This window comes from Lipophrys pholis, assembly GCF_963383615.2.
Source record: "Lipophrys pholis genome assembly, chromosome: 9".
NCBI lineage: Eukaryota > Metazoa > Chordata > Actinopteri > Blenniiformes > Blenniidae > Lipophrys > Lipophrys pholis.
The window spans coordinates 18,627,404-18,698,868 of NC_137639.1; the positions used below are offsets into that span (position 1 = coordinate 18,627,404).

At 41.6% G+C, this 71,465-nt stretch overlaps 3 protein-coding genes across 10 annotated transcripts; 2 read left to right on the forward strand and 1 right to left on the reverse strand.

The window, feature by feature from the left end:
• Positions 1 to 6,851: 6,851 nt before the first annotated feature.
• Positions 6,852 to 23,336, forward strand: thrap3a (thyroid hormone receptor associated protein 3a). Of its 3 annotated transcripts, XM_080471016.1 has the most exons (11): positions 6,852 to 6,989; positions 11,632 to 11,776; positions 15,142 to 16,062; positions 16,410 to 17,102; positions 17,208 to 17,383; positions 18,357 to 18,468; positions 18,799 to 18,883; positions 20,511 to 20,692; positions 20,811 to 20,994; positions 21,116 to 21,259; positions 21,797 to 23,336. In XM_080471016.1, exons 2-11 carry the CDS (start codon positions 11,655 to 11,657, stop codon positions 22,025 to 22,027), a joined length of 2,850 nt encoding a protein of 949 aa, XP_080327142.1. In that variant the 5' UTR covers positions 6,852 to 6,989; positions 11,632 to 11,654; the 3' UTR covers positions 22,028 to 23,336. The 3 variants fall into 3 exon arrangements, with proteins under 3 accessions (XP_080327142.1, XP_080327143.1, XP_080327144.1); XM_080471017.1 differs by lacking the exon at positions 6,852 to 6,989 and having other exon boundaries at positions 11,575 to 11,776; XM_080471018.1 differs by lacking the exons at positions 6,852 to 6,989; positions 11,632 to 11,776 and adding an exon at positions 13,370 to 13,480.
• A 2,169-nt stretch (positions 23,337 to 25,505) lies between these two features.
• On the forward strand, positions 25,506 to 37,127 carry sh3d21 (SH3 domain containing 21). Of its 5 annotated transcripts, none has more exons than XM_080471528.1 (17): positions 25,506 to 25,760; positions 26,326 to 26,483; positions 26,571 to 26,628; positions 27,352 to 27,461; positions 28,192 to 28,282; positions 28,369 to 28,430; positions 28,507 to 28,546; positions 29,789 to 29,880; positions 30,287 to 30,388; positions 30,760 to 30,811; positions 33,483 to 33,533; positions 33,638 to 33,755; positions 34,540 to 34,708; positions 35,270 to 35,344; positions 35,504 to 35,700; positions 36,373 to 36,436; positions 36,609 to 37,127. In XM_080471528.1, the coding sequence occupies exons 1-17, from the start codon at positions 25,745 to 25,747 to the stop codon at positions 36,639 to 36,641; spliced, it is 1,488 nt and encodes a 495-aa protein (XP_080327654.1). In that variant the 5' UTR covers positions 25,506 to 25,744; the 3' UTR covers positions 36,642 to 37,127. The 5 variants fall into 5 exon arrangements, with proteins under 5 accessions (XP_080327654.1, XP_080327653.1, XP_080327652.1 ...); XM_080471527.1 differs by having other exon boundaries at positions 25,550 to 25,760; positions 33,483 to 33,545; XM_080471526.1 differs by having other exon boundaries at positions 25,586 to 25,760; positions 33,483 to 33,542.
• A 5,103-nt stretch (positions 37,128 to 42,230) lies between these two features.
• Positions 42,231 to 57,380, reverse strand: eva1ba (eva-1 homolog Ba (C. elegans)). Of its 2 annotated transcripts, XR_013935620.1 has the most exons (5): positions 56,996 to 57,345; positions 46,448 to 46,607; positions 44,298 to 44,387; positions 43,568 to 44,212; positions 43,169 to 43,214 (listed from the first exon to the last, which is right to left on the reverse strand). XR_013935620.1 is itself a non-coding variant. In XM_080471531.1 (4 exons), the coding sequence occupies exons 3-4, from the start codon at positions 44,362 to 44,364 to the stop codon at positions 43,788 to 43,790; spliced, it is 492 nt and encodes a 163-aa protein (XP_080327657.1). In that variant the 5' UTR covers positions 44,365 to 44,387; positions 46,448 to 46,607; positions 56,996 to 57,380; the 3' UTR covers positions 42,231 to 43,787. The 2 variants fall into 2 exon arrangements, 1 of the variants encoding a protein (XP_080327657.1); XM_080471531.1 differs by having other exon boundaries at positions 42,231 to 44,212; positions 56,996 to 57,380.
• Positions 57,381 to 71,465: the final 14,085 nt, after the last annotated feature.

Here is a 71,465-nt window from a genome sequence, read left to right on the forward strand (position 1 = left end):
AGATATTTAAATTGTTGTACTGTTTTTAGTTCAGTGTTGCCGATGGTGATGTGGGGGGCGATATACGTGTCCTGGGGGGCGGGTTGATGCAGAACTTCTGTCTTTTTAAGACTCACCTCCAGCCCGAAAAGCTGGGCAGCCTCAGCAAAACATGATGTAATATGCTGCAAAGCTCTCTCAGAGTGGGCGACGAGAGCGGCATCATCAGCGAACAGCAGATCCAGAATTAACTGATTGAAGGTTTTGGTTTGGGACTGTAGGCGTCTGAGGTTGAATAAATTTCCGTCCAGACGATACCTGATATAAACGTTGTCTTCGTCTTCAAGATCTTCAGTGGCCTGTTTCAGCATGCTGCTGAAGAATATGCTAAAGAGTGTTGGAGCAAGGACACAACCTTGCTTAACTCCATTCTTGATAGGAAATGACTCGGAAAGTTCCCCATTTAGCCTGATCTGACCTTGCTGGTTAAAGTGCAACTGCATAATCATATTAACAAACTTTGGAGGGCAGCCAAGCCTCTGCAGGATCAGCCATAAGCCCGACCTGCTTACGGTATCAAAGGCTTTGGTAAGGTCGACAAAGGTGGCGAAGAGACCCTTATTTTGTTCTCGACATTTTTCCTGCAGCTGACGTAATACGAAAACCATGTCAGTAGTTCCTCTATTTGAACGAAAGCCACACTGGCTTTCAGGTATATGGTCCATGGCTATTGTCGGGATGATTCTGTTCAGTAATATACGAGCAAGGATCTTGCCTGCGATGGAGAGCAAGGTGATCCCCCTGTAATTGGAGCAATCTGATTTTTCTCCCTTGTTCTTGTACAGGGTAATAATGACGGCGTCTCGGAGGTCTTGAGGTAGCTCACCTTGTTCCCAACAGCACAGGAAGAGTTCATGGAGTTTTGTATGCAAAGCAGGTCCACCGTTTTTCCAAAATTTCTGGAGGAATGCCGTCTATACCGGCTGCCTTGCCTGACTTAAGCTGGTGGATAGCGCAAGTTGTCTCCTGAAGGGTGGGAGGATCGTCTAGCTCCTCTCTCATAGGTTCTTGGGGGATACGGTTGATAGCGGCGTCCTGGATGAAGCGGTCGGTATTGAAGAGAGTCTGATAGTGCTCTGACCAGTGATTGAGAATGGTGGTGCCGTCGGTGAGAAGTTCCTGACCATCAGAGCTACGAAGAGGGCTTTGAACCTGATGACTTGGCCCATACACACCCTTGACGGCCTCGTAGAACCCCTTGTAGTCACCAAGCTCTGCGCATAGCTGGGTAGTCTTAGCTAGATCGGTCCACCAATCGTTCTGCATCTCTCGGAGCCTACGCTGTAGGTTACTGCATACGAGACGGAATGCTGCTTTCCTTACTAAACAAGAGGGTTGAGCTAGATGGGCTTGATGTGCAGAACGCTTTTCTGAAAGCAGTTCCTGGATAAGAACATCATTTTCGTCGAACCAGTCCTTATTTTTCTTTTTAGCGAAGCCTAAGACTTCCTCTGAAGTCTCAAGGACAGAGGACTTGATATGATCCCAGAGTGCATCCGGAGAAGGATCAGAATTTTGGTTGAGACGTGGTTGAAGACTGGATTGAAACTTTTCTCTTTCGATAGGATCCTTTAGTAAGCTAGTCTGAAACTTTTTCCTGATTGGTCCCCCCCTACTTCTAGGTTTCAATTTGACACGTAGTCGAAGTGTGCAACGGACTAGACGATGATCTGTGTGACATTCGGCGCTACGCATTACTCTAGTGTGAAGGACGTCGACCCGGTCACGCTGACGGACAAGCACATAGTCAAGGAGATGCCAGTGCTTCGATCTTGGGTGCATCCATGTGGTTTTACGATTGTCGCGTTGCTGGAAGATAGTGTTGGTGATGACAAGTTGCTGCTCTGAGCAGAACTCGAGAAGCAGACGCCCATTGTCGTTACATTTGCCCACTCCATGACTGCCGAGGACGCCCTTCCATGCTTCGGAATCGCGACCGACTCTGGCGTTAAAATCACCGAGAATCAAGACTTTGTCTTCAGTGGGGGTGTTCGATAGAAGCCTACGAAGATCTGAGTAAAACTTTTCCTTCTCTGGGGGATCTGCTAGAAGAGTTGGTGAGTAGACGCTAAAGAGAGTGAGGTGGTGATGGGAGTCGAGTGTGAGGCGCATGGACATGATACGGTCCGAGTGACCAGTGGGCAATCTATCCAGCCTGGAGGCGATGGATGTCCTTACCATAAAACCGACGCCAGACTGACGCCGTTCTGTAGCAGGCTTTCCAGACCAGAAGAGGGTGTAGCCAGCGCCACGTTCCTGAAGACTGCCTTCTTCTGGGAAGCGCACCTCGCTGAGAGCTGCGATATCAATTTTTAGACGTGAGAGTTCGTGAGCAATCAGTGCTGACCGACGCTCTGGTCTATTGCTGTTTTTCAGATCTAACATAGTTCGGATATTCCAACAAGCTACTTTTAGTCCATTCATCTGAGGGAGCGTAACCGTGTATTTTCTCTTTTGATTTTTTATTTTATTTTGTCGACCGCGAGATATGATGCCCGTTGACCGCGGTTAGCCAACTGGGTTCCGAGTGGAAACAAGCTTTGTTTAGGCCGCCTTTTATTGACCCTTCTCCATGTGGAGCAAGCAGTGCATCCCTAGAAAAGGCTGCTTGGACGCTCGGGACGACACCTCATGACTTCGTCGTCTCCATCGAAGTCAAGCGGCCATAGTACACCGAACCGCCTGCATGCAGGATTGAGACTACGGCTTCCAGTGACATCATCCACCTGCCGTTTACGCCCCGTTCCCATCGCTACAGGACTTTTAAGAGTTTGTGGTCGTGACGTGGACATGTCCTTCGGCCTGCGCTACGAGACTTTAAGGTGAAGTGCAGTACGCGCAAACTGGCCCCACCCTTTAAGAACAAGGGTCACTGACATAGCCCAGCATGACTGGGACGGTGAAAGTGAGATCCAAAGTGCCGTAGGTTTTATGTCAGAGTTTCCTTCTCCTAGATGATTGCCTGCCGTGGCTGACGAGCTCCATCTGCCCGGTTTTCTGTCGGGGTTGTCTCCCCTAGCCTTTGGCTAAAAGCCTACCCGCAAGGCAGCGGACCCGGGTTTGGTGAGTATCAGGGCGTGACCACACGCCGGTGGGCCTGGCATACTGCACCTCTGGGGTTCTCGGGTACTCCGAGATCCCTCACTGACTAGCCTGGGTCCGCAAGGTACCCAGTTACCATGCGTTACCACGAGGAGGTCCAGTGAGAGTCTTGATGTTGGAGAGGCTATGTACTGGCAAAGGAAGGCTTACGCACCCGGCTTCCTCTTTCGGCTTGGAACCAAGCCTAGCCAGCGGCGAGGACAGGTATGGACAGTACAGGACAGTACATACACTCAGTACACTCACACTGACGCATCACAATACCCTGTGGCGAGGCCACTAACGCATTGCAAATTGCATTGCTGCAAATGTGAGCTGCTGCATACTAACAGATGCCATTCAAAACATGGAAATGATAATCTGCACACAGTGAGCCGCACATTTCTTGCAGGTGTGGTTCCTCAAAAAAACAACATGCTAAAAGGTAAACACACACCATCCATAATATACCATAAATATACCAGATATTTCAAAGTTTATAATTTAGTTAAAGGCTATATAAATCCAGTTGGCATGTAATGTGTTGAGATACTTTACTGATCCACTTGTGGAAATTATTTCTCTCCATTTCACTCGTTCTATTGATAGTTAACTTACACATACAGGGGAAGTGTGCCGCCACTAGTTCATACCTCTTCTTATAAATAAAGAAAACAGATTTAATAGACAAGGGCACTGTGATACAAAACAATAAACCTTGATATCCTCTTAGAGCAACCTTATCTTGAAGGTCCACTGCTTCATGGCTGAAGCAGGCTTACAGTAGGGTGTAAGGCAGAGGTCACAGCTGTGGTGTGGTTTCCTGGTCCTGGCCAAAGATGGAACAAGACAAAAAAAGAAAGGTTTGCATTCTTGCCGACTTCGCTTACTGGATCACTGGATCAAGACACGTAAACAAAAGCTGGACAACTGTTGTGATTCACAATATGCCGCATAACTTGCATAACTTCAACAACAGTACTGTCAGCTCAGTTTAATGTATTACAGTACACATGGGATTGAAATACTGTTACTATTTTTACCAGCTGAACACTGACCACGATCTTTAAAAATGAGAAAAATAAATAAATAAATCTATATTATGAATATTTGTCCATTATTCTCTTGTTTATTATTCTCTCTCTATAAAAATATAGTATATATTGTGGATATATAATGTGGAGCACTTGGGAGGCTGACATCTGCTTGTTAAACTCTATACGTTTGCTTGTTTAGTGTGCACAAAGGTTCAGTCAGTGGCTTTCGCACTTGACAAGTGTGAACACGCCATAAATGACACATAATAACAGTAATAATAAAAATGGGACATTAGACCCGTTAATGTGCTGTAAACTAACAGCTAGTAACAAACGTGAAAGGCCATTAATTAACTAATAGGATTGAAATAATTCTACACAACAACTCGATTACTACCACTTATGCTCAAGGGCACCAAATGTCACATACATTTTTACATAGTCTAATAATAAATGGGAGATGTGCAAACATGCTTCAACTTATATCGTCACAAAAAAACTGAGAAAGGAAGAAGATTTTGTGCTGAAGGCCAAACTCGTGCTCTATAATATGCATACGTTTTGGTGGATTGCAACTTTTATTAGATTTTTTTTTGGGGGGGGGGGGGGGGGGGATCATTAACTTAGTGTTGAGTTGGTTATTAACGTCTCAGCATTGGAGAATCATCAAGGAAAGTTTGCATGTTTTTTTGGCAAAAGGTGCAATCTGAAATCTTCTTTGTCACACTGATCGTTTTCAGACTAACGTGCAAAAGCTTACACATAAATATTTACCAACTCACCCGGTACTTTATGTCAATGTAGTAACTTTGCATGCAAAAGCAGTGCGTGTAAACTACATAAGGTACCTCTCATTGTAGCATCGTTCTGCCATGACTGTGTTGTATTTGGTGTTATATAAATAAAGTTATATTGAGTTGAATTGCCACTGGCCCATTCCCATTGTTTCCACTCCATAGTGTCAGCCCAGCTGATGGGATTGGCCAGTTTCAGCCCTTCGGTCATGGTTTTGTCATGTTTAATGTAGTGGTGAGCAGTCTGGCCACACAGCAAGGAGGAAATGTAGAGAATGGGTGAGTTAATGGATGGACATGTAGTGCTAACAAAAGTTGAAGTGAGGGTTTGGTCTCAAGGACTTTCCCTTTTGCAAGGCTATATATCCTATATATCCATTTATAGCACAGCTGTAAACATACAGGTCTTTCTTTGGGGCTGTTTCATGTTCCACATGTGCACACATGGATATTTCCTCTGTTCACTCTGGTTTGCGAGCGTGTAGTTGCCCATGTCTCTCTGTGTTTGTCCTCTGATGGACTCGTGACTTCACAAAGCTTCAGTCACCTCCAGTGCCCAACAATCCCGAATTGGACAGATGGTCGGACACATGGAATCTTTGCTATATTGTGGAGCACCCAGGACCACCAGTGCCCACCTCTCGCCTATGGTGTATGTTTTTTTCTTTCTTTCATTGTTTGCTTGAATCTATTACTTCATTTAAAGCAGTACTGCATGTAGGGAGCCTGCACTTAGAAATGTAAGGCTGACAGGGCATGCGGAGTGAGATCATCATACAGCAGCGTATTAATCTAATCCGGGTCTTAACGCTTATGCTCTCCTCATTTATGGGAGCTCCTTTTTTAACACCAACTCTTTTTAGTTCGTTGATCATTTTGGCTTTGTTGAAGACTGTGGCAACAACTTCAAATCTTCTAAAAACTACTTAATAATTCATTTCCAGGAGTCTCACCCCCTTAAATGCCAGTTACTGTAATATTATATTTTCATTAATAATTAAAAAGAAACAAATATTTCTCATAAAACAAAGATTAGGAGGAATGGGCTTCTTTATTTGATATATTCGATGGCCTGCTTTTTTCATAAATAACTCAGATTTTCTCAGAACTACCACACATCAAATCTTTTAGGATTTTAATGTTTTGATGGTGTATGTGTCTGAGAGTTTTATTTTCTTTCTTTTTTGTTAAAGAAATAAACACAACAAAAGAAATATCCAAAAAATGAAGAGGGTTTTCAATTGATTTGATCACATGTCGTTTCTGGTTGTGTTCACAGCCAAATATTACAACGTACAAAAGACTTAGAGGTGACTAATACATACTGCTTTTAATACATAGACGATTTCCTCTGCTTTCATAAATCACTTCAACAAATTCAAATCTTCTGAAACTATCAAACATAGCATCATTTCCAGGATTTTCACAAACATGCAAAAACAAAAAAACCCACTTCATGTATTCAGTTGAAATACACACTTATATACATAAGTGCATCCGGTGCGTCCACATCTTTATTTTTGTCACGAGGAGGATAGAGAGGGTGGTACATTTGTAGAGTGCACGAGCGTCAATATCGCTATTAAACACCTTTTTATAAAAGTGTCAAGCGGCGGCCTTTAACACCTCCTTATAGAAGTGAGGCGGTGTGTCCGCACGCGGCTGATGAGCAGAGAGATTCTGCGCTGCGTCTTTATGAGCGCTTCCTGATCTCATGTCGTCAGTCTGGGACGGCGGGTCGAGGACTTTTGTGTTTCTCTGGTGATCTGCTCGCTGAGCTGGAAGTGTTTCTGACAGACTGCAGTGAAGGCGGAAGGAAACATGAACCTCTGAGCATCTCGGAGCCGTCACACCTCCTCCCTCCCCCTCTCTCTCTCTGCCTCTCTCTCTCTCTCTCTCTGAGCTCGGCCAGACTCGAACGCATTACGCGCACACAGCTCGGGCGGAACACTGAAGACCAAGGAGAAATAATCTCATTTTCTTACTATATTTCACCCAATGTGACCCGACGACATTGACCGAAAAAAAAAAGAAGCTGGTAAGCACTCATTTTTCCTTCATTGAACCTGTTTATTTCTAATGGGAAATTACACATTAAAGAGTCTATAATTTCATTGAAAGAAATGAGAGAGAGAAAGAAACTTGGATTTGGTTGACGTTTTTCTTCCTTTCTGAAAGCTCACTGCTTAAAATATTTTACAGTCCAACAATGCAGCAAAATAACAGTTGTGCACATATTGAGGATCAGGACAAGCCCGTCCATCCCAACCAGGACATGACACTCTGGCTCTGCCATGCTTTCTTTTTATAAAACCTGTGCTCCCGTCATCCATATCACTTGATATTTGAGTGTGATGCATACGTTGGCAGTCGACCCACAGAGAGCATGGTTTAATGGTTAGTAATTTTCAAAAGTGCATCCTCAGACCTCCACAGGACTGGGTGAGGACCACGGGAAAATGAGCTGTTTATTTTAGCCGGGTGTATGACTGCTGCTTTTGGTGGTTAGGCCCAATGAGAGAATGCTGGTGGTGATTACAGGTTGAGAGTTTAGTTGTCCCTCCACTTATAGTAAACAGATGCACCCATGAGACAAGTCTGCCATGCTTTATCGAAGCAACAAGAATGATTTTGCTCCTTGTTTCTGCAAATGCTCATCTGTTAGGTTTCTTATGGTCCAATGTGAATCTATTTCTGGAGATGCATCAAACAACAATCTTGAACAAACTATCTTAGCTGCATCCTGTTGTACGACAGGATGCTGGTTGAGGTCACCTCTCTTCAGCAAACACTGACTGCATAAACACAAAAACACCAAAAAGGTGTGTCCATGTATGCGGACACTCTACGAGGCAGCATTACAAGACGTCTCGCCTTTTGTCTGTCTGAGCTACTTTGTTTGCTGGACTTAATGAATGTCAAAGTGTAAGTAGTTTGAACAGTTCAGTCCAGAGGTTGGCACAACTTCAACGCAGAGCCTTGTAGAAAACCTGATTATGAGTCACTCGATGAAATAAATCAGCTAATTGGAGCAGCAGCCCGGAGAAACCAAGCAGCCACAAGTGCCCAGTGAACGTATGGATGTGGCTGGTGGCACTTTAAACTCCTTCGATTTGTGCGACTTCCAATTGTCAACATAAAAAAAAAAAAATCTAACATATCCTGCTTTTTTATGACATTTTGAACCACAAGCGAACATTAATGTAGCCCCATTTTGGAAATACTGTACATGATAAACGCGCAACCCTTCATTTGCTATTCCCAACTGACCAAAATAGAGAGGACCTTCTAGCTGATGGGCTGCCTCTTGTACACGAGAGAGCCACAAATGTGGTGATGACAGACAGCGGAGAGGAATGTCGGCGTGAGGATGCCTTTGTGCCAGTCTCCAAGCATGAATTGTCTTGAACGTATCACAGAATCTTCTGGCAGTTGTTTGAATGACACTGAGTCAGCAGTCGGCAGAAGTTCGCAGCAGTTTGTGCAAGTTAAGCCGGCGCTCTCGTCTGTCATTGTAGGTGATTAGCACGGAGTAAAGTTACAGGCGATCTCTGCATGAGATCATTGTTTGTCTTTTGAGCTTTTGCGTCAACAAGCGAAGGTTCAGCGATGCTCATTCAAACAAATGTTAATACTTTCTTCTTCTTTTTTTTAGCACTATCTGTAGCCTCACCATCCCTCCACTGCCCCAGCTTGCCTGTTCGGCGTCTTGAGGGAATACTAAGAAGGACTGGCGCATTTCAGTAACCAAACATTGTGCCAATAACAGTTGCTGTGGCTTTCTGAAATAGCCAGCAGGGTGTCTCGGGGGCACATATAGATAGCAAATGTGATTCCAGCTGCCACTGTGGCATCCCGGCCTTAATGATAGGGGGGTTGATTGAGTGGAGTCTTTCTTCTCGTACACTTTGAGCTGCGTATCAAGTTGCCGGACCATTGTTGATTGGGGCGACTTTTGCAGTAACATGAAATAAACAGCTGATGAGGATTACACAGCTGTCGTCCACCACTCCAAGGGGAGTCCTAATGGTGTGTGTACATGTGTGCGGACTCTCCTAAGCAAACTTTTATCCATGTGAGATCAGCTCTGTTTAGATCAGTTAATGAAACGTTCTTTGCTTCTAGTGTTACTAACTTTTCCCACCCTTGTTTTCTTTTCCGTTAGAAGTTGCTTTAATGCTTACACAAGCTTTTTCCTGTTGGTATTATGTCTGCGCTGCTCTTTTTCTTCCCTTTTTTTTTAACAATAACCATTGTTGTATGGGTTATCGCTCAAAAATGTCAGTGTCCCTGAGAAAAAATGTAAAGATCAACAGTGCTTTCTGTTTTATCATACTCTACTGTATTTAATCCTATTCATTCTCATACAATGTCTGGACTCAGTCCATGACACCCTGATGTTAAAAGATCTGTTACAGTTTGCATCTATATATGTGATAAGTGATGGTGTACATAAGATCATTTCAGTTACTGACATAATTTGATGGGCTCAGCTGTTGGTGTCAGGCATTGTGCACCATCTGTGTAAGATAAAAAGGAAAAATCTAAGAAAAAAAAAAAATATGGAGCAAACCAAAATCCCTTAACACACTTACTTGCATTTGTCTGCCCATGTGTCCGTTAGTGTGTAAAAAATCCACTTGTGAGGGATTAAAGACTTGAGCTGGGCACTGGCTCTCTGAAAACCTGAAATATCAGTGATGAGGCTGCCAAACACACAATATGTGTAAAGACAGCTGAACAACTGAGAGAGAGCTCAGTACGCAGCTCTCCCAACGCATACTGTCCATGCACGTACTGCGAAGAGCAAGTCCTGATGTGCCAGTGAAGCAGCTCCAGTGCAATGGTTACCTTGGATTGGTGACTGGTGCTTGATGTACCAGCTTTGTGGGGATGTTTTCAGAGGTTTTTGGCGAAACCATTTCCAGCTGTATGAAAATGTCTGAAACACAGATGTGTTTGTTTTAAACCTTTTATTGCTGCTATTCCAATAAATGCAAAGAATAATCCACTGTAATTTGTCCCCTCCAAGAGCTGCTTATAAGGCCAAAGTCTTTTGTTTTATGAGGGCAAAAGCGAGAAAGCCATCGTAACTTTTTCGCCACCCAATTCGCAGAAGGGACACATCTGATTGCTATTTTTGAAAAGGAGCAGAGTAAGCAAAACACTGCCGAGGCCGGACCCTCAGGAAATTATTCACTTAAAGCCAAAAACTACAAGCTCCCAGAAATGAAGAAACTGGAAAGTTCATGGAGCACAAGGAGGAGGCAGGGTGGAGGAATAGATCTATTTCAATGCTTTCCAAAATAGTAGCAAGGATGCACTCTGGGACCACCGTGCGCTCGCATGCACAGCTTTTAAAATCCCTGTCATGTGCAGTCGGCAAGTTCCTCCTTGCAAAGTCCCTGAAGATGACTCTCATAATGAAAGATCAATTATATGATCCCAGGAATTGACGCCGCTCTGTGGATCGTATGTCACAGATAATGCTCTGGTGGACCTTGAGAAGAACTCGACCCTCCTTCTATAGGGCTGCATCAGTGTGATTGTCAGTCCCTGAACAAGAACCATGACGTTTGTGTGCTTGTGTGTGTGCTCAGTCCAAAAAAGACCCAGCTCTCTGGTGAGTTTCACAGCAGATCATTAACCACAAGCAAATGTTAAACGCGGAAAGGAAATAAGTCACATTCCCATCAGTCTGTTAGGATAATATTGGGTTTACGTATTTAACTTTCAACCTGGTTTAACAGTAAGTTGACCCGACTTAAACAAGCAAGCGACTGCAAGATTAGTTCAGTTTGAAATTCCATGGGAAGGTGTCACTTTTGTTTAGTGTAATCTAAATTTTAATTAAAAAAAAGTTGATCACCTCTGCTTTTTTATTTTTATTTTTTATTGTTAGCTAAGGTGTTTACTTTTAAGGCTTTAATTACTGGGTTTAACCACTGCGTTTATTGGGTGTATCTGTGAAAGAGCCTTTAAACACAGTAACATTAACACTGGGAGTCACACTGCAAATGATTTGTACTCAAATAAATCAGTTAAACAAAGATTTTAAAATATAAAGTATATATTTATTCATGGTCAACAGAAATGCAGAGTTAAAAATTTTTTTTTTTAAAAAAGATCAGAAATAGTTGAACTATAATCTTGATGTTTTTCACAACTGTGCTCTCATGTGAACTCAAACACACATTTCACCGGAATAAACTTATTAACTATCACTCTGCTGCTATGGAGAGAATACAGAACAGGATTGGTTGTATATTATTGTTTTCAATGAGCTCAAAGGACAAGAAGTCAGGTGGTCGATGGAAGACAGCCCTCTATGCAAATGATAGGTGACTAAATAAAACTGTTCTTCTGTTTAGGTGTCCTACACCACCACACATTGCCTTCTTCTATTCTCACAGCTGTTGTGTTTCCTCACTTTGCGTTTGGCGCTGACGCCGCTTTTGAAGCACATCTCGGGGTCTTTATCTTGGTTGGATTAAATTTTTTTAAATAATTTTTTAACTTTGCCTTTTTTCTTCCACAAAGTTTTGACCTCCGGCTTTTTTGGGATTCGTTTTTCTGACATGGATCGTTCATTTAGCCGGTCACTCTGTCGACGATCTACTTTTCTTTTCTTTTATTAACATAAGTCCCGCTTGTCCTCATCCATTGTTTCTGTGCCACAGTTTGAGGTGGGCTCAATGCAGTGATGTCCAGAGCCACTAAATCCGCCTCCAGATCTCGGAGCCGAACAAGGTCCCGATCGAGATCCCGTTCCTCCTCCCGGTCCAGGAGCCGCTCCAGGTCCCGGTCCAGGAAACACCGCTACTGGTGAGAATAATTCTCCCTTCAGAGTCACTACACTGTGTTGTTGTTGTCATGATCCGCTACATATGGTTTGTTTGCCTCTTTATGCACAGAAATGTGGCTTTTTTATTTAATAGGCACTAAAATAAGCATCTGGACACGCAATATATGGGTACATATGAATGAAGAAATGTATCATTTGACATGTTGCTTCACAGGTCTGAATGACAGCGTTGCCATGATATGATAAACTAGCAGCAGGTGCAGCAGGTCAAACTCTGCCTCATTATGCACAGACGTCAACACGGATAATCCCAGGATATCGTGACGCCCCTTTTCACTCAATTAGTAAACCTAAACTAATCTTGAAGGATTTAGAGTGCGATGTTTCTTTCAGTGTTGATTCTGATAATGATATGTACAGACACTCACATGGACACACGCACATACACACAAGCAACAAAATAGTTTAGTAGTCAAAAAGTAGCTCCGCTATGATGTAATAATCGTGTTTTCTCAGTTTCTTTCCCATATGGCACCATATCTGTTGCCCTCTGCAAGATCCTGACCTGGACTTTATGAGTTCAGCTCTCATATGAATAGATAAAGCTGGTGGAGCATATTAATGGCTTTGAGTCGTATCCAAATGCTGAAGTTGGCTGCTGTACTCGAGAGGAAATTGATGTTTGAGAAAGAGTTCAGCTGCCGGTCTGTGAATTTAAGTTAAGCTATATTATTATTATTGTGCAGTTTTGTTTTGTTTTATTAAATGGGAAAACATTGGCCTAACCCTTTACTTCAGTGGCATATGGGTATATTTTATCACGGCTTTAATCATGAGTGCCGCATTTGTTGTTTGTTTCTTTCCTGGAGCCAACCTGTCCTGGCTGAAGGGTTATCTGCGAACTATGAAGTGAATTTGGATGAAACAGTGTGGCTTCACTCTGGTGCCTTGGCTGTCGCTGACAGAGTCATTGTGGCATGGCAATAAAATAGTTGGGTGGCTTATTTCCTGGCAGTGCGGCTGTGCATATTAAAATTAGCATTGAAGAAGGGGCATGGAAGGAATCTCAGGGTTTCTACTTCCTGAACTCACCTTGCATGTGTGCAAATGGATTTGTGGTAATGCAAACTAGAGTGGGAATAGCACTAAATGCACAAACAAACTCACATTTGTAGAATAAAGAGAACAATAATAATAATACATGAATATTGTTCTGTATTGTTTTCCAGCATGTTATGCATTTAGGGTTTCTTCAATGAGCACATGACATCGGTTGGGTTGTAAATACTTATCTGCTGTCAAAGTTGGCAGTTATAATTGAGCAGTAAACATTCCCTTCAAGTGTTGCCATTGCTTTTGACACCGTCACATCAGCTTCAAGTTAAAAGTAGTGACAGTAGTTTCAGTTGGCAGGTAAATAATTGCACCTCTCTGTAGTATTATGGTTGATCAGAATAGTGATTTGTGTCTTAAAAATCCCTCATGAAACCTCCTTAATCCAGTTGCAAAGTCTCTCAAATTGGCAAGCAGAGAGTGAAAGGATTCAGGGAGATGTTTTTTTTTTTTTTTTCTTTCCTCTCCCTCTTATGGTCCATGTGACTCTGTGCTCTGCCAGAGCTGGCCAGAGTAGATGCAGTGTCTGTAGCTCGCACTGTGAGTGTGCAGTGCTGCTCAGTGCGCCGCTGCCTTTAATCGCTCCGTACTCCAATGAAAACACATAGTAGGTAAGTTATGGTACTTTTTTTCTAAAAAAAAATTAGACAATGTAGTTTGGTAAATGCAATTGCATGCATTTTGCTCTGGTTATTTATAATATTGTTCTGTAGACTTTTGGTGTACTGTGGAGATTTTGCATGCATTTGTAGTCTTCTTAATACACTGAAAGTTGCTGGAAATGGGATTTCTGTGTTGTGGAAACTGTGAGTTGTGTCTAGTCAGTGGAGTTATACAAACTTTTACGGGAGATGTAGTAGTTGAATAAGTACTGAAACAGCACAGCCACTTTGATGTCTACTCAAAGTTCAACACATAGAGTCTCAAATTCAGCAGTGGGTCGTTTCAGACGATGACTTGAAAGTGCTTCAAAAGAGCATGTTAGTGCTATTAAATCTAATTTGAAGAAGAGAAAGAAGTTCTGTGTCATGGTTATAGTTTGAACAGTGTTGAGAGGTTTTGAATGTTGCACGAGGTTCTTTTTTTTTTTTTTTTTTCCTTTCAGTAGTACTGCAGAGACACCGTGTGGACTAGCATGACCCTGCAGCCAGGCTGAGTGCCACACTGTGAAATGTCTGCACCAGACTCCTCTGTGGGCTTTTCTTTGACATGGAAACACACGTCATACTCTTAACACATGTTTTGCCAGTTCCAACTGATCTACGGCTGGTGGATGCAACTGTGCTTCTATATATCATGTGTTAAAGCGTTTTACGAAACCTATGTCTTTTCCATATGTCGTGTTCTCGTGGTTCATGGTCGTTTAAACGCCTGGAGCCTCCAACGTGTCTGTTCAGTCAGAGTGTCATTTGATGCTCTTTGCCAGGGGTGGACATTTAATTTTTCTGACAAGGGGGGGCGGTGGCTCATGAGAAACTACGACATAAGAAGCTACTGTTCTTGGTCTGCATTACTCAGGTTGTTGTATTTCTTTGTTTGTTTTTTGTGAGGATTCAAATCAGAATCTTTCAACGCACAGAAGAAGGATAAAGGGAAAACTACAAACACTTTGCGGAGTGGTCAGTGACAGTCAAAGGTCCATATGTGGTCGACTTGTGGTTATTTTGATTTGGTCTTTAAAAAAAAATAAAAAAAAGTAAAAAATAAAAACTTCTATATTTAACAGGCTCCCCATCACCAGCACGTATATGCATCGATACTACGTGTGAAGCATCAGATCTTTTTGAAAGTGCTGTGTAGAACTGTTGCAACATTGAATGGCTTTCTTGAAATGATAATGAAAAACGTTATTTTCCAACTATATACACATATTTCTTCTGCCTCCATTTCTATAGCTCTTTTCACAACAAGTTTGGTTTCATCAAAAACAATAAAAAACAAAAACAAAGCTGTGCTCAAATTATAATAAGGCATTTTAAAACAGACACATGAGATTTGCTGATCATAGCCTCAGATTGTCATAAAAGTCAGATTGTTTTAATATCTCTGTAAAGCTAGTTTTTTTTTTTTTTTTACAACTTTCATGATGCATTCTTTACTATCGGAACAGTGTGCACAAAGCCAGTTCTCCTTACCAGGTACTGTACATGTGATTGTTTTATTCAGAGGCTGGAACTGCCCTGAGACTTTATTTATTTTAACTTGTATGATTGTTTTTGTTTTTTAAGGAATTAACCCTGTATATTTCTGCATCACTTTCATTTTGTCCCAGCTCGAGGTCTCGGTCTCGGTCAAGGTCACGGTCAAGATCTTATTCTCCATCTTACAACCGGGAGAAGAAATACCCGAGAGGATACCAGAACAACCGGGAGTACCGGGGCTACCACCGCGGCTTCCGGAGGCCTTACAACTTCAGGGGCAGGGGGCGAGGCTACTTCCCCCGCGGACGCTACCAGCGCGGTGGTGGAGGTGGTGGTGGAGGTGGAGGTAGAGGTGGGGGCGGCGGATACAACAATAATCAAAATTATCGCTCCAACTGGAAGAATTACAAGCAGAATCCTCAAAAACAGCAGCACCAGCAGCAAAATAATTCACGGGGACGGTCGCACAATGTGCAAAAACGCTCAGGAAGCCCTCCTAACCGCGGTCACCCCCAGCACTCTGACCGGTCCTCCACTCCTTTATCCAGACACTCGCAGCAGTCTTCCTCCTCGTCACACTCTGCCTCCCCTCCTAAATGCAGGCCAGCCTTGTTGCTGACCAGCCAGGACTCCAAGGATGTGAAAGAGGAGCAGTTTGCCTCCCAGGAGATCCAAAAGGGAGGAGGGGGAGATGAGGAGTCAGCGGAGCGTGTTGGGTTTTTGGCAGGAGAAGCCAAGGAAGGAGGCGGTGGGAAGACGGAGGGGAGCTGGCAGGGTTTGGCGGACTACAGCGGCAGTCTAAAGAAAAACAGCCCTGTGGTGAGCGCCACTGTTACTGTTGGTCAGAACAGCCCCACTACTACCGAGGCCAATCCTACTAAGATTATAAATGACACAGGCAATGGCGCCCCCGCCAGGCAGATGGGCTGCAGTGCATCTGCAAAGTCAACCCCATATGAAGGTCTAAATCCAATGCTCCCCAGCTTTGACTTCTTCTCCAATGAGGAATACCTCGATGGAGATAGAACTGCAATCTCCATCGCCTTCAGGAAGTAAGGCCAATTTTACTCTTCATTCCCGCATTGCCTTAGCAACATAAAACTGATGTTTTAAGATTATTTCATATGGCGAGTTCATGACTTTATTTTTGGATCTTTATTGGCTTTGCAAACTGAGTGGCTCGAATGTACTGAAACAAGATTTAGGGATTTGGCAGGGATTAAAAATATTTGCCTTCAGAAAACAGCATTCCAGTTTTATTTTCAAGTATATTATCTCTTATTTTCATTGCTAAGATACTTGTCCGGTGCTTGTTATTTTTAATCATTCCTGAAAATCCCTATTTAATTTGATGTCCTCTCAGCTAGACACAGTTCTCTCTCTTTCTTTCCATATTTAGGTTTTTGGAGGAGCAAAACAAAAAAGCTAAATCTGCTTGGGAAAATGGCAAGAACACAGAGGCTAATGATGTGGACACGGAACAAGGGAAAGTGAACGGCAAACCATCTACGGTCATTTCGCAGTCGTTACCAAGAAAACGCAGAGAGGACGATGACCGCGAGGTGTCTCTAAACAGCTTTTTGAAAGCTTCTCCGTTTCTGCCTGCTGATGTGGAGGAAGAGGAAGAGGCGATCATGAAGCCACCATCAAAGTCTCTCCACAAAGACTGGCACAGCGGGGACGAGTCCCCTAAGCCAAAGACGAAGGTCACTCACTCGGCCCGAGAAGTGTTTGAAGAATGCCTTGGCAAGAGGCAGAATGCAACCTTTTCACAGTTTGCCAATAGCGACTTTGAAGCTATAGCGGAGGAGATATACCGCAGTGGAAAGCAGAATAAAGCTGCGGCCATCGCTGCCGCTCTCGCCAAGAGGGAATTCACAGGAAAATATGAGGATCTGGCCTCAGAAATTAGTTGTCAGGGAAGGAAGATGGTAAAATCTCCTTCTATCTCATCGTCAACTCCACCGCCAAGGAGAAACTCTGACAGAGAAATGTTCCTGGTGAGGGGAGAGGAGTCGCCTCTCGTGTCCTCAAGAAAACAAGAGGCAAAGGTCAATGTCAGAATGGATCTCTTCGGAGATGGCCTTTTAAGGTGAGCACCGTACAGCAGTGTCAGATCTGACAGAACAGTGTTTTACCTTGCTGGGGTTTGAGTGAGAACAAAAGCTTTTTTTTTTTTTTTTTTTTGTCTTTTCAGCTCTTCGGATATTTTAGCTGAAGAGCGACAGTTGTCTCAGGATCTTGTGCAGGCCTCAAAGAAGGATCAGGAGTTTCGCTCCATCTTTCAGCACGTTCAGGCTGCTCCCCGGTTACAGAGGTGTCCCTCTGAACTGTTTGCTCAGCACATCGTTGCCATTGTTCACCACATCAAAGGTAAGTCACCGCAGTGTCCGAGCCATGCCATGCCATATTGGTCAATCACAAACACACATTTTCCAGTAACCAAGGGAAAAAAAATCGTTTTTCAACTAACACATAAGTAAAACATCATCACCAACATCTTCATCTTCATTGAAACTAATATGGAAACTATATCATCCGCAATGTATAAATTTGGTTTTTGTTTCTCTATGAAAAAATGCAATGAAAACCTGAATTACAATAAAACACAGCAAGAGCCAAAAAAAAGAAGCTGATAAAATACAGCATCTCAGCTGTTTCAGAACATTACACACTGAATTTCATTCTAAAAATTACATTTGAAGAGCACAATTTTAATTTATAACATCTATAGTGTCCAATGGATGAGTCCAGTTTGATATTGTATTTGAAATCAAATGTCACATACTGAAAATTATATGAAAATGCATTTGATCCTTGAACACATTTTAATTCAAACTCAGTTTTTTGCTCCTTTCCTCGCCAGGAAAGTATAGGTTGCAAATAGGTCATCAGATGGAGCCTTATTGCCCTAAGAAGCCCACTGTGCAGGACACAGCTTAGTGCGCATTGTGACAGTGGGAAGGAAAAGGAGTGAGGACCTGCTCACATGACGTTATCAAGTGAACACAATCAACTTTCTTAGCACTGTGGTTGCACATGTGCATGATAATTACATTTTCAGTCCCTGTAAACAAGATTCCATTGAGCTTCATCCACATGAGGGCAATTTAGGCTAAGTTAAGCCTCAAATTCATGTTTCCGGGAAAAAAAACCCAGAATGCATCCATGTGGAACTACATGCAAACTCCACACAGAAGAGCCAACAAGTCTGGACTTGAACCTGGGATTTTCTCACTGGGAGCTGAGAGGGCAGACCACTATACTACCTTGCATTCCTGTTTCAGTGTACCCAAATCTTGATACAAAAAGTACAAATTAGATTTTCTACCATTTACCTCGACAGCTCAGCACTTTCCATCTTCAGGCATGACTCTAAACGAGCGATTCACCTTGTACCAAAGACAAGCCGCAGAGAAGGAAATGATGAAGCCCAGAAAAAGCCCAGAGATACACAGGTAGAGTCGCCTATTGAGTGACCCTCTCACCTTCAGTGTGCTGTGGCTTCACCTCCTCTTTTAACAGCTTTCAGGTATTTCTTTCACATTTCCTACCTGATAATCAACAGCTTTTTCCGTTTGTTTGTTTGTTTGTTTGTTTGTTTTCATGCTTGGTGGAGGTCAGTTTTATTTTCCCCAGCCATTTGTCTTTTCTTATTTTTTTTCTGTTTTGATGTTGTTGCCCTCTCAGAGTTACTTTGTGTTTTGGCACCACGACTCGGGTTCACGAGCTGTCCCTAAATTTTCTTGCCTGAACTGCGTCTCTCTCTCTCTCTCTCTCTCTCACAGGCGAATTGACGTTTCACCAAGTGCTTTTAAGAAACACTCTCAACTTTTTGAGGCGATGAAAAGCTCAGAGGATGGCACTTACAAGGTGACTGAACATTTTGCAGTATGACGTATGGTGGGGGAAAAACAAAACGACAGCAAATGAGCGAGCGAGCCAGACGCCCTTAGACTCTCTCTCTTAAAGCCTGTGGCTTTCCTTTGAGTGGAGATGCTCAAAGTCTGAGAAACGCAAATGCAAAATGAGGCCCTTTGACTTTGTTGTTTGTTAAACCGCCTCACACAGTGAATTGATTGTATTGCGGGCACAAGCCATGACCACGGCTAATGAATCACATAAGGTCAGAAACGGATACCTCTGTGCCAAAGCTGTGCAAAGGACTCTAAGCAATCGCCTTCGTAAGTATTCTTTAAAACTTAAGGAACGGAAATAACAAGCAAACAAGCAAGCACTTTATGCATCTGTGCTTTTATTTACATACTGTGTACACCTTCATAATGTTTTTTTTCCTTCAATTGATGCACATGGATACATTAGGTTCATTTGTAAATGCTGAGGAAACAAATATAACTGCACTTAATTATCATGAAGAATTTGTATATTTCCCCAGAGCATGTGTCCAGACGTCTTGGAGTGCATTGCTTCCTCCTATGCTATCAGTTTACAATAAGGCGGGATAATATGAAGTAAAGATGCGATAATGTTGCAGAGCATAACGGTGAAGATATGAGTAGCAATAAATAAAAATAGATAAGTAGATGACAAACTGTCTCTGTGATTTAACATTTGAATAGCAATGCTCCTTTTGGGTTTATCTTACGCCAGCTGTGACTTTTTTTTTTTTTTTTTAAGTCATATGCGCATCTGCAGTTCCGACCAGCGGCATTTCAGACACAGAGCAGTTTGTTGATCTTGTTGTTTTTGGTCATATTTTCTAGATTCAAAATATTATATAAACTGATGTGGGCTGTCAATCTATTAAAACTTTTTTTTAGTTAATCCCACAATTTTTGGTGGATAGCAGCCTAATTTCTGGCAGCACAGTAGGTCTTTTGCGATGAATATTGCACATCGTCGCACGTATACTACCAAACCGACATTGCAAGTCAATCACCCGACGCTTGTCACAGTGGACATTCATAAACACCATTCCCTGATAATGCACCTTGTTTGTGACGCTGGAAGTGCAGCGACACATGAAAAACTCACATATAAAATGTACTTATGCCGTTTGTTGGCGCTTAAATAGATGAGTTGAGTAGTTTTCTGAAATGTTCCACGAACACTTAACACCATTAATGAGATATTTAAAGACACACCGTTTCGATATCTATCCTTGCAATGACACGTCGGCTGACTGTGATAGACTTTGACAGATTAGAATATCTAGTTTGATTTCGATCCTGTGTTTAAATTGTTTCCTAAATACTGGAAGAAGTCACTCTTAAAACATGCTCTGGTGAATGCTTCAGATGTTTTGAAAATACTGTAAAACTACTGGTTTGGCCCTTTCAGTACACTGGAAAATCCACTCCAGACTTTAATGGTTTCATTCATGCCAGCTGGCTGTAACCTGGTTTCTTTCTCCCCCTTTCCTTTTCAATGGACTGACTATTTAGCTTACAAACCAGCTTGGCTGAGAACAGACTGATAGCATCGCCATGCTAATCCAAAGTCTGTCCACGAATGTTGTCTTCTGTTTTGATTTGCTCAGGACGGCGGGGAAAAAATGAAAGGTGACCCCACGGACCTCCGCTTGGATATTGAGCGCCGTAAAAAGTATTCCACCCATGACGGCGATCAAAATCAGGATCGGGGAAGAGATGTCGGAGAGTCTCTGGATTCTAGCAGGGAGAGATCTGTGGAGAGGTTCTCGAAATACCACAAGAAGTCCAAGTACGTGCTACCGCCCGCTACTCTACTGCGTCAGTGTGAATATTTAGAATAACTCTGCCCTTGTACCTCGCTGTGCACACACCTGAATTGAAAGAATCTTTTTGTTTTCCTTTTTCAGAAAAAGCAAGAATAAGCGCTCTCGCTCCAGTTCATCCTCATCTTCTTCATCCTCCAAGTCTCAGAAAGAGGAAAGTATACCCGCTGAAAGGCCAAACTCCAAAGACGAAGGCTATAACCGGGTCGGAATGGCTCACCGAGAGTCACCAGGAGACGTGGAGAGAGGTCGGCCCCGAGGAGGATTTGTGAGTTTACCTAGGAACTGCGCCGTGAAAAATCCCCCCCTGTATTTGACTTCCATCGCTTGTTTTGGAGCAGCGCTGTTTGCCCATTTTTTGATTTCTTGTCAATTTTGTCTAATTTCAGCAAGTAAAAATTCGTGGAAGAGGCTGGAACAGAGGAAATTACCAAGGAAACGGTTCAAACAGTAATGCTGTAAACGTGGCAGCGCAGCCAATAAATGAAGACTGGAACCCCGAGTACACTCCCAAGAGCAAGAAATACTACCTGGTGAGGCTGATCTCTAATGCTTCCTTAATTTGACTGTATTTCTAACATGATCGTCAAAAGAGGATATAATATATAATAATACGATAATCTGTGATCATCAGCGAGAAAATTGCAATTAAATTAAAATTTGATGATAAAGTTCCAGACTGCGAGCCTGGATTTCCATTATCTTCTTTGTGTTTCTCTGTTTGTTATTGTGAAGAGCGCCCACCGTTCCTCGACACAGGAGAGGGCAGTGAATGAATTAAGATCCATCATCTAAAAAAAATCCATCACTTCTTTATAATTTGGTCGTCTTCTTCTAAATCACGGCAGCTGCTGTCAGGATGATGAGGCTTATGAAAATCGACTGCCCTCCATCCTGCATGTCATTGTGGCTCTTTGCTGTAGAAAGAGTAATGACCAATCCGAAGAAAGGTGGTACTTGGAGAGAAGGACGTGTAATGGGCGATGTAATGTAATAGCATAACAGGTCTCATTGTGTCAGCTGTGTTTAGCTTCGTCTATTAAATGACCTCCTCGTTTCCCTAATTTCAGCACGATGACAGAGACGAGTCGGAGTGCAAGTGGATCGACAATCGAGGGCGAGGACGGGGGGGCTTCACGCGCGGCAGGGCTCGGTTCATCATCCGCAAGGCCACGGCGGGAACCAATGCCAACAGCCTCAAGTGGGATAAGTTCCCCGCCAGCGAGGAGCTCCGTGGCCCGCGCGAGGAGCAGGCAGACCAGGACCATAAAGGAGCCCAAATGAATGGGGAGAATACTTGAGATGGTTAAAAATCGCTTCACTGCTCGTTTGTTACCATGTGATCTGACTCAGTGATGTCGTCCACCTCATTGGTTGGATGAATGCAGATTTCAGTCTTTCTTTACTTGGCTACCGCTTCGAAAACTCTGATGCTTTTTTTTTTTCTTCTTGGCGTAGGGATACTCACCTTGACTTGACACAAGCGTTTCCTACATCGGGCTACAAATTGTGACTAGTAGAAGCACTGTTTAAGGGTGAATTGATGTTTCTCATATTAGAAAAAGGAAAAAAAAACAGTTTTTTGTCGCATTTATTTGCTTTACTTGGTAAACTGACTTCTTTTCATGCAACAGTTTGGTAATTATACATTTATTGTTTTGGAAGTTAGAGAAATAGTTCCAAACGGTTCATGTTAATTGAATTTGCGTTAAAAAAAAAAGTGCACAATTGCAAATGTTTATATGAGCGTGTGGCTTTTACTTGAGAAAAGTGAGACTAAGAAGACTTACAAGATGCATTACTGTTGAACTAATGGTTTATTTTCAGCTCTGCCTTGCTTGGATTCAATTTGATAGCAATAAGCACACTGTATCGTACATGATGACGTAAAACATCTCTCCACATGACCCTGACCTGTCAATGGGACCAAACTATACGGGGGTCAAAGGTTGCACCTGTATGGTTTGTTGTTGTATCGCATCCAGCCCGTTTCCAATACAAACTTGGGGCACGTTCAACTGCCCAAGGCCAACTACCTGTACATTTCACATGTTTTGTTGTCAGATTTCTATCCTTAACAGCAGCTTTTGCTTTATCTCAAACACCACTTCAATGTATAATATTGATAGTGACTGGACTTTCACTCTCCAGACATTCATGGTAGTTTTTGTACCTGTTTAGACAGGATTGTGACTTTGATTGTAACTGAGACATTTTTTTTTTTTTCTTCTGGATTTTCTCCAGTGGATATTTTATTAGTTATGTAAATTGTGTGTAATGGTGTCAACATAGTGATGGAAACGGTCTCAAGTCGGAACACAGAAAAATGTCTGGCACTAAACTCAATGTTTTTCAATGCATATCATTATATCATACTCTTTTAAGTCCTCAGGCTTATTTTTGGCTAATTTCTCATGAAACTGAAAACAATATTGGAGTGCCTTTCACTGCTGTGCCTTGCACTGGTCTTACTTGTACAATGCAGGCCTACAGATTGAGATTTACAATAATTGTTTAAGGCTGTTTTCTTAGAAAATATTTCTTTTTTTAAATAGTTCTCACTGTTTTTTTTTTCTTAGAGACTGTAAATTAAAGAAACACTGATTACATACACGTGTGTTTATTTATGTCCAGTAGCTTCTCTACATGCATGTCAGAACAACACAGGTTTAAAATTTGCGAAAACATCTTATAGGAATGTGTGTTCATTTTGCCGTTCGACCCACACCTTAGAAATGATGATGCAAAGCAAGCTTTGATATTTGTCTACAGCTAAACTACCAACTATTACAGTAAAACAAGTACACCTAGTAGGTGAATATACGCCGATAAAACTATAACGTTCTGTTAATATTTTTGTTGGGTAATCTCATATTCTTGACAAAACACTGAAAGGGAAATAAATCCTACAAATTAACTCCTCAAAGCCTCAACCTTGCTACATTAGAAACAAACAAAAGAACCTGCCTGTCAAACCTAGATAATGAGATAAACCATTATCTCTATACGAGTTCAGATTTCTGCAAAATGCAGGGCAAGCCTCCGATATTTAACCAGTAACAGCACTGATCAATATAGCTGCATTAAATATACCTGAGGTTGGCTTATGCATGCGGATATGAAGGTAAACATTGAACATGGCTGCATTTCCTCGAGGAAACGGAGATCAGATCAGGCAACAGTATTGACATTTGCCTCTCAATTGCTACTGTCCACCAGAGAGCCTCAGGATGTGGCGGATAATCCTGATTTGATTATCACTCAGAGAGATAGCCAAATCAGGTACTTCACTCAAAGCCATTCAATTCCTAAAACGTTTCACTCGTCAGCACGTGAAAACTATCTCCTGCCACGATGGCATGCAGATTTTATTCGGATAGTTCTGGGTTAACCGGTGAAACCGGAAATAAACTTTCCAAGTATCATTGGACATCTAGTTTCAAAAGTTGTGAAATATTATTTAATCAAAGCGTGTGTTTTGACAGTACTGCTCAAAGGTTGTAGGTATAAAACTGTAGGTATAAAGCTCTTAGAAATACATCATATATAGTAGATTGTACTTAGTGTACATCTTTACTAAGCATATTAGCCCCTCAGGGAGTTTCTGCATCTGTTTTTTTTTTTGTTTTTTTTTACCTTTACATATGATTATTTCTCCCTTTGTGGCTGGAATTGATGCGATTACATAAATAACAGTGCTTTTCATTTGTCACATCCTTTCAAATATGTTTCATATTTTCTAACAGACTCTAAAGCAGTAGTGCACAAGTGTTGTTCTTTTTTTCTTTCAATAATGGGACAGATAGACCAACAAAGCATAATACCTGGATGGCAGTGAAATGGCATATATTCTTTATGGATAATACGGCAAATGGAAAGTAGGAGACAAACAATGAAGAGGATGGAGCCTAAGACGAACCCCCGGGGGACACCGGAGCAGATCGGAGGTGGAGTCAGATGCAATCATGAGGTCGTTGGTGAACTTGAGGGCTGTTTTTGTGCTGTGGTGAGGATGGAAACCAGACTGCAACTGTTCACAGAGATTATTGTCGGAGAGGTGAGAGTGAATTTGAAATGCCGCGATTTTTTTTTCAAGAAACTTACAAAGAAGTGGCAGATTAGAAATGTGATGAATGTTTTTGAAATTTCCATAACATTGTTGGCGTCAGAGCTGGGTTTATAATAGCTGGAAAAATTAATATAACAACTTTTTTTTTTTTTTTTTAATGGAAAGAAAGTGAATTTCAACATCTTAAGACAAATATCGTGTACAGTACTTGTGGCAAACATGAAACCTGCTACAAGATCGGACAGGACTTATCTTCTTCCAACATGGAAGATAATGAAGTACTTGAGTTGAGCAGGTTTCTACATCTGATGATGATGTGTAAGAATTACTTCAATGGAGCCTCCAAACGAATGAAGAGAACGTTTAATACTTTGTAACTATATCATACGGAACAATTGAAGTACTTATAACTTTAAAATTTATTTTTTTAAATTAAATTAACCCGCCTCAGCGTAAACATCGTGATAAAAGCATTTGTTCCTATGTTGACCCTCGATATAGTGGAGGCTTGACACTATATCCAGGTCAGTGAGTCGCTTATAAATGCTTTTCTTTGTGTTTAAATATTTTTGATTGAGCCCGTTAAGCCCCATAAGGTACACTTCTTATGAGCTGCGCTCTTTAACTGTAACCTGTCGTACCTGTTCGACTGTCCTTTTCTCTCTCTCTCCCCTCTCTCTCTCTCTCTCTCTCTCTCTCTCTCTCTCTCTCTCTCACTCCCTCTCTCTCTACTGTATGACCCATCCTACTTCTTGCTCTCGACTTGCCATGACTAGCCTCAGGAAAAGTTGCTCAATGTTAATGTTTGACAAGCAGGAAGAAGGGCCTCAGCTGCCATATCTTACACACTTTTAGAGAACTCAACAGCACTCACTCTGTTCTTGTTCCTCTCCGGTGTTTGTTCACTGCGTCGTGGAAGAATTTCATAGTCAAATCTGAGGGAGAACAAATGAAAAACACCATGGGTGAGTCAGCATTATTACTTTTTACCAACATGTGGGATTTATGTGCATTTTGACTGTTTATTGTGGTTGAAACTTTATGGACGTGACGTTTTGAAAAACGTAAGCTGCTTGGTGTTTTGATTTGAAATGCTGATTTAAGGGATTTCAGATTTACATGCAAATGCAGCTCACTCCCTTTGGATGTGGATCATGAATACGCAACTTTTCATAACCTGAAGGAACATTTGTGTTTGCTGTAAAATGTAGATACACGTTTTATTTTTTGTTGATATGGAGACCATATATCAACAAAAACTCCGTAGTAACATGGCTCGGTTGTTGAATGAACAGTTCCATCATGTGTCTTCATCCTGTTCAAAAGTACTAAATAAAAGATATATTTTACATTTGATTAGACTTAGAAGAACACTCAAAAGTTCATTTGTAATATATTCCCCGTTTGCTCCAAGTACATATCCTTGGCACATCTTGATTTTGAAATGTCATGACAGATCATTTGTGCACCGACGCACTAGACTCTGTGCAAAGAATGTGATTTTCTGCCCTATTTGCGGCTCCTCTGCAGAGGTGCTGGTGTTGGTCGACTTCGAGGGTAACACGGGTGACGAGCTGAGCGTCAGCATGGGGGATGTGATCAAAAACGTCAGCAAGACCGCCGAAGAGGGATGGCTGTGCGGGGAGCTGAGAGGAAAAAGAGGCCTCTTCCCTGCTAATTTTGCCAAAGTTTGTGGAGCCGACAGTAATGTTACCGCTTGTGCTTCTTCATGTTTTATCTTGCTCATGCTGCCTCATTTTGTTTGTTTATTTCAGGAGATTCCCGCCTATCTGAGGGGCGACAGCCAGAGGGAACCACGGAGCATCAGAACAAGTACGACGCTCAGCTTCAGATATTCCCACTGATTTCTATTCTTCACTGTTATCAGCCTAACAAGAAGGAAGCTCAACACAAACAATTGATTCAGGAATACCTTCTTCAATATGAACTTAAACTACAAATTTGTATTTAATCTGGGTATTGATTCAATAATATCTGGTAAGTAAAGAAATGAAATAAAAAAAAAAAATATATATCTATATATATATAAAAAACTGAATAAACAATTTTGTAATTCCCAATTTTACCGACACTAAGAAATGATCTGAAACAAAAGTCTACTAAAATAGACGTATCAAATGGTTCTCATCACTAATTAAATGAAAAAATATTCTATGCATTACGCCAATACAGAACTCCATTACTATAATGATCCAATGCACTCTTGTAATAATAAATGAAACTTATTTTTGACATTTATGATTTAAAACGTGTATAAAATTGTGGCTACTGTAGTGTATATGCACGCCCCAAAACAATGCAACCAGCAAACGTAGCATAAATATATGTTACATCACGCCACACCAAACATAATTACAACATGGAAAATAAGAAAAGATAAAAAGTGTTTTTTTATCAAATGTGAAAGATCAAATTGTGATAGAGTGCCAAATGGTGCTTTGCAGCTACGACCCTACTGCGCCAACTTTATATTATTAACACATCATTGAGTGATGATTCTAATGTTTGGTTGGTGACCGGTGTTTATCATTCCAGTCAAGAAGATAAAGCAAACGAAGAAATGTGAGGTTACGTATGCCTACAAGCCCATGAATGAAGACGAGTTGGAGCTGGTTCCTGGAGAAACTATAGAGGTCATCAGAGAGGTGACTTTCTTTTTTTGCTCTTATCACATGGCGGTGATAACAACAGTGATTCAGTTTTTCCTTCAGGAAGCTAGACTAGACCAACGTCTTTGAAGATAAACTTTTGGCTACTTGACATTGTGCGGTCAAACTTACTGTGGTTCAAGTTTATGGAATCCATGTTACAGGTAATCAGCTGATAAAAGATCTGTATTGATTCAGTGTGATTATATTCGTCTAAATGGGTTTGATTTGCTGGGATGGATGGATGGGTGTGATACACTCCATCCCCTCCCCTGGTCTACATATCCCCCATAGTGCCAAGTTATGTTAACAGCAAGAAAGGGTTAAAACATTTCCCATAGCTAGTGAATACAGCTACTTTACCAGCAGATTATACAAGACATGTTCAATTAATATCTTAAGCCTTATGTAAAGAAGTGGAGCATCGCTGCCAACTCTCAAAGCATTGAAAGTGAAAGTCAATCGACTGGAAACTCATGCTGGACACCGTGTGCCTAACATTAAGTAATGAATACTTGTTGAATGCCGGAATTTCATTTACATCTACTACAACAATTTACAAAAAGAAAATTAACCTTTGTTTCTTATCTGGTTTCCTATATTTTTCCCCACTCCAGTTGCTGGAAACATCCCTCCATCACTTTTGTCATAACTAAAACGATCCTGTTGAAAGTGTTTGTGCGGCTCTAAAATAAATGACCCGTTTCTTTTCACACCGTCCCGATAGATTGAAGATGGATGGTGGATGGGACTGAAAAACAGCAAAGTGGGAGCGTTTCCGTCAAATTTTGTCAAAGAAATTTTTGTTTCCCCAAAAGGTTTGTGGTACAATCCTATTTCATGAATTTGGTTCCTACTGAAATCATTACAAATAATATTGTGTTTTTCCCCCCCATTAAAACAGAGGCAAAGTATGGCGAGGGCAAGACAAGACCCAAGCTCAGTGAAGCTGTGTTCACCAAGAATGTATGTTACACAAACTTTAGACTTCCTCAAACTTGCGTGGGCCATTATCCTTATTCGTGTGTTTCTTCTCATGCAGGAAGCTCAGAAAGCCAGCGTGAGGAACAAAGGAAAAAAACGTAAGTTCACAATGGCTGTACCGACGCTTCAGGGACTACCTGAGGTTCGTCATTCATCAGATGCACAGTTCCCATGTTGGTGTGATGCGATCAAGGGAATTTCCCAATCTGAGACTCAAATGTTACGCAACATTCTCGTGCCGTTTGCCAAACTCACCACAGGAGATCAGTCCTCGTTAATCCGGTCTTAAAAAGTGACTGACGGCATTCCGATTCTTCTATAATAACAATGAACATGCAGTTGTCTCAAACTCAGACCTGATGATAACGGGTGCAAACCGTCCGCTCTCGACCATCAAATTACGAATCAATGGCAAATTAGTGAACATGATGCAAGAAATACAAGTGCGTTCCCTTTTTTTACCCCCCCACTTAGTTTTTTTCTGTGTAGAAACATTTACTCATCCACATTCTGTTGACTTACGAGGACAATCATGTTGTTCAATTTCCAACTTTTTTTTTCATCACCATAACACAAGACACTAAACAATTAGTGAAGTTAAAAGTAAAGTTGTGTGAGCTTAGACAAAAAAACACAGCGAGAAACAAGGACTTGAGCGATGCAGTTTAGCACAACTCGCTTCAAAAGGGTTTATTATTGGGAGGCGTAGACGAATGTCCACAGCTGCTTTAGGTCATGTCCAGGTTAATATGCTGCAATTTAAAAATATCATTCAACATTTTTGATCCTGTTGTATTATGACTGAGGTTAAGACTGCTATTTTGTTTGTTTTTTTCTGTCTAAAATAATCTCAGGAGCCTTTCAAAAGTCCCAAGTTTTAAGGTTTTAAAAACAGCAGATCCCAGAGCAAACACACAAAAAAGTTGTGATTTATAACGAAGACATATTAAGTTATATACGTCAACAGTTTTACTGCTTGTGACCAGCATCTCCGAGAAAAAACACAGCTCTATTTATATCCTCACACGCTGTCACTGTGTAAATAGTGGTTATTCCTGTAAGTTTACCTGTGTGGGTTTTTTTTGGGGAGCGGGTAAAACAGATGCTTCCTCTAAAGATTTCTTCTTGGCACAAAGGACTGCATCAAAGTGATCCTTCGGGGAAGTTTAATGACTTTTATCTCCTGTTAGTCACAGCCTCTTTCCAGTTGTTCTTTGAGATTGTTTTATGAAAGCGGAGCACAAGGTGTGTTACTCATATCTACTGAAACTTCCTCTTGCCATGACGCGAGTTTTTATACGGCTGATAATCCTTTTTTCTTTGACCATGTCACCTCTTAGCGGAGTGCTGCCAAGTCATGTTCGACTACGCCGCCCAGGCGGAGGATGAGCTGGAGATGAAGAAGGGAGACGTGGTTACGATCATAAGAAAGGTTCGAGCACATTGCAGACGTTTTTCCCCCCATGATGTCATGAGTTTTGACAGACACATCAGCTCCTCTGAGTGCCGGTTGTTCTCTCACGAAGTATGTACAGGTGTCTCCTATTGCTCATCCGGACAAACCGGTTTGTGGAGCTCGTCAGAAAAATCATACGGCTCCGAGTGCAAGGCGACACTTTGACAACACGGCCGTGTCAGCCATTCACACGTACAATGAGAAATTAAAAAAAAAAAAAAAAACAACTTCTGAGACGCTTGATCGCGAGATTAAACGATGACAGGAGAGCCGTGTTTTTTGCTCGACCTTCTGCTGACCTTTTTGTTTAGAGATTTCCCCTCCCAGTGGACTTGGAGCCACGTTTGAGCTTCTAATGCGACTCTTTAATCTTCATCTGAAGGAAACAGGCGATGAAGGCTGGTGGGAGGGGCAGCTGGATGGGCGTTGTGGCTTCTTTCCTGATAACTTTGTCATGCTGTTACCACCAATAGACAATCTGCAAGTGAGTGGAAATACAACTCTATTTGACTGGATCTTGCATGTGTTGAAGAGGAGTTCCCACATTGTATTGTGCGACTATGAAAGCATGGGCGTGCTTCGTGGTAATCAACAGAATTAGCTTTTTTTTTTAATCTATTGATCTGAAAGTCCAAAATGTCTGTTTCTTTTAAGCAGATAGATGCTTGTGTGACTTTTTGCAAGTCTGCAGCCAGCGCTCAGTGACTCAGGCTTGTCTTTAAACCTCCACCATTTTGGAATTACTCATTGAAAGTTTCCCTCTGTGGAAACAGTGTGCAGAATAAAGTTGTTTTCAATGCACATGGACACACACCAGCCAACCTGTTTTTTTTTTCCGTTTCTTCTCCTCCAAAGTCTGGGAATACAAGCCAGCCGCCTGCACGAAGCATCCTAAAGAAAATCCCAGGTAAGCGAACAAGCGCGCTTGTGTGTTTTGCACTGATCAAACACAGCTGCACAGGAGCGTTTGCGGTCTGACACTGCAGCGAGGAGCTGAGCTCCACGCTGCCCAGGTTCTGCTGTGAGTCAGGCTCGCTGGCTGCAGGGGTGTTTAGCCTGGCAGGGAGCTGACAGTTTGGGCTGTGATGGTCTGTTGTTTTAGCAAATGGAGAAATTGGAAACGTGTCTTATAAAATAATACCACCACGTGCCTTCCTATGCACAACTGAACCCACTTCAGATCGCTATCTACTAGTTTCACTCAACAGATTGAAGGCAATGCTGTGCTGAAAGATCGAAAGAGACAATTAGGTACAGATTCCAGCAAATATGGACTAAACTTAGCATTTTTTATTCTTTAGCAGGCAGATGGGAAATCCATGGTTTTGCAAGCACAATGATTAACAAAATGATTATTTAGAATCTTTGAAAATTCTCCAAATAGTTCAACATTAAATGCATTAATCCTTACAGTCCTATTCTGATGCTGCCATTAGGGTCTGGCATTAGTACGGACTCTTACTCAGAGGCCGCTTATGAAGTCTAGAACATTTGAAAGCTCCTGGAAAACAGAGAATAGGAGGTTTGTGTCCATACAGAATAACCACAGAGGCCCCTGGGACTTATCCAGGAGGTCGTCCAATCACCGACAAGATTCCCCCGACATTTGTAGCTTCTGAATGCTCCTAGGAGTAAAACATTTGTAAAATGCTGTACGTATAATAACACGTCTCATTTTAAAGGGTTGCAATTTACTTCCCTTGTGAAATCCTACAAAGAAAGTTGACATAAAATGGCACAAATCATGTTCCAATTTTTGACCAAACTAATAAATCTAAAAATAAAATTAAGAGCAATGGGCCAATTGCAGCCCTTTAACCACTTTTTATTTGCCCCCAGCAACCATCATGCATTTTTTTTTTAACCTACATTGGACCCATTATTTAAAGCTTTAAATACTTTACTGTCCATTTCCAGACATTGAGCCATAGAGAAAATATATACATTGCAGTAAACTAAACAGAATTTCTTATCACTGAAAAAAGAAAATGGCACCCCTTGTGTCTGATACCTTACAATGCAACAAAATATCCCATTATACTGTTTGACCAGCTTTTTTATTAGTGTCATTCTTTCATTTCAATCTACAAGTTACATTTTTCTCATTTGTTATTGTAAGTTGTTTATTCAAATCGCGATTGCAGAAAAGCTCTTCCGTTAAGTAAATTGAATAAATGCAAACTAGCATCCTTCAAAACAAGATGTAGAAACTGATTCGCACAGGATGTGGCCTAACTTTAATTCTTTTTTCATTTTTCATTTTTATGTGCATCCCTGCCAATGCTTTTGTTAAAGCAAGTACTTGAAAACAGTGACATACATAAGTCAAAGATGTCACCTGGAGGATCTGAATCTCAGATTAGTCGCACAATTTGCACTGCCACCACTTCACCCAAAGTTTGCAGCATTTCCACACACTATCACTCACAAGAATTTCACAGGAAGTCTCCAACTACAGCGAGATGGGGGGATGGTTGATCTGGTCATGTGACTCAGTTCAGGAGTCTTGGAGGAAACAAGGGGGCGGGGGAGTGTGGGGTGGTGCGGAGGAGAGCTCTGTCACAGAGATTTTCACAACCGCTCTCATGCTACTACTGCTCTGTGGATGCTTTTCTTGAGAGGGAATGTTGCGCAATGCATGGAACGTCCAAGGTAGGCTTCCTGTGCTTTCATTCTCGCCGCTCCTCATCTCATAGCGTTGTTGGTGTGACTGGGTGAATTCCGCTGTGCATTAGTGCAAGTTCACTTCTTAGAACTGTGGTATTCATTTATCAGGTTTGTAACTTGGTTTCTGAACAGGATTCACAAAGCTTGGTTATTTACATTTTTAATCTGATCTCTACAAGGCAAAGTGTGGCTGTTTTCGGTCTATGAGCTGAGCCAGCCCGTCGCTCCCTGATGAACTTGTTGAGACCCTTGGGCACAGTAACGGCAGTGCTATTGGATACAGCTGTGACCTCCTCCTCAGCACTGATCTGAGCATCATTATATTGTAACTACACAACAAATAGCACACCAAACAACAAGCTTTCCCTTCTTAAAAAAAATTCAAATAATTTACTCCAACCATTAACAAACCTCTATACTTTCTCGAAACCTTATATTTCAATTAAGATTTAGGAAAAAAAAAAAATATATATACGTATCATAACCTGAATGGTGATGCCAACATGAGCTGGATGAATACTGCACATCACAAGCTCAGCTGCACCTGCAGACTGTGTGAAACCTAACATTTATCAAGCGGGTGCAGATTTGCTGAGCATGCAGATTCTTATAGCAACAAGAGGCTGCATATCTGTTCATCTTGTTATGCACAACTTGGGAAATACCCAGCAGCTTAAAAGGATCTCTTAAGCTATTGCTTATAGGACAACTTCTCAAGGTGCCTGATAGATGGAGATTGACATTTTGAGGCTGAGGCTGTCAAAGTGCTTCCTAACTGGTTTTTGATGTGTCATCGATACATGACTGAGAATAAATAAAATAATCAACCGTCTTATTCTTGAACAAATCGTTACTTGCATGCCAAATGCAAACGTTTGTGTTTTAAGTTAAATCTTATTTTTTACTTCCAGGGAAAAACGAGGCCTCTGCAATGGACAAGGGTGGCCCGGCAAAGACAAAAAGTACAAATGGTGGTGGGTTTGGTTGCTGTTTTAAATATGAATTTTCTGGGCTTCTGCAAGCCCAAACTGAACAAAGTGGAGTAACGTGTTGACATTTCTTTCAGACGATAAACCAGAGCAAAAGGACCTGAGAAGCAACCCTCCAACCAAAGTCAAGCTGCCATCATTCAACAAGCCCAGTCCGCCTCCCGTCAAAGACAAACCAACCAAGGGGTTACCGACGTGAGTGTTCCCAAAGTGTCTCCCCCATGCACAAACACTGAAGAAAGAAATGCTTCCCACCCTCGCAACGCAGGCGCATGAATAGTTCTTCATTTGCAGCTTTTTAAGGCAAAAGGCCTTGACAGAATGTCAGGAACACTTTACCCTCCTTCGTCTGGCAGCAGGAGCCGAACCTTTTCTGATCATAAAGGTTTTGGTTGCCGCCACCGGCTGCCATGGTGCCCTTAAAGAAGAATGCCGGGACGGCTGACATTTAATGGAAACTCTGGGATGAGTCAGATCGGGCCCAAACACATGAGAGCAGCCCATTTCCTGTTTCCTGAGAGCACACACACACACACGACTAGAAAAAACAAAAACGACCCTGTCTTGCGTCTGGCCGCTAACAGGAGAACAGGCTTTTTGAAACGATTTCCAAAGCAAATAAGTCTGGATGTGACATTTCTTGAGGTTCCATGTAAATCCCTTGTATTGTTTACATGAGCTTATTCCTACAGGCTTTTCCATCCAGTCTTAATATTCAAAAAAACAAAACTTTAAACAAAACCCTCAAAGTTGACCCTTGACTTGTAGGATCTAACATTAAATTCCGTGCACACTGTGAAAACAAAACAGGCGCAAAGAAACAAAGAAGACACAAAAGAGAGAATTGATGATTTTAGCTTCCTGGAGCTGCACCTGCAACTGTTCAAACTTTAGAAGACCGGAAACCACAATCCATTTCTTTTTTCCTTCTGAGAACGCAAAAGCCACAGGTTGCACCAATTTCGGTTTTCTTGTTTAGCCGACCCAACGATGACGCGACTCCTCTCTCGACGAAGCAACCCGAGCAAAAGGAGGGCGACCAGTTCGATGGAGTGGACGTACAGACGGAGAAGCTGAGTCATCCGACGGCAAACAGAGCCAAGCCACCACAGAGAAGACCACCGACAGCTCTGGCTGCATCAGCCCCGGTAAATCCATAATAATGACTCATATTTGCGATACTTATCGCTTTTTATGACGGCTTTCATATCCTGCAGCCATTGCTTCACATGACCTTTGTAACCGTAAAAGAATTACTGCAAGAGTGTGGCAACTCCCAACTTTATCTCCTGCACACCTGTCAAGCTGAGAGACTTGAGTTATGTTGGATGATAAGCTTCTGGATGGATGGATGTACACTTTAGGTACGCTTCTTGTCATTAACCAACAAGCTGATAGTTTTATTCTGGATTAGAAAGAAATTCTGAGACACCACTGTAAGAGAGTTTGAGATGGTGTCTATTCTTCACTCTGAAGACATGAGCACGTTCTTCAATTACAGACATATTGTAGTGTTTAAGAACTACTCCTCACACCCACAGGTCTCATCTCTGGGTTACCACAAGCCTCTGGGAAATAAAGTAATTAATCCCTGGCATGTGAAATTTAAGGTTTCGGTTAAAATGGCATTTTCTTAAGGCTTGTTGTAAACTGTGATTACATGTTACGTTTTTGTACGCCGCATCACTGACACTGTTTTGTTGCTCTAGGGTGCCTCAGACAGGACAGAACCAGAGCAATTACCCAAAAAGCTCCAGACAGACAGACTGTCAGGTTTGCAAAAGGTTTGTGACGAGAACGAGAACGTGTTTGTTCATTTTATAGTTGGGGGGGGGGGGGGGGGGGGGGGGGATTCCGTAATGCATTTGAATTTCATTTGAACGAGTAACCATTTCAGAATAAGACTCATACGATCCTAACCGGCGGCTCATGAACTACTGTAGGTTACAGACAATCTCCTGCCGTCTCCTGCAAAGCCAGAGCCTCAATCCAAGATGCCTCCTCCAACCCGACCAGGGCCACCCAAAGTAGTCGTGGATAGCAAAACTGTGACCCATAAAGACGAGCCGACAGTGGAAAGCCTGCAGGCTGAGCTCAGAGAGCTGAAGATGGCTCTGGAGCTGTTTCAGACACGACATGAGTGAGTACTACGGTTTGAACCAATGCCGATTCAGGATTCTCCTTCTGTTAGTTTAGCTTCTGATGTTGTTTGAAGATATTGTAGCACATTCAAGGAAATTACAATTCAAATTAACAGAAAATAATGATGTAAAAACATTCGACATGCCAGTGTAACTTGATTTGCATCTATTTAATCTGCTTTGAAAAAAAAAAAAAAAAAACAGCACAGTTTAGGTTTGTGCACATTAGTCAAGCGATACAGAGTTATAAAACCCAGTTTCTGGTGATTGAACATTTTGACCCAGTTGTGACGATCAACATGTGATTTGAATGGAAGTTCCCGTAAAGTTTCATCCATCTTTGTACTGTTCCTTCTTACAACTCCAAGTCAATACATCTACTGCAAGAAACGTCTTGACCTGCATTGGAGTGCATGCTGATAAGCAAACAACTTCACAGTCCAAGTGGGACTCTTAGTCACAGCTATTTTAATGTCTTAGAAATGGCACCAACAAAGCAATGATTATAGGGCAAGTCAACAATCACATTCATCCACATGTGCAATATAACATCTATTTCTTCTTCCGCTCATTCATTCAGCTCGACAGGCATTGTGCAGCTTGGTTGACCTATTTAAGACGTACTCATGTCTGCAACCCCCTTTTTTTTTGTTTGTGTCTTATTTGATCAGGCGAGACATGCAGGAAGTGAAAGAAGAACTGAAGGAAGAAAGAAACAAACGACTGGCACTGCAGGTCAGGGGGACGTGGGGGACGTGGTGGCAGTTTTGCAGTTTTGGCAGAATTCACACTCATGACCTGCTGTAGATTTGTCACAGACACACAAAACAAAGTGGAAGTAATGCTCCCACAGAGGAATGACGGTCCATGACACTTTAATAAGCAGTTATATTTCTTGTCCATGCAGGATGAAGTGCAGATTTTGAGGATGAAGCTTTGATGCCAACAGACACCGGGTGACTGAGCGGGTTGCTGGACGCTGCACTGACAGGCCCTCGAACTGCAAGATGAACCTTTTTCTGACACTGAGTGACAGTCGGGGGGGTGAAAACAAACCCCAACAAGTCAGGGGTGTATTTAGTTGGTAATCCTCGACATGAGAACAAGTTGATCGTGCAGTGGAGCTGCAGGACTCATTCAGAAGACTTTGAAATAACGAGCTGCTCATTCGTTTTGTATTTGAATGCTGGAGATTACAAATAGTGCTCCTGAGTGGGCTATGGTTGGTGGGAAATTCATGATTTACGTCGTTCTGGTTCATCTGTAACCTTTGCTACTTTTACTGTTGGTTTTACCTTGGGCTACTTTCAGTGCCTCGGTGAAATCTGTAACATATGCGGCTGTACATAGGAGGAAATATTACGTTTTTGCAGAGATCTAAAAAAAAATAATAAATCCTTGAGGGGCATCTTTATGTGAATGTTAATAGGTGAACTACTGCTGTAAATATACGTGGGCAGGTGTATTTATGCAGAGAAATGTAATGTTGTATTAATCCACTGGGTGGCACTGTATGTATGTTCTCCTACATTAAGAACAGCAAACAGCTTTTCAGTGAATGCTGGATAGCTGAGTTGGGGATAGTAACCTCACAAAAGAGCTCATTCAGAGCTGCAGTTGGTTTCAAAAATGTAAGCAGTTTTCTTGTAATAATGGACAGTGCCTTTATGAAACTTTCTTTGTTTTGTTAAAAATCAAGGAATTGTACTGAGTTCGTGGTCATTTATGGAGTTGAGTGGAAAATGCATTTTGTGTCACTTGAGAAAAACTGACTCACCCTGAAAGCCAAACACACGGTGACTCACGAAGGTGGAAGCTGTGGGTTGAGAATTAATGAGAGATCCTCTGCACACGCTCACAGAAAGAACTATTCAACACAGCTATTCAACAGTTAGACCACATTGTCCTCAGAATGAGATGTGAAGGCGTGATTTTGGCTCTAAAAGGCGACAGTGGTAGAGGCGATGGTGGTGTGTCCCAGAGCCGAGTGCTGCTGTACATAGGGCACATCTGGACAACATCTGGAGCTCATCAAACAGCGTGTGCTTCTGAAACGTTCATGGGAACGGGCTATTTTTAAAAAAAAACTATGCTGCACCCTGGCAATCAGAGATAAGGGGTGAAGTGCATGGGAGCAAACAAACAGAATGTCGGTTGATGTCGGCACAAATGGGGGATTTTCTTTTTCTGAATGATGCAAACACAAGTCAGCATTTGATTCTCACTGACCTCTAAAAGATTTAATAACCTCAGCAACGACAGGTCCTGCTTTCACTACTGGCACGCCAATCAATCACAATGTACGAATGTATGAATATTGGACTCACTTTCAATGAAAATAGTACTGTATGTCAGAGATGACGACAACTCGGCGCAGTGCACTGTAACAGTGGTCGCATTTAAAACAGCCATAATGGATCTCTGGGGAATACTGAAAACTGCGTGCTGAAAAGTGAAGGCTTTCCCAGCTTGGAGGTCAGACCCCCGAACTTATCCAGTTGTGCATCTTCAAATCACATATCTACTATGTTTTCAATTAAAAAATAAGATGTTAGCCTGGTGATAAAATATGTTTTATTCATAATTCAGAGCAGTAAGTACATAGCATGAGAATTGCTTTTGGCGTTAGCAGCCAAATGTTGTTTTCTGTACTCAGAGAACCACATATCAGTCTTCACTATGTTTGCTTCTGTGGAGATCTTTCCCACGCTGCAGTTCAACGTCATGGCTTTTCCCAAACTGGGTATGTTGATGTTCACTCAAATTTTTATTGCTCTTTTGTTTCATGGCAGCATATTTATCCCGTGGCCTGAACATGGTGCCTTCTAGGTACAAATATGAGCATTACAGCTGAAAAGGGAACTATTCAAATAATTGTGGGCGTAGTAAAACACATGTTGGGGCTTATTTTGAGGCAGACATCGGTCACATGAGGTTTATACAAATGTAATTACACAGCTATTTCTACGCCACCAATCTCTGAAAAGCCTGTGACCACAAGAGAGGCTCTTCTAGGACCTCAACAGGGAAGACGCCATCAGAACCAGTGTGGGCTCCAAGAAAACCTGAACTCTGTCTGCCCACCTCAGCTCAGTCTGAGGACGACGCAAGCGGAAGTTCTTAGTTTGCCTCCCTCCCCAAACAAGACCTCCATGCAACACTGTACCAGCTCCTAGGATGGGGGAGAAAAATGTTGACACATGCCTCTCCTGGCTGAATATGTTACCCCCTTATATGACTTTGCTGATGTGCCAAGAATTCATAGTCTCACTTTATATCAACAAAATGAGTACAAGATTGACTTTCAATGTCCAGTAAAAACATTTAAACCCGCTATGGATGACTTGGCACCTTTCTCCAAGTCTCGACAGGCCGCCAAACAATATTCCAGTCAGCCATCACACGTGGAACATTTCCATTATACACATTGGAGGTTGATATCGGCCTTTTAAGGTCCGCCCTTAAGCAAGCACCTCATTCTTAACAGCAAAGTTTTTGGAGGCCTGATAACACACTACTCCCAAAACCACATCAAACACAGAGTCTGACACTGGTCATTATGTGGAATCAGTGTGTGGGCTGTTACCCTGCAAGACAGTACAGCTAGAGAAAGGAGTATACAGCCTAAGAGGGCAGCTTCCACATAATCTACAATAAGAAAATAAGAAATTTCACAAAATGTAAATTGCTCTTTGGAAAGGTTATGTTGCAGTTAGTTACCAGCAGTAATAATAGGAAACCTGCAGCAGGGACGAAATGTGACTCAGTTGGTAGAGCAGGTCATCTAATAGAAGGTTGGCAGTTAGATCGCCCATCCCACCCTGACCATATGTCCAAGTTTCCTGTGCAAGCACCTTGCATGGCAGCCATCACCATTGGTGTGTGTGTCTCATGTGTTTGTATAATGCATTGAGACGGCTGAAACGGACAAAAGCGTTACACAAATGAAAGTCCATTAACTATTTAAAGCATGCATGCAACTTACAATAAGTGAAGAGAAAGCTGCAGAAATCTGTAATGAAAGCTCCACAAAAAAAAAAAAAAAAAAAAAAAAAAAAAGGTGAGCTATAATTGCTAGTTTAAAGATGTCGACGCAAAATGGCTCCGTACCTTCTGTCGGACTAAAACCACGCCGAGTTTCCAATATTACATGGAAGCAATTACATTAATGAAGCTGCGGTCACAGTACTGTTGACATCTCCGTGTACAGCCTTACTCTTGAGAAAAACCAGAGTGAGTAAGCAGCAGACTAGGAGGGTCCCCTCTGAAAACACAAAACAATCTGATGGAAAAAAGGCAGCAGTGCAGCAACATAAACAGCACATATCAGCAGAAGAAGTGTTTCTATCAGGCAGTCAGCATTATGCAGGGAACCACAAATTGAAAGGAGGCACTGCATCAACAAGAATCTAAGCAGAAATTAGCAGACAGTATGAGCAGCAGACCTCTGCAGCGAGACAATGTCAAAACGTGTCAGGAAGACAGCAGGGTCAGCAGTTTGATGCCTTTAAAAACACTCTCGGTAATGGATGACTGCTAAAGGCAGCAAGCGAATATACACATCATGCCAGTGAAAATAATCCACTGTCAGTGTTTAATCAAGGTCACTGCCACCCGTTCAGCGTGTTAATGTTGGCTAATTAGATTGGAACCGAATTAAATAGTCCTGCAGGTAGTAGAGCAGAGGCCTGCAAGGCAATACTCAAAGTCTGAGGATCAACTCACGGAACCTAAATCTGTATCCATTAGCTGATGCCTATTCATTTGGTCTTTTCAGGGTAACATGCTGTTTACACTCAAAACACCGCAAAGCAACACAGCGACGTCCGATGTTTGCAAAGCCGTTGTACAGCGGGGTGGCCCCTGCAGCCAGGCGTCACCGTTGTTAAATGCCAGCTCGCCGAGGGGAACGGCACTGACGGCGGCATCAAAACAATGAAAATGCCGCTCCTCCACGCTGTCAGAAGGCGATTCAGACCTAGTAGTAGTAGTAGTAGTAGTAGTCTTTATTTCGAATTTGTACAATGCAATTAAAAAAAAAAAAAAAAGAAAGTAATATACTGTACATACAATTCGAAAAGGAGTAGGTTGAAGTAAAACAGCGAAGCTGCGTCCTGCTCCAGGCAAAACTGAGTGAAAATAGTCCCAATTGTTTGTGCTGCGGTCGTGCTGGAAATGCTGCGTTGCTAAATAATTCCCCCAGGGATTAATAAAGTGATTCTGGGGTTTTATCGATATAACAAGTTTATTTTGAGACGATGACGTCACACAGGCCCCCATATTGTCCAAACTGAACAAAAATAGTTTGTCCTACTTCTTATACTAACCTCAAGTTGCCTTTTGAGAGACTACATGCATAGGTTCATACGTTTCATACTTTCCTGTGAAGAGGGGTTTAATACAGCCTCATATAAAAGCAACAATAATGATAATAACAATATTAAACCAAACCGCTCTGGTACTGGAATAGTATCGGTATCAGCAGATATCCAAATTCAGGTGTCCGGATCGGGTCGGAAAAATGCGGTGCATCCCTACCGCATGAATATCAGAGCTACTATAGTAAATGTGTCTGTCAACGATAAATTTAACTTCTCTTTTCACCAAATCTTTCCATCCTTTTTTTATACTGTATATCCACAGTTCCAGTTATAATCTGGGTTATTGTGGGTCAGAAACCAAACATTTAATCATCCATTAGATATTATTTTATATCACTGTGACTTTCGTTCCCTCAAACTCAGAAAAGGCCCTCTTATAATAATTGTATCTTATGCAACAAAACAGAGCATTTATTTTTCAAAAGGAGAGTTTACATGAGTGGCAGGTTGCTGAACACAACGAGACCCGTGTTTTCACCACCTGTCTTCTTTGGAGCCCCTTCAGATTGAAAGGCTGCAGACACTCTCTGTTTCGCCAAGACTGACTTGACTAATCTGCTCTAGATGCCAGAAAAAGTGTTACTATTGTTCATTTTGACATGTGCAAAATAATGTTTTTGGCAAACACAAAACCTCCCCGGGGGGGCTTGGAAATAAGAACTGGAATCACTGATGTAGCATTTAGATTTAATTGAAACTTGTAGGGTCAAAATAAACAAATAAGCCTCATGAAGAAAACAGTGGCTCCATATTTCAAGAGACAAACCTGCAACCAGACTTTCTCCACGTGCTCCTTCTCTTTGTGGCGGATCACTGAGGTGGGGTCCAACGTCGTCTGCGGCACGTGGAGGAAAACGCGAGACACACATCCGATTTAAATCATTCATGACAGGCGTACATTTTAGATATTGAAGCCACTTTGCCTCGTGGTTTGGTTTGTATCACGTGCACAGGTGTTATGGATGCTCCGCCTCCACGTGAAGGTGCGCTTGTTATGTCCCACCGGCACAGCCGATTCAGCCATTTGAAAATATGATGCGGAATTCAACGAACGCGTAATGTGGCGGGCAAAATGCAGCTCCTTTTCTTCTTTTTCTGCTAGTTGTTAAACATATGTAATGCTGTGAGACAGGAAGTACTTGTTTAATATGGAAACAATCGACTTGTTTATTTGAAATGTAAACAATCGCAACAAAAAGCCTGTCATGAATGGCTTATTCAGTTTATTTAGGTTTGACATTTCATTTGATTCTCCTTTTCAATCAACATTTTCTTTAGCGGACTGAAACATGGTGTGGTGATTTGCACCGTCTTCCTCTCATTTAGGATCCGTGGACCTGACAAGGGGATCCTCGCAGGTCTGGCTCAGGGATCTTTCTGTGTGAAGCTTGCATGTTCTTCCATGGTTGCAAAATTCCGCACAATCAGCACAAGTTGGGGTGTATTCTGTCCACGTTCCTCGTTATTACAGGTTTATGAAATGACTCAACTGTGTTCAAAACTCTGATGTGGTCTATTTTTCTTTCTTTTTTTAATTTATGTTCTTGTGAACAGTTTTCATTCGCCATCTATTAGTGAAACACAACCTTTAGCATGTCATGGTTCAAAAGCACCATTTTAATATGATGATTTCTCTTGAACTAAACAGAAAGTAAGCAGTTTTTAGTTTATTCCTGGAATCTTTGACAATGTTCAAAATAAAAACAGAATGAAATGTACGTATTTGGTATGGAGGGAAAAAAAACCACCATATTTGTTTCAGTGCTTCTCCAGTTTGTTTATTTATGTATATTTTGTATAGGAAAAAAGAAAAACAAACCAACCATCAAATTATGTTTTTCTGATTATCAGGACATCCTTCCCTCTCAGCTATGTCTAACTCATCCCGACTTGTGAAAACATGAACTGTGTTTCAGTTACTACATAAGTATTCTCAATAAAACAATATTTATTTTAGACTTTGGCAAAACTACCCTTTTTTCACCATTCTTTAAAAATACATCTCGCACATAACTCCATTGCCCAGAGGAACAGTCGGTTTGTTGTATATTTGTCTGACATTACAAAGACAAACAGCAGTAATTTTCAGTCTTAATCCTTTAATTCAGTCATTTCCTCTGGTGGAATCATCCCTGAAAACACAGACATGGATTTAATGTTCTCATAAATTAAAGACAGTTGATTATTTTACCATTCGGCTGAATGTCTTGTGTATCTGAACCTCCACATTAACTGATATGTGTTTGTTTACACTATGTAATTTCCTTTCCTTATTGTATTTTCTCAAATGAGAAACTGCTTGAAGTTTCCTGCCTTAAACTCACAAGCCTCCCGGAAAACTATTCCCATTGCAAACAAATAATCCTCATTGCAACAAACAATTAAAAGAGTGTGAATAATACTTTCATTTTACACAAACTTAGTTGTTCCTATCATTAAGCACCATGACCGATTATATCATGTCCAATAGTTTAAACATTCATACCGCTTTTTGCTTTTCTCTCCCTCAGTCGTAAGATAGCATTGCTACAAAAGAAGTGCAATATCTCAGAGTTCAGCTCTGTCGGAGCCAAGTGCATCACATGTGGCACCGCCAACGTTTCTCTGTTCCACCATGTCAGTTTGGATCCAACACAGGCTCACCAGGCCCACCCGAAGGTCTGTGGTTCTCCTTCACAACGTTTCCCTTCTCCGCCTCGTGTGTCTTAGTAGTAGTGCACTCTCCCAATAGTCCCCGTTCCCGACCCCAGGATGTCGGGCTGGCCGTTCCTCCAGATCTCGCGGATGATGCGTTCCCTCTCCTCCAGCCGCTGCGCTCGCTCAAGCTCCTCGGCGGAGGTGAACACGTTCACGCTCAGCGTCCCGTCCGATTGGCCGACGTGGTTACCGACCGGGATCTCGGTGCTGGGCAGGAGGACGGGCACCTCTGTGTTCTCCACTTCTTCATCCTCGTCGTCATCACTGTCCTCATCTTCCTCGCTGATGTCCTTTAGCTTCTTTTTCTCAGGCGTGGAGGGGGCGATGGTGGTCCGCGGCTTACAGGAGATGCGGATGACCAGGAGGCAGAGTGTCAGCACCAGTCCAAAACACACTCCCAGCACAAAGTAAAGGCCAAAGCTCTCTGGGTTTGCTGGGGAAACGACACGAAGGAATAAATTCACATGCCACATAGTTTTGCTTGTTTCACAACGTGCTGGTGCTGCGGGGTGACTCACCTTTGATGTGTGCATATGCTGCTATGCTGTTGCTCAGGAGGTCCATTTCTTTCTTCTTCACATCCATGGCGACTTAACTTTTTCTCCCACCTGCGGCAAACATGTATCAGACTTTATGAAATGGGAGTTTCTTGAAATGTGATAAAAGCAATCGCGCAATCAATTCTCCTCCAGTTGCTGAAACTCTTCAAGATATTTCCTAAACTTTGTTCCAGTGCGACTTTCTCCACGACGCCATTGTTGTCAGACCCACTGACCACAGCACTTCTTCATGTGCCTCCGGGTGGGTGGGATATGGCCTTCGAGACTCCAACAATAGCTCCTCTGTGTCGTTCCTAAGCACTGGCTTCAGCTGGGATCATCATAATGCATTTGGCACATGGCACTTTGCCTGTGCCGATCTCCCTGGGCCATGACAGCTCCGTGTAGACGAGGTCAAGGGTCGATTTTACAAGTAGCCACAAAAGACTTCTTCCACACCCCCGCATTGATATGTGAGCCCCAGAAGAAAAGGCGAGTGCGCGGTTGACTCATTTGTATTATCTGAAGATTGTGTCCCTGACATTTAAACTGTCTTCCCCCCTGACATCCTGTCAGTCTGATCCTATTGTATTTGTATCTATTCTTCTGTGCAGTCATGACTCACGATATTGGCAAAGATGTCTCTCTTAGAGTGAATGTAGTGAAGCCATGCGCCAGATGAGACATGGGAACATTTCATGTTCCTTCTCCTTGCTCTGGCTTTTGTGGGAATATTTTCTGGGAGCAAGTCCCCAATGTAACGTTCGTACAACTTCCTCATTGTGGCTTTTTTCTTTGGTAAGGACGAGGCTGTTTCTCATCCGAAGGAGAGCGTTTATTGGATTTGCCTGTATGGAACGCCATGCAAGGGTCATGCTGTGCTGCTGGGTTTTCTGTAATTCTTTTATTACCTTCCCCTCCTTTTCTCCTTTACCCTGCACACTTTTTCTGTTTAGTCTGGCTTTTATCCACTGCTGAGAATTTTTTTGTCAACAATTTCCACCTTCCTGTCATGGTGATGCTGTGGTGTAGCACCATACAGCACATATAAGTGTTGCTCAGATGCACACAGGGACGTTCAAAATAAAAGCTTTTTTATGCTTCCAGGACTATCGTGCCTGGGAACTAAAACCTTCTGCTCCTGTCATAGGACACGGGTCTGAAGTCTTTATGAACAAAACAACCATTTTTGCCAATTTTCACCAACCAAAATAGTTTCATTCAAGTAGTTCAGCAGTGTTTACAGATTTTTGCTGTTTTCACGGCTGTTTCCAATCCAATCATTTTCCAATGTTTTTCTTTCTTTTTTTTGGCCATTTTCAGCCATTTAAGCACTCTTACCCCACCCCCACCACCATTTTAACAGTTTGACCTTTTTAAAGCTGGTTTCAGTCATTCACTTAGTTGTTGTTTCAGCTATTTTTCCCAAGAATCAGTTTGAGAGTGCCTCTGAAATGCTAAGTTAAATTAGGAAGAAAAGAAATCTAATAGAAGTATGTCCAGGCATATTCTCATCTGTCCAAGCAGAAAGCATCGTGCGAGTGACTCACGTCATTCACACTTGGTCATGTGTCTTGAAAGACATTTCACACCTTTATCGGGTCACGATGATACCTTGACTCGGGCAACGAGTCAACTAGATACAGATATTAATGTAAGTATTGTTCGGTGAAGCTCCAGGGAGCCACTACGGAGGGGCAAAAGAGCAACATGTGGATGAAGAGTTGCAGACCCTTGTGATAGGACAGTGAACTCAGAAGCCGGTCCACTCTGAGCACTGTGTGGATTTGTCTCTAAATCAAACCACATGATAAAGTGCCCACACACAGATCATACAGATGTGCTAAAATTGCACAAACCACATGTTTGCATTTACATTCACCACTGAATCACACTCACTGATAAACTCGGTGCTTGATGTTTATCATGAAGTGGATACTTCAATGATTCATGGAGCAAATAAGCACAAAAGTTTATTTGTTGGTGCAGCTTTTAGTCCAATCCAAGCATAACACCACACATGTGTAAGCCATATGCATAATGCAGCCCGCTAGTGAACTTTAAAACACAGTAAACATTCCCCTTTAAAAGCAGATGTGAACAGAAAGCAGAAGACAGTCAGAACTTACCACAGTATGAAGCTGTCCTGCCAATCTTCAGTCCCAGCGCATATCACAAACTTTATAATCGGATGCAAAATCCTCGAACTCCTCTCTCTCGGTTTCTCTCTTGCAATTGGATCCAGGCCTGTGATCTTTGGTCCTCAGTTTAACAGTTCATTTGGCCACCCTTAGACAAGAGCAAACACACACACACACACACGCACACACGCACACACGTCAAGCTACATTAAAGCCAAACTCACTGAGGCGTCTGCAATGCAAACAGCGACAAGCCCACTGCAGGATACACGGTTCAGCAGGAGACTAGAGGCAGGCTTTTCGGTTTTTAGCGGTTCACTGGTACCCACGTTGGGTAAAATGCACAGAGTTTGCAAAAGCACAAGAATGCCTACACTGTGCATCACAGTGTAAAGAGGCAATGCAAGCAATTCTTTCAGAGAAAACCTTCTTTTGTAGGAGTGGCAAATGCGCATATTGATTCTTTCATATTCACTTGGTGAGATCTGTGCATGTGGGAACTAATATTGAAGAAATAAAATAACATTTTACACATTTAAACCCAGATGGAGGATTATCCCAGCAAAAACAGGCTGACTGTTGATGTTACATTGTGACTCCAATGTTTCCTTCATGTCATGAAACAGTCAACAAAGCAGTGAGATTTGTTCTGTCATCAATTTAGCTTTCATTGTAGCTCAACCCAATATGCAAATACACATGGGATCAGGTTTTTTTTGGAAGGGGAAGAAATTTCATCTTCAAAACACACTGGACCCGACAGATAAACTACTGACAGTAAATAGCCAAACCTCTGCGGATCCTTTGAGAAAGGGGGAAGAACATTCACAGCATATAAACAGGGTGCAAATTGCAGGATGAGAAGGAGGGATCTGCTCCCCCTCTGAAGATATTCCCTTTTCTGCTTTATTACTTTTATCACAGAGGATGAAGTCTATCCGCCTCACACAGTTATTGAAGGTACTTCACCAGCAGAGTGAAATGAGGACAATGGTATTATAAAATATAAGTACTACAGATCTGCCAACTCTCGCACATCGGGTGATAGTAATGCGATTCAACCCAAGATCATATCATTTAATTTGAAGTTGCAAATTGTGGTGTATGTCAGACTTTCTAAGGAGTTTCATATTGAAAGAGATTGTTGGTAACAGCTGTTGGGATCCATATGAAAATCTAATACACTTAATGGAGGAGTAGCTTGAAGCTTTTATTTGAAAGTGAAATTCAGGTCGCCTGCAACCTGTTACACATATGGTTGTTCACCATAATTCATCATTTAGATTCTTTTGTTGTTGTTGTTGTTGTCCACGGTACAGGCGACATGAACAGTAAAGTTTCTGTCAGTGTTTGGGCCCTTTACTTTCAACGACTCATAACACATCAGCATCACTTCGATGCTCCACAATGTGAAAATGATGAACAGCTCAAACCACAAAAATCTCTCTAAACTGCCACCAAAGCTTCAGAAAAGCCCCTGGAAAGCTTGCTGGGGGGAGTGATTGCTTTACATGCCAGGTGGAGCGCTGTGAAATATGCTGAGCTGTGAAGTTTCCCAACTTGTTGCCCTGTTTAGGAAAAGCTCCTCTGCCAGCTGCAGTTGGTTTAGCTGAGCTCCCATGCTTTCCAGGGCAGATTTTGATCTTGCTGACTCTTGGCAGATCCCATGTATCCATAGAGGGCCCGAATGAGACGGCACTCGGAGGACTAAGTTGACAGAGTGGTCACATGCTTTCCAAGGCCACCCCTGCAGGTCCCCATGGGGGGGGGGGGGGGGGGGGGGACGATGAACCTTTTGTTTCTGCCCAACTCAGCGGGGATGAACTTATGTGCTTCGACACATTTCTTTGGGAAGAAGTAAAATAATGAACGAGCTCATCTCCTGTCTCCTGCAGAGTGTAATCTTTTTCCACGGATGGCGTCTGTTTGTCATTATCTAAGCTGAGCTGAAGAACATTGACATATTTTGCTTTTGTCTCGGGGGTAATAAAGCGAGCGGCTCGAATGACTTCAGTCACTCCTCAAGCCAAGGTCAAAGCTAATGACCGGACACCTACGCTATAGTAACCAGGATCTGCTCACACTGGAATGCAGTGAACCTGAGCTTCAGGACCTGGGCGTCTGTTAATGACAACTGGAGGCCTGTTTAAAGTCTACCTAAACACTAATTATCCTGCCCTGTTGTTTTCTTGTGTTTTTGTTTTACCCAAAGGAGGAAATTATTAGCAGACCCTCACTTCCCTGGCTACTATCCCACGACTTATCCCTCAGCCATTTTCTCCAAGTGGCCAAATTTTTCTTGATGCTTGACGCCACCCTGGAGCATTGGAAGTGAGGTTTTCATTATAACAAATAGCGATGCATTCGTGGAGGTGCGGTAGGAGCAGTTTGTTGTGTCATGCTTTACCCAAACAAAGAAGTGCTTTAGTACCTGTGTGGTAAAATTCTAAATGAAAACAATAATCCCGAGATTATGGCTCCTGACACAACCACATATTACCCCACAGTTATTAAAGAAAGCAGCAACACATCAAAGTCACGTCGCTGTACATGTGACGAACAAAACCATCGTCTTGATCACACTCCACCTGTGGGAGTAATCATGTCTGTAGGAAAGCTGTGGAAAAAAAAAAAAAGATTGTTTTTCTGTAGCAAACTATATTTTCAGAAAAATTGCAGAAACAAAATGACTCATTGAGGTCATTATTGTCTCTGTTCTTTTCATAAAACAACAGCAACACATCATTCACAGCAACCGATCGTGTATCTTGACAGAAAAGCATGAAGTGAGAAGATTTAGTCTGAACGTGCTGCAGCCTGAGCCTTTGTGCCACACCCAAGCTCCTGTTTGGTCCTATTTTTTGACTAGCTTATCATTTGCTTTTTCCTGGTTTCATATCCTCACGTCAAACCTTCAGGCCTTCCCTTCCTGAGTGCTTTGCAAGCTGTTGGAAAACAGTCACCTGGAATTAAACCTGTATGGGATGCTGAGGAAATACTCTCAGAATTAAAATTTCAAATCTCGAACATTTGTTTTCACTTTTGTAACTCAAACAAGTTTGAAAAATGGCTATTTAGTGTTAAACTGACCAGAATTACACATTACATTTGGGCAAAAATCACTATTTAGACCTGATCTTGTGTGATACTAGTGGGAGAGGTTTTATGGTCAAAAATGAAAAGAAAAAGAAAACACAATTTGATTATATCATCAAAAAATGTATTCAATGTTTTTAAACAATATATGTGGAAACCGGTTCAGCATTTAGCAGAGATGCTGCTGTTATTTTGATGGAAGGCGTCAACTCAGCTGACTCCCCATGACCTTTTTTGGCAAACTTTGCTGTATGATATTTTCGGCATTGCACTCCCTCTTTATTGTTCTGTTTGTTTGTTTTTTTTGTTATGTACGGTTGCTCTTGTTTTTCCCCACAGATTTTTGCCATATTTGCTGTAAAACTCTGAAATATGTCAAACTGAAAGCCAAACAAAACGCTCACCATTATCATCTCAATGGAGCCTAATGCACACGACACCATCATTTGTATGTATGTTCCTGCTTGCATAATGTCGCTTATTGTGTTATTCTTAGTTGATCATCTGAAAAACACATGGAAACCATGCGTTAGTATTGCAATTTAGCATGCTTGCAGGGTCTTGGTCGACCAGGCACACAGATACATGCAAAAATAAAGAAGCTACAAATTATGGTCACTTGCCAGTTAAAGGGCTAAAAGAACCAACCGAGTCTACTGGATGAAACAAGTTCTCACTTTCGATCTATTTTTAATGAGTTTGAGCAAACGGTCACATAAACACAGTCTGCCGTGGTTCTATGGTTTCAGAAGAGGATAAGCGCTATTTTTGGTCTTGCATTGTTTCCTGTTTGGATGGATGGGCCCATTCCAAGAAACTATCCAAAGCTATCATCTTGTGTGATAGTTTTGTTGTTTGGAGACAACCACAAATGCTCTTCCTTCCCACAAAGGCGGTCCCTTCCCTCGTGATCAACATCCAGGTCAAATCCTTCCTGCAGCATCACTGCCATTGTCTAAGGTAAGTGTGTTAAGACAGAGTGAAATGACTGAGCGGTGGACTGTACATGGACGTCAGCCGGGTGATTTATCGGCAGCCGTCTCACAGGAGCAGACCTCCAGAGCTAAAGTTTGTCACATAGTAGAAAAACTCTTCCCCAGATACTTCACCAGCATTGCTTGCTTCATAAACCATCCCGACCACAATACTCGCTTTTCCACGATGAAGAAGTCGAAGTCATAACCCTTCGCTGGAATTTACCCAGGGAGTCAAGCCACATTTGATTTATACGTGCAACACGAAAAGATCATATTACAGAAGGGAGCCTGCCTGTTTTATTTCCCCGTTGTTATCACACACGTTAAACCACAGAGTGAGAGAAATATTTTTAGAACCTCAAATTTCTGCGTGGCACCAATTCCTTGCGCAACGGACTGTGTTTTCTGTGGTTTGCCTGGGACAAAGCTTTGCAGAATGAAAACAGACAGTTTTAGATTTAATGGCATGCCATACAAGTTCACACACTCTTTATCCCAATAGGACTTATGGCTATCTTACAAGTCGTTGCTGTTGATTATGTTCATTAAAAGCTGGTTGCTTTGACTCTGTGGTTGCCGCTGATAAAGAATCAGTCTGTAGTTAATGATGCAGAGGATCAAACGCCGCACACTGGGTAATTTTACCTCTATTTTCAGCTTGCAGAGCAGATTCAAAAACTCTGCAAGTTTCACTCCAATAAATATACTCCAGCATAGCTCAGTCCTCGCTTTGCCATTCTCCGACTCATGAGAGACTTCAGGGACTAACGTAATGGTAAAGAATCGGAAACTTGATCACAGAAATATCTCCTGGATGTCCTTACTAGTCGTTTATCACACGCTGGCAATCAAGCCAGAGAATATCTCTAAGTACTAAAACATGATGGCAGTCCACGTTCTCCCCCAAACAGCAGAGGTGAAGGCGATCACTTTCCATCTGATGAACACTTTCCACACGGAGATCTCTGAGTACAACATCTGTGAAAGCATTCGCGAATGTCCACAGGTGGAAGGGAATCGTTTTTAAGGATAGGATAGTCAGTTTTCAGCTCCAGGAAGATTGTAAATGAGTGGATTTCTCTAGAAAGTAGTTGTCTTTACATCAAGAGCTTAGATTTCAAGCTGCTGTTATTTCTGCATCCTGCTTAGCATTGCCTGCCAACTGTGTTTATACGACGAGGGTTACTGCATTGGGAAACATCAGGCCATCCCGTCCTATTGTTTCAGCATGAGGACGCTGGAAAACAGATCATGCAGCTGATTGCTGTCAGGACGGACACCGGGCAGCGTTGTTCCTCAACTGGGGGCGGCTGCTGTTCAGTTGATAGGAGTGGATTTGTCTTTCAATGTTCTTGCGCAAAACAAAGTTGCTCCCAATGATGAGTGAATACATTGCGTGTCATCATCAAGAGTGAATAAATGCTTGCATGGATTTACCGTTCGAACACAGCTTTCTCAGAACATGTAGACCATTTAGTTGTTACGTTTTTTTTTGTCTTAGATCAGTTTGGTCCACTGTGGTTAAAATAAAACATTTTAACAAGAAGGGGAGAGTAAAATCCAAAGCAAGAGCTATAAACAAGTCAGAAAAGAGTGGAAAAACAACTTCCAGTTTGAGTTTGGCTTTTGTTGAATTTTGCACACTTATCAGGGAAATGATGATTATGCTTCAAATCTCTGATCTGACGTTGTTCCCTATCGAGATCCAAAACACAGTAGCAATCCTCCACTCTTTAACTAAACATTAAAACATATGGAGTTGCAAATCCTGTCTGTTTAAATAGTTGAGGAGAAGTGGGGTGGGGGTGAGGCACTTCCCATCCTGACCTTGGAAATAGAAGCAAATAAAAATCTGTTCTGCTTATTGATGTTTTCTGGGATCCTTCTAACACTCTCTGCAGGTGAAAATGAAAAATTTGAACCACAGTTGGCCTTGTCTGAACTGCAGTCTGCTGCCGGCTTCAAAGACAAACAGTATCAGTTAATGTCGTTGTGACTTACACAACTTTTATTAAGTTTCCTTCTGAGCGATTTGAACTGAATTAATTCAGATCTAAACTTCCCCTGGCCGTGCGTCACTGAACGCTCAGCATTTTGTTTTCCATGTAATCGATTCCAACGTCTTCAATACGTCTTTGTATTTGATATGAGGCTGAAAGAGTGCTTTGTTTTATTCATGTGTTGATGTGTTTGGATTTGGGCATGCACTTTATTTGACTTAGACTCAATGAACAACAGCTTTTCTTTCAAGGACATAAACTTTTCCAAGAGTAAATACAGAATCAGTCCAGCCAGGCATCGCTGGCTTGGCAGTCTTTCAGTATAGACATAGACGCTTCAAGCAATGGTTTGGGTTATGGATTTAACACAGTCACTGTGCCAATGTGACGCCAGCTTGGCTCAGAGTTAACCATCTCTTACACCAATGAAGCCCTTTGTATCCTCACATCATAAAATGTGAACCACAGTGGCTCACTGGCTGCTCTGTGAAGAGCAAGATGTGTGAGCTATGGCAGGTAATAGGAGGGTAATAGAGATGTGGGACAGAGCTCGGGGTTAGGGCAAGTGGTTAATAGCACCCAGATGGGCTCCTGATGTGAAGCAGAGGCAGAATACTTTACTATGTAAATCAAGACGAGATATCCTGTGTCCCATCTTCATACTGATGTTATCGAGGTATCTTTGGAGAAAATCAAGCTCAAAGAAGATAGAGCTAGAGCATGTGCATTGATGAAGATAAATTTGTGCATTCATGTGGTGTGTATACTATAATGCTGAATGGTGGCCACTGGGAATTTTCTGTCTCATCTCATAATATAAAAGTCATTCATACAATCTGTCCTCAGTGATTCTTTAAAGCATAGGCAGCCTTGCAGCTTCCTTAATCTAAAGCTCCAAAAATAGACCCATGATCTCACTCTTTTCATCGATATGGGCCACCATCCAGCTGCACGCCAACACCACATACTGTCTCAATTACATGGACCCTCCAGATCACTGTATGACGCAAAACACGTGCTGGCCATCGCCATGATTGCATCCCTAGAATTTGTTCCATATTCTACCCATGAACTCAGTGCAGTTCCTTTAGATTTAGGAAGTCCAGAAGTGTTGGGACAGGACTGAGTGTCTGAGGACTTGAGTGGTGAAAGTGAGGGCTGATTGCATGGTTTGGACTATTTAAGTGTTGTACGGTCAGTGGTTGGGATGGATCTCCATGGGCAACCAGTAGCAATTAGGATAACATAAGCATCCGTCATAATAGGGCTTGACTCATTGTGGCGTCCTATATTTTCAGCAGGGATGAGCAGAGCTCAGACTGTATGAAAAGATTTCAAACATAGTCATTTAACACAACAAAAGGCTTGTAGAGCCCACGCTTTTACTGAGGATCCTATCGAGGTGTAGAGTGACACTTTCTCCAGATCTTAATGCAATGTGAGACTGTTCATTGTTCTGAATGACGTGATACACTGTGAATCAGAAATACAGGTTGAAAAAGCTAAGCACTGTCTCAGCCGCCTCTCAAGGAAGATATTGTTGCAAATATGGTTTGAAGATTTTAGGAATAAAATGTGTGTTGGTGGCTCTTAGCTTGTCTGAGGGTAACACAGAATAGAAAGAAAAGTACCATTGAAAAGAAAGAAACGTATTTGTCCTGCTGTTAGTTGTATTTGTTTTGTTTTTTTTAAATATCACAGGTGTCTTCGTACCAAACAATACAGCTCGTTTACATCTGTTGAGTATTACCTCCAGACAATGTCTAGAACAGTTGGATCAACTCTGTTTGTCTAATATCGTTTTAAACATCACATGGATGAAATACATATGGGGAAACTTTGTGCCATTCAAACAAAACAAAACAAAACGATCCATCGGCATGTATTTACATGCATTTTGATGTTTCATACACGTGCGTGTGTTTCTCAATGTGTAAATCTGACTTAAGAGTATAAGCTCCATAAACCCACTGAACTTAACACGTCAAACAACCATCGAATCTAAAACAGGGGAGTGTCTGTATCAGTGAAGCTACTATAAGCCCTGATTCCTGTAAGTCATCAGTGGTTAAACCCAGATTGTGAGTCGCCTCATCGCTCAAAACTATGTTTCTCTATATATCCTTTAGCTTGGTGACAATGAGGACAAATCTCCTGCTGTCATTTCTCATTTACAAGGGCTTGATGACAGTTTTGAAATAGGAGCATGATAATGTTAAAGGGAATCGATGCTATGCGTGATATAGGTGGACTTTTCTCGCCCCAAACAATGTCTAATGCAATCATCATAAACGTAATAGACTAACAAGTGTAACAAAAACCTAATACCAAAGATCTGGCTGCTCTATGATGGGGAAATGTTGCAATTGGCAAAACAAGGTCTTTGCCATTAGCATTGGCTTGCAGTTACAATTTGACACAGATTAGATGGGGTTTGAAAGGAGCACTCTGTTCCCAAACTAGTTCCATGTCTGGTGTTCAAAGAAATCTGCTGATGATCATCTGATGTGATATGACTTCATTTCCTACACCAGTCCATGAAACCATAACCATGGCATCGCAGCAGAAATCATCCCTTCACTGTGTATCCTGTTGGATACGTACTCATTGCAACAGAGTTTTGAATTTAGTGCAGATCACAAATGCTATAAAATGTCAGACTTTTAGGAATATAATGGAATACACATGCAATAATGCAAACAACATATTCTCAAAAGCACAGTAGGGCATGTTGTATTCTATTTAAAGTGTTGCCATTGTATTGACAAAAATAAGACTTAATAAAGTATCAGGAAAACCAAAATAAGGGTAAAGTTCTTGTTGAGGGCTGACCGAATGCAGGATATTCTCCATAACTTTGTTTCAGTAAAGATAACCTGGCAAGCCCACTCCTAATGTGATCTGCATATTCCAGCAATGCTAGGACAGAGGTGACAAGGTTTGTGCATCTGCATTAAATCTAAGCTACTGAACTGGAACTTTACTGGAACATTATTTCTAGAGGAAACTGCAGAAAAACAAGATGTATCTTCTAATCTATTATGGAATTTCCTATGACATGCACTATATACAGTATATCAACATAATTTAGGGACGTTTAAGTCAGTTTGCACAAAAAGCTCATTTAGAAGCCCAAAATAGCAGCATTTTGCAATGTTTCAAACCATGGAAAACAGTTGAAAGACACATTACACCTATTTTTTTTGCAAGGATTTGTGTTTATTTCTTCTCAATGTGTAGCAATGTGTGCATTGGACTCTTTACTGTTATCCCAGCTGCATGCAGATTGACACTTTCTGTATCACCTTGCAAACAAAGATTGGCACCACAGTAATGGAGACAAGCAATTCAAATCAGAGCCTGACCTTTCACCTCCAGGTAAATAAAGTACGTTAACAGACCATCCTTAAGACAGATAAGACAGGGTGGCTGATAAGTGAGTCAATGGGGTTTTGAAAAAAGGAAAGTCTGCCAGGAGAGGTCAAACAGAAGTCAACTCTTCCCAGTCAGCCTTGAAGGGGTTATTTAACTACCCTTCACACTCATCCTTTGGAGGATTATCTGATTGACTGGAGGAGGCACAGCTCAAGTGCTGCCTGCCCGCTCCGATAGTATAAATTAAAGGAGACTCTGGAGACCAAACCCAGCCCTGTCCAGCCTCCACCCATCACCTCCCTTCACCTCCCAACCTCACTTTCTTTCTGATAAGAGGTGCTAACCGCAAATGTCCAGCCAAGAGGGGAGAGAAGGAGAGCGACCGAACAGAGCTGAAGCATATGGTCAGCTGCTGTTGAGCCTGTAAGTTTCTATAAGCTTGTTTAAAAAAAAAAAAAAAAAAAAGGGAAAACAGAGTCATAGCAGCACGTGTGCATCTTTAGTTGATCCTTTTAAAATCCGGTGACGTCTCCCACCACTGTGGTTATCTGATACCCGGTCTTTCTGGCCTCAAATAACACAAAAAGTGACAGGATGTTTGCTTTGAGTAAAGAAGAGCATCAACACACCACAAGGTAAGAAAATAATGTGCAGCTGCATAGGAAAGCCAGTTCATCTATTATTCAAACCGAACACACATAGTTAGGATGACTACAGTCCCAGGCATTGACACCGGATCAATGTGGATGTAGAGCTCAGTTCAGGGTCAGTACTTAGTTGTTTAAGAAGTTTTCTGTCAAACTCTGTTTTGCTAAAACAGAAAATGAACACCCACTTAGCTCATAATTCAAGTAAATTAAAAACATTGGAGACCTGCAGTAATGAAAACCAGACATTGAATTTTATAGCGAATGGAAACTGTCCAAAACAAATTCATCTCTGAACAGCTTTTAGATTAGCAAAGTATTTGAGGCTGCGAGTCTGCCACAGACTCTAACAAAGTTCACCCATTGTACCAGCACAGTGGCCGTGGTTCACAGGGGTTTCTATGGAACTGCACACAAGCTTAAACAAACTGTCAAACTCACCGGTCACTGATGAGAGAAAATGTCCTTATGAGGTCGCTCAGTCCACTCAGAAAGCTTCAGGCAAACTGCAAATCTTCTTTTTCTTTCCCTCCAAATTTTTAAAAACAAACATAGTATTACAAGCAGCACTGACTGTCTCACTGTTGCAGCTGTGGTCAAGTCCTCAAGAGCGTGTGTGTCTGCCCGAGCGTGTTTGTGTGTGTGTGTGTGTGTGTGTGTGTGTGTGTGTGTGTGTGTGTGTGTGTGTGTGTGTGTGTGTGTGTGTGTGTGTGTGTGTGTGTGTGTGTGTGTGTGTCTGTACAGAGTCTGGGGAAGAGGTGGTAACTTCCTCTCAAAGTTGGAGACGGAGTGAGTAACAGAGTTTTCTCTCTCCCTGGTCCAATACACGAGAAGCAGGAAAAGCTGTCATACTATCCCCCTTTCAGATGGAAAAAAAAAAGGAACAGCCTAAAAAGGGCAAGCACGAGGAAGAGGGGAGGGAGGAAAACTGTGGAGCGTGTGTGTGTGTGTGTGTGTGTGTGTGTGTGTGTGTGTGTGTGTGTGTGTGTGTGTGTGTTGTGGTGTGGGGGGGGGGCTTTCCCTCCCTTGTTGAGGAAAATGCAAAATAGCAACTCCAAGCAAATTAGTGAGGCTGTTTTCCTCGGCACAATCCAGTGTGACATGGGAAAAAAACAAGAACAAAGATGTCACTATTCGTTGTGTATATGCAGAACTGACGTCTGACTTTGCAACTTTATTTGCTCCCTCAATGCATTTTTGTGCAAGAGAATGAGCTCTAGAAAGATCTCTAAAGCTTATAATGTCTTGTTTGAGTAACACTTATCAAAGTTTCAACATATAAAACTGTGGGATTCAGAGTCAGGAATAATGTGTGATAAAGAATTATATCAATGTAATGCTACCACTCTGACAGAAATACGCCAGTAACTGAACTGATTTTCTATTAATACCGTTAATAATTCTTCAGATCAGACTAAAGTCAACCATGGGGATCCACAGGGTTCTGTGTTAGGACCCATACTTTTCAGATTATTATTATTAGGAAATATTCACAAACACATTCCATTGTTATGTAGATGATGCACAAATCTATCTATGAATCCAGACTGTACCATTCAATTTGTCAAATTAGAAGCTTCTCTGAAAGACAAACAAGTCTGGATGATTTCTGATTTTAAGTTCATGGACTCAGACCCAAGTTATTATGTTTGGCCCCAAACACCGTAGAAACAAATTATCTAAGTGCAGAGTCTCTGTATGGTATCTCTCTCACAGTGGTGTTACTGGTCAAAGTAACCGTAACAATGTTTAGAAGTTATTTCGAACCAGGACTTATCATTTCACTTCCACATTAAACAAGTCTGCAGGATTGCTTTATTTGATTCTTTTGCACAAGAATAATATCACTAAAATAAGTGATGCTGGGAAATGAATCCATTTGTTTCTTACATCTATATGGACCATTGTAATTCCCTGTTATTAGGCGGTCGAAATAACTCTTCAAAAGTCTCTAGTTGAGTACTCATAACTCCTGGCAGGAGACATCACATCGTTTTCACTGGTTTAATTGGCTTTGCTTCACTGGTTTTCAGTATTTTTTTTAATTGATAGATTTCTTAACAACAATATTTCGAAGAGCTGTTTCTGTTCGCAGGATCCTCTCAAGTAGAGCCAGTTTCTAGTTTCAGGTAAGGAGGCAAACACTGTCTCTACTTTCGAGATCAGGCTTAAAATAGTTTTATTCAATAAAGCTTACAGTTAGGGCTGGTTCCCGCCATACAGGACCATTTTCAAGTTAAGCTGCAATAGGTTTGGTGGGAGACCTTTACTGCATTGAACTTCTCATCTTTCATTTGTCACTCTACATAGATCCATATATTTCTATAACATTCCACTAACATTTTGTCTCCCTTATGAAGTCTGTGCTCCCTCTTCTCTCACTACTCTCTCTTTCTCTCTGTCTATCTTCCTGCAGGACTCCCGGGAGTTCATGATCTGAACCTCCTGCCCCCATCAAGTCTGCAGCGGGTGAATTTCTCTGTCGTCTGATGTCAGTTTGTTTATTTACTTATTGTTCTCTGTCTCTGTTCTATCCTTTTCTCCTTTTGTACCCCCAACCAGAACAGCGGAAAGCCTCCACCTCTAAGCCTGGTTCTGCAGAGATTTCTTGCTCGTAAAAAATAACTTTTTCCTTTCCACCATATGCTTGTATACAAGTAGTTGTAAGGCTTCCAGGAGAGACTGTGTTGTTATTGGTTCTAGAAAAACCAAAATTGAATTGGATTGGAAATTGAATTGAGAAGCTGTGATTTCAGAAAAAGCCCCCATTTATCAATTCTCCCAGTGAGGTGTCTTTATGTTTAGTTCAATTGTAGCACAATGAATGCCCCTGTTTAATTATAGTTGGCAATCCTTAAAAAAAAAAAAGAGCTCAGGAAGCAAATAATTGTATGTCTCAAAATCCTCCTTGAAATTTCATATCTAAAATTGTATCCTTGAAACAGACAATCATCTTCCCCCATAGTAATGAACACTTCAGATTCTATGTGGAGTCTGAAGTGCAGAACTTAAGTAATATGATTTATAGTCAGAAAGGTCATTGTTGTCATGCTGTTATGTTTGAGACTAAAGTGGAGCATTGCCTACTTTTTATGTTGGTCTATATTTCAGTTTCAAATTAAACACATTTGCATTTTATTACAGTGATTTTCCAACCCAGCATGACAATATGTTGCTTTAATGAGAAGACTGTATAGTTTATGGTGAAAACAGAGCCACACACAAAACATAGTAACATGTAATCACAATAATATGTCAGTTCCTACACTGAAGGAGTTGACATACTAATTGCTCACAGCTGTGAGCTAAGTGAACAAAAAAAAACGATGTATCTATCCTCACAGCGGACTGTATCAACACCTGATTACACAGCTAAGGGACACTGGCTTGAATCCTACATCCCACATATGCTTAAGTTCATGCCACACTGTGAATTTGTGCTCGTCGGTTTTTCAAATGGTTTCACTCCCTACACATCCCTCAGCTGTACAATCCATCCCACTGGGCTCAGTTGGAAATCTTCCCGGCCACCAAGCTCTGTCTTGACCAGATTTTATTAAAGCCATACGCTCACAAGGACATAGTGACAGCTTCCATTAGCGTTGCCCATACTTTTGATGGATGCCAATGGAGGCCTGCACTTCAGCCGAAGCGGCAGGCATCAATTGGCTTCTCATGTAAATGTATTGCGTCGTGCGGCAACTGGTTTACAGAGGCTTCATTGCATATGGCACCCATCGGTATGTCAGTTGAAGTTGCTTGGGGAAAAAACCCAATAACAACCAAAGAGCTTTTGATTAAAGCAAAACTTCTTTTTGGATCGAGCCGCCATTAAATTTTTTGTTGAAGTTAAACTACATGTTGGACCTACTGGAGTTTTTCTTTTAAATTGAAGTTGCATTGTGTTGTTAACCTATTTGTTGGTTTCCACTGTATTTTGAAGCCAATGGCTTTTGAATTGATGTTGCACTGCATATTGAACACATTAGCGTTTCAGAATCATCACTCCCGATCCAACATCTTTGCACTTACTCAAGATAACTGCTTTTCCCGGTCATCTTATAAAACAAACTCTTGGAAGAAAATCAACCAAAATCAGGCATTTCTCCAATATCCCACCCTGTTCAGCCTCAACAATGTAGCGGAGGTGTAGCAGCGGTTTTGAGAAAAAGACGATGTCCCTTTATGCCAGGATTTATAAGTTCCTCTGAGCTGCATCAGAAATCACATTCTTGCCTGGATCTCCTCATGGCTGGCAGATGTCCACCTGTCCCCGGGGCTGATTTATACTCCAGAAATGGGTTGGTTTGAAACGAGTGGATAAGTCAGGGGAAGCAAAATGAAAAGGGACAAAAGAAGAAGAAAGGAAATGCGATCAAGAAGAGAGCAGGTGAAAAGGAGTCTCAAAGAGAAATGAAAGCCGTCTAATTACAGGGCAACTGCAGCTATCAGAGCAGACTTTTCCTGGATCATGTCAGACAAACCTGAGCCTGCCTGTGTGGCGTTCAATGTAAATACACGCTGTATCATGATAACCTGTTGAGGAGGCGGAAGCACTGAGGGATATGTGGCTGATGAATGGCGAGGATCTGTCTGCAGGTGGGGAGCGGATAAAAAAGAGGAACGTGTGTGTGTGTGTGTGTGTGTGTGTGTGTGTGTGTGTGTGTGTGTGTGTGTGTGTGTGTGTGTGTGTGTGTGTTGGGTGGGGGGGATTAAACAAGATAGCACTCGTTCACAAAAGTAACTGGTGGGGTGATGTGAGGCAGCGTGTGCAAAGTTGGTCTCATACTGACAAAGGCTGAAGAGAGTATTTAGCCTAGATTAATATTTGCAGTGCCTCACCCACTCATTTGCCAAAGGTTGCCACGCAGAGCCATTGTTGGTGTCTGCGCTCAGGGAGGCTGAAGGGTCAATGAAAACCTGTGATGAAAGGATGGGCTTGGCACACTATAAGGAATAGAAACAGTAGATAAGAAGCAATGTTGTTGTTGGCATTTTGAAACACTATATTCCCCAAATGCAACCTAATCTGTTTCGAGAAAAGCGGGATTGTTTTCTTCATGAAAGGCAAGAATGTGATAATTGACCCGAAAGTCTAACTATTAGGTTTTGTTTTCCTGTGGAGCCCCAGAAAGAGACAAAATATAGAGAAACACCTCCCATAGATGAGTCATCTGTTCACTGAATACTGAAATCAATATCCAAAAAGGCCGCCCCCGGAGAAATAACATCATCTTTTGGTCAATCAAAAACATACGGACATGTTAAGCCGCAAAAAGTGCGCTGCGAAGAACAGTGCCATGATTGACCGCCGATCACAGCTGACGTAGAAATTAGAAGGCAGAAAGAGACAAAGGGAGAACATTTTTGTTCTCTTCTTTTTTTCGTGGAGGTTGTCATCAAGCTTGTTGACATATAAACACGTTGGCATTCACAAACTGCTCATTAAATCTCCCTTGGCAGTGCCGTAGATGGATTCAGTCTGGTTCTGTTCCTCCAGGTATTCTCGACACCTTCTCTCCAGTGCATGAAAACACATGTCTGGGTCTGTGGCCCCCGTGCCCCTCCATAAAAACCGCACTGGAGGCATCTGCCAGCAGGAGATTCTTTATGGGACAGATGGAACTCACGAGCAAAAAAGCTCCTGTGCACCATGTTTGTTGATCATAAGTCTGATCCCCTTCCTGCACTCTTTTTTTTTTTTTTTTTTGCTCCTTGTGCATGAATAATAAATCACCTGCACATTTGTAAGCCCATGGAAACACACAAGAAAAAGTAGATAAAAGATCACCATGTCACATCCCTCACATGGGCTGCATAGACAAACTTCCATAAGTGTTGAAGCAAAGAAGAAACTCAATCATATCTGATATGTACCTTTTATCAATTGCAATTAAAATTATTTGCATGCATTTTGATATGAAGATCTTAATTTGCACCCATTCAGTTAGATATTTACATAAATCAATAGCTGTAATATTAATATATTGTTGAATGCCCCATTACAGTTTCAACCGCTGGTAAAGAGGAATCTTTTTTTGTTGCCCCGACCATGATATAAAGCCAATCCCGGTTGTATACCATGACCCTGAGACCATTTGTTCCATAATTAACAAACACAAAGTTCAACTTTTGAAAATTACAAAAAAAAATATATGGGTCTTTAAAGATAATTTCAGTCTTTTTCATTCACTTTTGAAAATCGCCAAGGGTGTGTTCATAACTATCAGGTTGGATGGAGTTGATTGTCTTATTTATTTGTGGCAGTATGAGCTATTCGTTGCAAACGTTGCTGCACTTTGAAGAAACAGAAAAAGACTTGTGACGTTGCTCTTGGTAACTTTGCAAAGAAAAAAATTTAAAATAAAGACCACAGTCAAACGTTGTTTGGTTCAAAGATGACTAACGTGACCAAATAATGATATGATTTGTGACAAAAACGGTATAGGGACCAGCAGACGTGAGATATTACTCTCATCTTACAGATTTGAAATGTTTTTGCATTAATTCTGGATAATCTATCTTATCTTTAGTTTTGTTTTTTTTTCTTTATTTGGGTTGTTTTTTTTGGTCCAAAACTACTTTTTATTGTAATGTCCTACACATATTTATTGTTCTGATAGCATGTATGCAGCTGTTGGATAATAAAAAAGTATCGTATAGTATGATTCCAAAGAATGCCCTGTTGACTAATATCCATATGTTTAAAAACATGTCAAGAAAAGGATGTAATACCTCACATCCGGCACTCCCATGCGGCGTTGCAGAGAGAGCAACTGAAGGGAAGGGTCTGTCTGGTATAAGGCGGGAAGCCTGGGACAGGAAACGGTCCGGAGTTGCAGCAGTCCCACTTCCACTCACACAAGGCTCCAGTGTTTTGTTCCCTCGCAGCCCTCCCTCCTCTTTGTCACTGGTCATACAGAGGTTGACAGTGATTAAACGAGCGGAGGAGAAACCGAGGGAATGCAAAAGTCAAAGGGGTGAAATTACATAAACATCTTGAACACCTTGGCGGCTCGTCCTGTTTTCCCGCTTGCCTCCTCAGTGCCTCTTCCTCCTCTCCAACTTTTCCTCGGTCTGTCTCTTCAGGTCATGACAGCCAAGAGAAGAGGATCCAAGCGAACCAGCTGAACTCCTCACATTCCTGCTGCTCATCTTATCAGGATGGTGATCCCCCATGTCAAGAGAGCTGCTTGTGAAATAAAAAAGCTGAAGTTTGGCACGTATTTAGACATTTCAGAGCATTCCTTGCAAAAAAAGGAAAGGATGCTGCGCTTCATCTGTCAGGAAAAAATGCTGCACAACATATGAAGATGAAATTCTTGTAAGTGTTTGTGTTATTTATTATCATTTGTTTGTGCTGGTGATAACAAAGGAATGTGAGCCTTTTGAAACGTTACATATCAACTGTGCTTTAGCCCTGCTGGAGGAGCATTTCATCTGCCCAACACCTATGAAGTGCACTAAAAGCAATTTTCATCATGGACATATTCCAATGAAGAAACTTCAAGTCATTTTATCTAATTCAAACTGGATAATTTTTTTAATATGATTTATCCTGTTTGGTGAACCTGAAAGTGACGAGAAACACAAGAAGGTTTGACCCGTTATTACATCCATAAATTAAGCATATCTAACCATCCAAACTTTGTGATTTAAGCAGCTGCTTGTGGAGACAATGTCTCACTTTCTTGTTGAACCAGGCTTGCAGCGTCGTACAACACTGCTGCACCCACACGCTGCTTGACTCACGCGCTCACCTACACGACTGACTCCTCAGATGACACAGAAATGGTTCATTGCGGCTATTTTTAGATTATTCCGGTATTACCGGGGAGAAAGAAAGAAAGATGACATATCGGAGATTACATATGTTGGCAACAGGAGATTGAAGTCAGTCATTTAACTTACAAGCAAAAAGTAGTTCAAGAAAGTGCAAAAACACAGAGAGAGGAACACGACGGCCAGAAGGGCCGACCACAAAACCCGCCGTGTCGTCTTTCTATGAATTTAAAATAGTAAAATGAAGAAAAATGTGTCGCTCTAAATGTGTATCGATCCAACCTTTTATAGAGGATTCATTGAAATATTTAACCTATTGTTTAACCTGTTATGAATGTGAGACTTTTTTAAAGTCAGTCTTAAAAAAGACACTGAATGTCATTTCTATGTAATAAGCGTCTGTTTGGAGGTCTACAACTGATCTAAATGAGATTGTATTTCACAACTTATCACAAAAAAAAATAAAAAATCCTCACTTGATCTCTGCACAACCCTGTCGTCTCATCCTCATCACCACATCGCGTGCGGAAAAGTGACGTGTTTTGTAATTGTGTTAACTTATAACGGTTGGTTTCTGAGAAACACGAAAAAGCTCACAGTGACCTTATCTGGTTACTTGCCCCATAAAGGGTTTAAGTGTTAATATGCCCGAGGTACCAAGGTGAATTACATCTCACTCACTGACTAATGGTAGTTTAGGTCTGATTCATATGACAAACGTCTGTCTGTTTCACGTCACAAAGCAGAATTGTTTGTTTCGTATTAAACACCTTATTATCTTCAGCTGTGTTTTGTGGTTGCAGGACAAATGTGTTGTTTTTAAGGAATGGGGAGTCCAAACCCCCGCCACCCCTGACATTATTTCCACCGATGCATGTCTTGTACTGTCGACATGGCCCCTTGTGCTGTTTAATGCAGTTTTCCATCTGAATAGGTAATGAAGTGAAACATAAATACACTGTGGTGAATTATATGAGCACATGCTTTGATTTAAAACAGAACTGTTATTCCTCTTAAAGAATGTTTCTATGGGGGGGAAAAAAAAAAAAATACTGCGTAGATCTGAGGAGCATTACAAAGAGCCGGCCACAACTGAAACAGCTCTTTTATGAACCCCTGCTTCCTTCGCATGTTTGAGAATAGCTCTTTGTGTGCATGTTAATGTCTACGGTCCATATGTGGCTGCTCAGCCTCCTCCGACAGTTATTCAGGACACGAGTGAGTAAAGTCCCGGAGAAGATTTCTGTCGCGAATTCAGATTGAATCCAAACAACTTGTCCATTAGCAGCCACTCACACGAATTCACGGCCTGACTTCCTTCAGCTCAGAGAGTCACATCTAGCAGGGAGGAAAATTGGTCAGCTGTACGCCGAGATAGTGAACAATTATTTCCACTCCTGTCCCCCCTCTGCCAACAGTACCCCTCCTAGCAACACCAAAACTCCCCTATGTGTTTATGCCTGAGACATAATGATGGGCTTTCTTCAGCAGGGAACCGTAAAAGATGCTAAATACATACCCCAAAATAAGCTTGAACAATGCGGCACTGTGTTTATGGCTTCCCTTATAAAGTCAGTAAAACCTGATAGGCGACGTTCACTCACTGAACCTGTGGTTTTCTTCTTTAAAGGGAGAAGAAGAAAAAAAAACACACATTGGAGCTTTTCAAATTCCATTTGTTATGTTGTTTGCCATGTAACCAGCAGATGGTTTAAACATCGGCCAAGTCAATCATTCCTACAAGAAGTGGAAAACTGTGTAGTTTCACGTGTTCCGTGGTTGAAGTATGCCATTCTTGTCAAAATTTTCAAAATGAGTGAGAGTGCAGAAACTCAATACTTCAATTCAAAGGTATTCACAGTGTTCATTGCAGAAGTTTTTTTTTTTTTTGTTTTTTTTTTACATTCCATGTGACACATGACACCTTTCAGTAGCCCTGTTCAGCATCTCTGTAATGAAAAGCTGAGCTGCCGGGGCCAGGAGAATTGCAGCCGACGCATTTCAAAGATTACAGCTGCTTTTGCAGAAGAGCAGAGAATATTACGGGGCATAACCGCGGCCACTAACACTTTGCACAGCGTCAAACTTGAGGCTGACACTAAAAACAGTGAGAGTAGTGATTATGGTTTGATAAAGGCACTGGTTCCCGAGAGAGCTGGAGCCAGCTCCCTTGTCTGTCCTGTACACACACACAAACATATGAAGACGAAGACTTAGAGAGAAATAAACACAGCAACAGAGGAAGGGCGAGCAATCATTATCTGTCTCGCGTGTCTTTTTTGTCGCAAGATTCGGAATATTTTGCTGAAGAATATCCTGCTCTATAACTACACCAGAAAAGTAAACATAGCTTTATATCCTACTCTAATATTTTGAAATAATGGGGATAAAAAAAATACAAAATATTAGACTTTAGTGAACAATGAGAGTGATTATATAAAGGTGAATGCATGCAGTAAAATTAAATATTGCAATATATGAAAATGTTTTCCCTTTGATTAAACCTACTACACAATAAAAACATTTTTCTAAATTACGCTTTCAAACCAAAACTATGTTTAAGGTTTCCACCTAAAAATGTAATTTGATGTTCATACGATGTGGTCATTCATTAGATTGGTGATGGTGTTGTGTTTGGAGCAGGTGAAAATGGCTTCTATATTATTTTAAGGATTGTATGTTTAATTTGCTGTGTCACATCCCAACAACATTTTATATGATCGATGCAATGTTTCATGACATGTGTGGCCGGACCTTCTGCCTACATCCTAAATGTTAAGTCACTTTTTTTTTAAAGAGTTCAAATCTTTTGACTAATTCTTATAAATGATCTATATTGTTCATCAGACTGCAACCAAAGCTACACTCCCTGGCCCCCCCCCAAAATAACGTTGCCACCAAAATAAGGTCTCACACTCTAATATTTCGTTGGACCACCTTCAGCTTTGATTACAGCACGCATTCACTGTGACACTGTTTGATTTTCGATAAGCTTCTGCAATGTCGCAAGATTTATTTGCATCCAGTGTTGCATTCATTTTTCAGTTATTCAAGTCACAGTCGCGTTGATCGTGCTGTCGAATATGAGCTGTTTTTGTCTCCACCCACTTTTTAAATGCAAAATAAAACTGGATAAGTTCTTGATAAAACACACAACACTGTACAGAACCACCCACCTACTGACATATTGCATTCAGTATGATAGGTTACCTCAACCTTAACCTAATTGAACATTTAGTCAAGAAGAGACAGATGTCACAGTACAACCTCAGCAGGATTGTTTGCCTGAACCATCTAGTTGGAGATCAGCTTTTAAAGTAGTACTGAAAAACTAGTACTATAGGTCATCTTTGGAACACAGAATGTGAAAATCCCTTCATTCTTTATGAGACAAACAACTTTTCCCATAACTTTACCTTCAGACATTCTTGTACACAAGAACACTGTTCAGCTCCACTGGCGCTCCAAACAGCAGTGGAGGTCCTGCAGGGCTTTTTGGAGGTACCAATTTGGTTTACACATAAACAATTTGGGCCGACTTACAAGACGGTGATTGCATCCCACTTTAACTATTGTTCCGTTGTGGACCAGAAGCTTGAGAACTCATGAAAAGGAAAGTAAGAGCCGGAGCAGTTTGGGAGTGCGTTTAAATGAAAAATAAAAATCAATCTTAAAGACTCATTTCAACATTTTCTGCAAAACCCCTTTCGTCTGATTGTAAAAGAAGTACACGGAACTGCTTTATACACCTTGCATTAATCAAGTATAAGTAAGGAGAAACACATTTCCTTCACATCTGAGAAACATTTGCACGGAGCAGTTCTTCTCATACAACTGCAAACTGCCCCTTAACTGAGGTGTGTTTTTTCCATTTGTAACATTTGTGTTTTATGTTTGATTTGTTATTTATTGTAATGGACCAATGTTTTAAGACAAGAACTCTAAATTCAAAATGTCTATTGCCATTCATTCAGGTATGTTGTTTAAAGGCTAATAGAATCAGGTCAAACACAAACATGCTATATTTGCAAAGTTGATGTCATATCATTGAAATTATAACAGTATGCACGTCTAATGGAGAAGATAAATAAGAAACAAGTTAAACGTAAAGTTCATTGTTCAAGGTGGTGCCTTCAGGTAAGGCAAGAAACCAATTAGTATTGTCTCTGGCAGTCTAGACTGATTTTAATGTGGTCTTATGTAAGATGGTATTAAAATTGCCCCTTCATAAAACAAGAAATAAAAAGTCTACTTGAACCTTTTATTGCTTGTTATATCTGTTTTGTTCAAAGTAAGATTTCTCGCACAATCAGTTAACACGTCACGCATATTGTATCATTTCGCTGTTGAGTGGTTAGTCACATCCAGTTCCTAACCATGCATAAGATCATGTCCCACTTAATCAGAGCAAAATCAAAGCATTTTCAGTTTTTCATGGTCCATTAGAGGAACAGTGTGTCTCCGGTAACATGTTCTTTTGGGGGGAAAAAACTGAACAAAAACTGTTTGGTTTCTAAATTAATGGGTCACTTGTTCGAGTGCAATGATCCTCCACCAGCCTCTGGCCTGAAAGCACTGAAGCGTGTCATCAGTTCATTCTGGAAAAGGTCTGTGAAGTTGTTGGGGTCCCATGATGATGTTAGAGCAGATGAAACAAACAGATTCCAAATAAATTGGATTCTGAGTTTCTTGCATTGAGAGCAAGGCCAAGATTCTTTCCATTCTTTTTTTTTTTTTTTTTTAATGCGAGAATTCAATTCCAGGATGCTGGCTATAACAAATGGAAAACATCCTCTTTAAATAATATTATCTTTACATCCACGCGTATTCTTTTCAATGAAAAGTCTCCTTCTTAATCAAATATTTTCTTCCAGTCATCTTCTATATTAAATTTATCCAACTCAGGGTCGCAGGGAACTGCTGACTATGGGTGAATGCTGAGTTCCAGAGAATACTCACGCATCATCCATCACAGGTTGAACACATGCAGACAGTCACACACACATTTTTGTAGGCATAAAACCCATCGCATGAATAAGGAGAACACAAAAAGGCTCCCCAAGTCCAGACTCAAAGCCAGGGTCTTCTCAATATTAGGTATGAGTGCTACCAACTACTGCGTGGCCTGAGTTGCTTCGGGAATGGACACTCTTGTAGTCATCCTTTCTCACTTAAACACTGCCATTTCTACCGTGGTACACATTTTGTGTAGACACTTAGGGATAGAACCAAGATGGAATTATTCCACAGAAATAACTGCAAATACAAGCCGTCACTTGGTATTTATGGCAGCTGAGAAAAAAAGTTGGATCGAAACATCTAGCAGGATTATATTTGGGTGGAATCCACAAGCAATCTACAGCCTTTGGAAAACACTGTCAAAAGCCTGCAATGGAATAGAAACTGTCATCAGTCAGATGCCAACAATCTGCTGTCATTTAGGCTTTTTCCACAGTTGCTAACCAAGCCACTGTGTATATTAAGATAAACACACAAGAATATGGACGGTTAAGGACAACAGAATGCATGCGCTTGAGCCAACATGAGCACTTTTTCGTGTGAAAATGGTGCACACAAAGTCATCAGATACCGTCTCTTTGTGGGAGTGTGTTGGAACAGGAGTGTGTTGGAACAGGAGTGTGTTGGAACAGTGTAATCGAGATAATAACACGGTTTCACAGCTTCTGATGGGGACTGTGGACCTGAGCCAGGCTGTAAGAACGTGTGCTGAAAGTCAGAGCGCAGGGTTACCTGACTGCACATTCTGCAGGCAGGACCCAACAGGTCAAGACGGAGCAGATGTGAAACAGAAGGACGCACCTCTGCAGATGATGCCTTTTGGGACCGCATGAACTAATAAATCTATGCTCACGAACATACCGATAACAACTACGGAAAGACAACAGACATATTGATTAAATGTAATATAAATGTGTTTGGCAGGACAAGTTATGAACTGTTTCAAGAGTACGGGATCTCAATATGAATTTGAATTGGACGAACACCTTTCAGTAATAACATTAAGACCTTTCATGATAAAGTAAAGAGAAGTAAATAACATTATTTATCTTTTGGCAATGTCTACATACAAAGTTCTTCATTTGTACGAGCTGAATTAAATAAAAATGATTGAGTTCAAGGATCTCAGTGACTTTGACAAGTAACAAACTACTACAAACTGGGTATCTCAAAAAGAATAGATCTTTTGAAGTGTCTCTAATATGCAGCGGTTACAATTAATCTAAACCTGATCCACGGAGTGGATCGGCGTCTGGCTCAGTGCTATTGTCATGAGTGTGAAGTGAAGGCTTGTCGATGTGATCAGTCCTGACAGAAGAATCGTTCTACATGCTGCCATACATTTGTTGCAGACAATATTCTGCTGGAAAACCTTTGTGAGGGTGGTCATGTGGACATTATTTTAATGATCCTAAACTACCCAGATGTTGCAGAGCTTGTAGATCCACTGCAATCCTGGGAAATCAGACCTTCAGGGCATAAACATCTTACTGCCCAATCAGCATGCTCGATATTGGGCAATCGGGTGTCGGAGTGGTGTCTGTGCTTCAGTGAGTCAGAAGTATTTGGTGGCACAGCGGGTTAAACAATATAAGCCAGATGATTCTATTGTTGTGGCCGAAGGGCATATGTGCCCACGTACCCACACAAATGCGGACTTGGCCACACACCAACAGCACAATTACAACAGTCCACACCCGCATCCGTCGGTACTCATCACATACTTTTTAGCCTCTGACACATTCAGGCATCTGCTTCCTGTTTGCCCCCACCCCAGAAGCTTAAGCCCCATGTAATCGTTCAACACCACTGCACTTCCTCTCCTCTGTCCCTGAATCCTGCTGTCCCCCTCTGCTGGGAACTGTTGACTCATGGTTGACTAAATCAACAGTGTTGGAACGGACGGATCCGTCTGGACTGTGGTCAGTGCCGAGACCTGCTGGTCATTTACCTCTTCACCGGAACAAACCCCTGCGGCTATTGTCAACACACAGTGACACTTGTGATAACAAGCTGAGCTGCATTTCATTTGGAAAGAAGCACTTTGGCACCAGCGCGACTGAGAAGTACAGTGTCAAAAAATAGTGAATAAACTGCTTGTTATTATGCC

Bases quoted from the DNA above. Each gene is read 5' to 3' on its own strand.
- sh3d21 (XM_080471527.1), top strand. The intron at 28,431-28,506 runs GTATGTTACACA...CTTCTCATGCAG, and splicing joins AAGCTGTGTTCACCAAGAAT to GAAGCTCAGAAAGCCAGCGT. The intron at 30,389-30,759 runs GTGAGTGGAAAT...TCTCCTCCAAAG, and splicing joins CACCAATAGACAATCTGCAA to TCTGGGAATACAAGCCAGCC.
- eva1ba (XM_080471531.1), bottom strand. From the start codon at position 44,364: ATGGATGTGAAGAAGAAAGAAATGGACCTCCTGAGCAACAGCATAGCA. The intron at 44,213-44,297 runs GTGAGTCACCCC...TCGTTTCCCCAG, and splicing joins AGCATATGCACACATCAAAG to CAAACCCAGAGAGCTTTGGC.
- thrap3a (XM_080471016.1), top strand. From the start codon at position 11,655: ATGTCCAGAGCCACTAAATCCGCCTCCAGATCTCGGAGCCGAACAAGG. The intron at 17,103-17,207 runs GTGAGCACCGTA...TTGTCTTTTCAG, and splicing joins TTCGGAGATGGCCTTTTAAG to CTCTTCGGATATTTTAGCTG. The intron at 20,693-20,810 runs GTACGTGCTACC...TTCCTTTTTCAG, and splicing joins AAATACCACAAGAAGTCCAA to AAAAAGCAAGAATAAGCGCT.